The 72,089-nt window shown below is 44.0% G+C and overlaps 4 protein-coding genes across 4 annotated transcripts; all 4 read right to left on the reverse strand.

Moving 5' to 3' along the window:
- Positions 1-14,058: 14,058 nt before the first annotated feature.
- Positions 14,059-15,261, reverse strand: LOC133883859 (NDR1/HIN1-like protein 13). Its single transcript, XM_062323242.1, has one exon. It carries the CDS (start codon positions 15,136-15,138, stop codon positions 14,275-14,277), a length of 864 nt encoding a protein of 287 aa, XP_062179226.1. The 5' UTR covers positions 15,139-15,261; the 3' UTR covers positions 14,059-14,274.
- Positions 15,262-25,151: 9,890 nt separating this feature from the next.
- On the reverse strand, positions 25,152-30,266 carry LOC133885815 (probable beta-1,3-galactosyltransferase 12). Its single transcript, XM_062325563.1, has 7 exons — positions 29,705-30,266; positions 27,726-27,875; positions 27,549-27,631; positions 27,371-27,470; positions 26,897-27,010; positions 26,042-26,184; positions 25,152-25,693 (listed from the first exon to the last, which is right to left on the reverse strand). The coding sequence occupies exons 1-7, from the start codon at positions 30,133-30,135 to the stop codon at positions 25,599-25,601; spliced, it is 1,116 nt and encodes a 371-aa protein (XP_062181547.1). The 5' UTR covers positions 30,136-30,266; the 3' UTR covers positions 25,152-25,598.
- Positions 30,267-33,482: 3,216 nt separating this feature from the next.
- LOC133884667 (thioredoxin-like 2, chloroplastic) lies at positions 33,483-38,639 on the reverse strand. The gene is made up of 4 exons (XM_062324171.1): positions 38,261-38,639; positions 37,492-37,677; positions 34,277-34,441; positions 33,483-33,897 (listed from the first exon to the last, which is right to left on the reverse strand). The coding sequence occupies exons 1-4, from the start codon at positions 38,459-38,461 to the stop codon at positions 33,760-33,762; spliced, it is 690 nt and encodes a 229-aa protein (XP_062180155.1). The 5' UTR covers positions 38,462-38,639; the 3' UTR covers positions 33,483-33,759.
- On the reverse strand, positions 38,574-51,227 carry LOC133884668 (PRA1 family protein F2-like). Its single transcript, XM_062324172.1, has 2 exons — positions 50,486-51,227; positions 38,574-38,698 (listed from the first exon to the last, which is right to left on the reverse strand). The coding sequence occupies exon 1, from the start codon at positions 51,065-51,067 to the stop codon at positions 50,531-50,533; it is 537 nt and encodes a 178-aa protein (XP_062180156.1). The 5' UTR covers positions 51,068-51,227; the 3' UTR covers positions 38,574-38,698; positions 50,486-50,530.
- Between the last annotated feature and the right edge of the window lie 20,862 nt (positions 51,228-72,089).

Below are 72,089 nucleotides of genomic sequence, written 5' to 3' on the forward strand. Positions count from 1 at the left end.
GCAAGTAAATAAATGCAAAAACGTAAATAAGGTAGAAAGACAAACTCGGCATGAGAGATTTTTATCCCGTGGTATCGGTGGCACACAAGCCACCCCTAGTCCATGTTAGAGCTCCACAAAGGATATGCTCCCGGTCGCCAAGTCTCTTCCGGTTACGGCTCTTGAGATACCAAGTCACCAAGACAAGGCCTCAAGCATGATGAGCCACCAAGCCACTAAGGCGAGGTCTCACCACTAACCTATCTTCCGATCACTTGTACACTGTCTTCACTTTGAAGCTTTAGTCACAAAGACAAGGGCCTCTGCGTCCCCTCACAATCCTCTTGTTGCCGCTCCACACTAAGTCGGAGGGTCAACAAGTTACCGGCGAGTCACAAAGACTCCAAGTCGCCGGTGTGCCTCTCGGTACACTTTTGGATCACTCCTTGATCCACACTCTAGGTCGCAGCACCTAGCAACTCTTCTCTCTAGGCCTATAAGCACTAATCACTCACTAATGGTGTGCTTAATCTCCTTGGATGAACACTTTATGCTCTTTGATGGCTTGGATGTCTTCTTAGGTGTACAAGGGTTTCTCTGGACTCCAGTAACTTCAAATGAATGAGTGGAGGGGTATTTATAGCCTCAACTCCGCGGACTAGCCGTTATCCAAAATGGCTCTAATATTCTGTGAACACCGGATGATCCGGCGTTAACAGAGGTACAAGCATCGGACCATCCGGTGTGAACATTCTCAAAAAGTAGCTGTTGGAACTCCACTCAGAGTTCTTCTAAACAACGTATTGTTCGGTGTATACATCCTCTTCATCACCGGACTATCCGGTGAATTATCCTGAGCCAAACCGCGGCAAACTTCTTCTCTTCACAAAATACTCCGGTGTCCACTGTCTTCATCACCGGACCTTCCGGTATGTTAAACTTCTTCTTTTCTGGAATTTCCACACCTTCTGTTAAATGCTTCAGTGAAGCCTCCGGTGTGTTATCCATCTCATCACCGGATCATCCGGTGCCTTATAATCCATTTCCTCCAAAAAAAAAGCTAAGCTTCTGTTAAATAGTCTGGTGTACATCTTTTCTGATCACTGGACCTTCCGGCGAGTGAAATCCACTTTGACCCCTTTCGAAAGAAATGCTCCGACGTGTATATTCCTTATCACCGGATCATCCGGTGAGGCAAACTACCTCTGGACATAATGCTCCGGTGAGTGCAATTCTTCCAACGTTGGACCTTCCAGTGAGAACAAATTCTCTGGGACTTTTTCCAATTCAATCAAACTTTGTCCAGGCTGTGGTGACTTCTTGATGTATTGCATCCTTGAGACATACTAACATATATTCTTGACAAACTTTTTAGTCATAATAACTATGTTGTCATTAATCACCAAAATCACAATCATGGTATAATAGGGCCATTTTCGCTACAATCTCCCCCCCCCCCCTTTTGGTGATTGATGACAACACAACCAAAGCAAGAGCCAAATGATACCAATTTAGATTAATTAAGAGAATACATGATTTCAAAAGTTCATAAGGCCATACCTCTTTAATTGGATGCATGGTAAGAACAAATTATGATACTAATTTTAAGGCAATCATGTTCTTACCAATTTATATCTCTTGTTTTTGCTACAATCTCCCCTCTTTTTATATCTCCCTCGATCGACCCATGCAAGAGCTTCTTCATCTCCTTTGTCAACTTAAGATGCATCCCCCTTTGTCAACACTTTTACTTGAGATAGTTCTTGCATATTGCTTTCTCTTGCTTCTTTCTTTGATCTCAAAATTCTCTCCCTTTCTCAACAATCTCAAAAAAGCTACAAACACATGTTGAACTCAAGGGAAAAAATATTAGAGCATTTTGGGAGAAAGCTTCATAAGCTATGATCCATGTGGTATTGATACCAATTGAAATGAGATACCAATTACAAAAGACAAACAAGGATCACAAATTATGAAACTCACATGATATAATCTAAACTCCCCCTATATATGTGCATTCATATGATGAGAGTAAAACATTTGCACAACTAGACAATATGACAAGATAGGAAGTTTAAGATATATCATGCATGATGGTAGCTTAAAAGTAGAAAATGAATTGATAATGATACCAATTGAATCTTTTATGCATTGCATACCTCTGGGGACATGTAGATCACTCCATAAGACTACAAAAGATATCACTTGAAACACATGTTAGTCTCAAAATCACAACCCATAAAATATACTTCCCCTAAAAGTGTGCATACAAGTGTCGAATACTTGTAAGAGATATGCACTTGTTATTGATAGCAATAGGGTATTTATCCTATAGATTAGTTCATGGCACATAAAGAATATTAATTGAAGAGCTAGTGATTACCAATTGAAGGACTAGTGCCATGAAAGAAACCTAAACCTAATAAACCATACAGGTTGCTCATAGATAAGAACGAAATACAAGCAACCTACCATATGAGATTTACACTAGGTATTGCAATAAACTGAAATATGCACATGCAATTCTAGACAAAGCAAAGATACCAATTGAAAACATTTTAAATCTAGTACCTTTCACCTTTGGATGGGGATTTAGGTACATGATGATCATGATATTCATCAATGCATCCAATCTTGTACACTTGGCTTTTTGCTTGAATTTTCACTTAATCTTGTATGCCAAGTCTCTAAATCCCCGAAGACCTGTGGACTTTAGGTCTTCTTTGGAATCCAAACTGATTGGGGCCCTGTTATATTGGTAATGACTTCCTTGGACACTCAAATAGGTTGGTTCCACCTCCAATCCTTTCTCCCAACCAAGTGTGCAACCACTTTACCATTGTTCTTCTTCTTGAGCTTATAGTGGTTGCTCTTAATCTTGTTCTTGTAGTTGGACTTGGTGTAGATGTTGGAGATCTTTTTGGAGAGGTTTATCATCTTCTTCTTCTCCTTGGTCTCCTTGTTGACTTGCTTGCATTGGAAGGACTTATGGCCTTCTTGGTGGCATTTGAAGCATGTCACGGTGGATCCCTCTGTAAGCTTCTTCATCATGGTAGCATGGTTATCTTGAGGAAGTTGGATATGGTTCTTGCCCTTCAGTCTTGCCAAGTCCTTCTTGAGCTTCTCCACTTCTTGCTTGAGCTCATCATTTTCTTGTGCAATGAGGTTGTTAGATGATTCAATAATAATATTCTCAACACAAATCTCATTGCAAAAGGGTGAGATAGATAAAACAATTAAATCATTACAAGTGGAAGCATCTATCTTAGGATTGTAATTAAAAAGTGAGGTAGATTGCTTCTAAGGGACTTTAGTTTGAGATTCAATGCACTCATATTTAGCCTTAAGCTCTTCATGTCCTTATTTAGCAAATTGAATTTGCACAATAATTGTTCATAATTAGAAACAAAGGTAGCATAAATGTCATTAAGTGCATTGAATTTCTTAAGCTCTTTTGATTGTTTCTTAAGGACCCTTTGTTTCCCATTGATCAAATGAAGGAGTTCATCATAAGAAGGAGAATCCTTATTGGATTCATTATCACTTACATCGCTACATTTGGCCATAAGGCACTTGTGAGATGGTTTGCGAGATGACTTGTGTGATGATGATCTTGAGGAAGAGCTTCTCTTGGAGGAGTGGATGGTGATGTTCTCATCACTTGAGCTTGAATCTTCATCACTCACCATCTTCCTATGCTTGCGAATGCTTTGCCTCTTCCACTTGTATCCCTCTTGTTCTTGGTCTTTTTCTTCTCCTTCTTAATATGATCAATTATTTTGACCAAATCTTTCAAGGAGAATGGATAATCAATCTTGGCATTAAACCTCTTGATATTCTTCTCCACTTGTAACATGAGCTTTGCCATCTTGGGATCAATCTCTTCGTCACTTGAAGTGCTTTGATCATCTTCTTCTTCACTCTCTTCATCTTGATCTTCATCATCTTCATTTGAGCTTGACTCTTGCTCTTGTCTCCTCATCTTCGTCTTCATGTGTGAACATGATGCTTGCTTGCTTGCAAGGGCAAGTTTCTTGGCATCGAATGAGGTAGAAGCTTCAACCCCTATGTTTATGGTCATCTTATAGGTGGTGATCTTGCCTAAAACTTGGCTTGGAGTCATCTTGCTCATGTCGTGGTTGTTGTAGATGATGGAGATAATTAGCTTGTACTTTGGAAGAAGAGCTTGGAGTATTCTTCTCACCACTTGAGCATCTTCAATCTTTGTCAAACCTAGTCCATTGATCTTATTGACAAGAATATTCATACGTGAGTACATGTCAGTAGCATTTTCATGGGCAAGTTATTTGATGCTATTAAGTTTAGTCACAAGAACATGATATTTCTCATTGCGCACATCCTTTGTGTTTTCATGTATTTCAATGAGACAATTCCAAATATCATGTGCATTGGTGATAGAATATACTCTATTGAATGTATTAACACATAAAGATCATAAAAGGATACTCTTCGCAAAATCATCGAATTGTTTCTCTGCTTTGGTGATGCGTTTTTTCATCCCCTCTTCGGTGACCCTCCAAACATCTAGACCTTTTGCATGCAAATAACATGTCATTAGAATTTTCCATTGGGGAAAATTAGTGCCGTCAAAGCGTACAGCACTACTAATATCCATCCCTAACCTCGGATGTCACAACTCTAGGCGGTTAAGCCCAATTGAAGAGCACGAGGCTTTGATACCAATTGAAGGGAATCGAGGACATCCTAAGAGGGGGGGGGGGAGGAATGAATTAGGACACTTAAAAACTATTGGCTCCAAAACTTTCACAAGATAGGTCTATTTCAATTTCTATCTAAATGTGCTCTAGGTTTATCCAGTGTGTCTACTCTACCACTTAAGAGAATTATCAGGTAAATTGCAAGTAAGTAAATGACAAAACGTAAATAAGGTAGAAAGATAAACTCGGCACGAGAGATTTTTATCCCCTGGTATCGGTGGCACACAAGCCATCCTTAGTCCACATTAAAGCTCCACAAAGGATATACTTCCGGTCGCCAAGTCTCTTCTGGTCACAGCCCTTGAGATACCAAGTCACCAAGATAAGGCCTCAAGTACGATGAGCCACCAAGGCGAGATCTCACCACTAACCTCTCTTCCGGTCACTTATACGCCATCTTCACTTCGGAGCTTTAGTCACAAAGACAAGGGCCTCCGCGTCCCCTCACAATCCTCTTCTCACCGCTCCACACCAAGTCGGAGGGTCAACAAGTTACCGGTGAGTCACAAAGACTCCAAGACGTCGGCGTATCTCTCGGTACACTTTTGGATCACTCCTTGATCCACACTCTAGATCGCAACACCTAGCAACTCTTCTCTCTAGGCCTATAAGCACTAATCACTCACTAATTGTATGCTTAATCGCCTTGGATGAACACTTTATGCTCTTGGATGGCTTGGATGCCTTCTTAGGTGTACAAGGGTTTCTCTGGACTCCAGTAACTTCAAATGAATGAGTGGAGGGGTATTTATAGTCTCAACCCCACGGACTAGCCGTTATCCCAAATGGCTCAAATATTCTATGAATACCGGATGATCCGGCGTTAACAGAGGTACAAGCATCGGACCATCCGGTGTGTATATTCTAAAAAACTAGCCGTTGGAACTCCACTCAGAGTTCTTCTGAACAACGTATTGTCTGCTGTATACATCCTCTTCATCATCGGACTATCTGATGAATTATCCTGAGCCAGATTGCGCCAAACTTCTTCTCTACACAAAATACTCCAGTGTGCACAGTCTTCATCACCGAACCTTCCGGTGTGCTGAACTTCTCCTTTTCTGGAATTTTCACACCTTCTGTTAAATGCTCCGGTGAAGCCTTCGGTGTGTTATCCATCTCATCACCGGATCATCCGGTGCCTTATAATCCATTTCATCCACACAAAAAAAGTCAAGCTTTTGTTAAATAGTCCGGTGTACATCTCTTCTGATCGCCGGACCTTTCGGTGAGTGTAATCCACTCTGACCCCTTCTGACAGAAATGCTCTAGCGTGTATATTCCTTATCACCAGATCATATGGTGAGGCAAACTGCCTCTAGACATAATGCTCCGGTGAGTGCAATTCTTCTGGCGTCGGACCTTTCGGTGAGAACAAATTCTCTAGGACCTTTTCTAATTCAATCAAACTTTGTCCCGGCTGCGATGGCTTCTTGATGTATTCCATCCATAAGACCTACTAACATATATTCTTGACAAACATATTAGTCTCAATGACTATGTTGTCATTAATCACCAAAATCACAATCATAGCCTAATAGGGTCATTTTCGCTACACAAGGCACGGGGGTTGGGATTATACTGATCTCTCAAATAGGATAAAGTATGCAATACGCTTTGCAGATCGATTTTTCGGTTACAAATAACGTAGCCGAATATGAGGGTCTGCTTGCTGGACTCTGAGTAGCTTCTGCTCTTGGCATCCACCACCTACTTATGAAAGGGGATTCATAGTTGGTGGTGAAGCAAGTGAGTAAGGAGTATCAAACCTCGATAAGACCATGATAGATTGCCTTGCAGTGGTGAGGAAGCTGAAAAAAATTCGTCGAACTCGAGGTCAAGTATATCCCAATGAAGGACAACTTCCTCGTCGATAGTCTTACCTGCACGACATCCTCACGGTCTCTAGGATAAACTGGGATTTTTGTAGAGAAACTCTCAAAGCCATATGTGAAATCATCATAAGACACAACCCAAGAAGTTGTCGTCTACGAGACATATAACAAGCTCGTGGGCTCGCTGAGGATTGATGCCTCAAAAGGAGCCACATGGGAACTCATGGCTCAGCTCGAAAGCGATGTTTCGTGGATGACCGCAATCTGCAAGTACCTTCAATATCGAGTTGTGCCTGACGATGATGCACTAACCGAGTAAATTTCCCTCGATCCAAGATGTATATCTTGGTGGATGATGTTCTATATCAAAATGCGCTCACAGAGTACTCATGAAATGCATCTCTTAGAAGCAGGGTAGAGAACTACTTGAAGAAATCCATGCAGGGGTATGTGGAGCTCACACTTTCTTTCGAACCCTGGTCAGGAAGGCATTTAGACAAGGTTTCTATTGGCCTACAACTCTCCATGATGTGAGCGACTTAGTAAAAGAGTGCACAAGCTATCAATTTCACAGCATAAGAGTACATCAACCTGCTCAAGCCCTACAAATGACCCCTTTGTTATGGTCATTCACGACTTGGGGGCTGGATATTCTGGGGCCCTTCCCGGTAGCACCTCGGAGATTCAAGTTCCTATTTATTACAATTGACACATTCACCGAGTGGATTGAAGCTGAGCTAGTCGGAAAATTCACATCGGCAGCTGCCAAGACATTCATCATGAAAAGCATCATGACAAGATTCGGCCTCCCGAGTAGGATCATCACTGACAATGGTATTCAGTTCTCCAGCATGGTGTTCATCAATTACTGCAAGAAGCTCGGCACTACATTCTACTTTGTGCACTTAGTTTTTTTGGACTTCCTATCCGCGAATCATTCCCTAATAACCATTTAGGGGCTTCATGTATACTAGGAGTACAGAACTTATCATGTATATCTTTTTCCTATTGAGAAGGGATTTTTTTTTTCTTTTAGTAACTGCAGAGAACCTTATCGGGTCCCCAAGTGCTGCAAAACTCAGATGGAAAAAATTCGAACCCAATGTCGTCGCAACAAAAATCCTAACAAGAAATTCCACAATCCTCAAACTATCTAAAAGAAATGCCGGACACTTGTTAAAAATTCCTTGTATTCAAAAGAAGGTTCACAGTTATACACATGTATTCTAGTAGAAATAGGAATTTTCTATTTAACAAGATTCTTTGAGCTCTTTTACAGATGAGCTAAGGGAGAGATGATTACAAAAACTCTTAAAAGATCTACCCAACTAAGAGGAAGGAGAGACTACCCCTAACCCTCTTGCCCAATAAGAAGTCAAGGTTAGTAGCGCCTTAACTCCTGGTTGAAGTTGCCGGTGTCATAGCCTGAGATCATCGACATCTCCGACGATGACAATTTGGGAGAGGCATTAACTCTCCACTGCCGGTTGCTGCTCTACGACGATAGTTTGGGTGAGGTATTAGCTCCCACCCACCGTCGTCAGGGCTATCACCTTGGCTACTCTCTCTGACTGCCCTCGCCAGAATAACATGAGGACAGAGAGGATGAAACGGTGAGCATCTTACCATCTTTAATGGAGATGTTGCTGGACACCTCCTTCTTTTCTGCCTTAGCCATCACTTCTTTCTCCTCTATTTCTGCCTCCAAAAAGTCCCAATCCACCTCATCTTGGACATGAGGCGATAGGGGCTTGCCATCTTTAACAGGGATGTTGTGAGTCACTACCGTCCCTTCAGCCTCCTCGTTGGAGGAGATGTTGATAACCTCCACCACCGAACCTGATTCGGTTGGAGACGACAGTGTCTGAGGGGAGAGTATTTAGGGGAGGATGGGGAATAGTCAGGAGATGAAGGAGTGTATTCGAACGAAGCACGAGGTTCCATGATGAAGATCAGGTTTGATGCAACCAAGACTCCGACACCTGGGGGTTTATATAGGCCAATGGCTCGAGAAACGCAATGCTCCATCTCCAAAACATTAATTCTGAGCGCAGCTGCAATATGAATCATGGGTGCCCAAGAGACGCTTGATCATCAAGGCTACGCCTTTTTAGCTGACCGACGCAAACAAAAAGACAGACTTCAGTCCAGTCGTTTACCCACTGGGTTTTCCAGTGCGTGGGAGTGGTCAAAAGGATGGAACAATGATCCCTTACCATTCACGACAAAGAATATCTTTCACCACCACGCAAACTTTATGTTGCCATAGTTCAACTTTCGAGCCTAGATAGCGATGAGTCCTATCTCCCTTGTACTTGGCAAGGACGGGATGATTTTTTTGGGCCAATTAGAATACCTACCCGGATGGGACAAAGAATCTAGTACTCTCTTGAGAACTTAGAGGCGTTCTAAATCCTGAGTAGGTGATATGAGAACCCATGAAACCTGGTTAGGTGCTTCATCCTTATTGGAAATCCGAGTCTACTCTATGAGACGATCAGATAAAAAGCTTATCTTTACTGGCTATGTATTTGAAACGTATAAGTCTCATTTCGCGTACTGATGGGAGACTTGATGATGAATAATTGATAGTTATCATATCTGGGTACCTCGGGGTTTTCCGTAATTCTTTAGGCATATCTTTATTTCTAGGAAGATGATCCTTGGAATAAAGGAAACTACTCGTAGATAACCAAGGCATCCTATAATTGGGAAGGTCTATCTCCAAAAATTGGAAGAAGAAGTACAGAGGACGTATGACACCCTCATATATATACGGAGCCAAGAGGCCCTGTGGAAGGAGAGAGGACCACAAGCGATACAAGTCCAAACAAGTCATTAGACGCTGACAGAAGCCAAGGAGAAAGTCGTCGACTAGGTTTAGATCCATATACGCTAACTACACCTCCTTGTAACAGGTTTAGATCAATACAAGACAAACATGACGTAGAGTTATTATCCCCAAAAAGACCCAAACCTGTCTAAATACTCATGGTGTTCCTCTTGTGATTCGTCTACTCAAAGTATCCCCTAACTCTTCAACAAGTTCGTTAGAATAGCGGTTCATAAATTATCGACACAAAGTCTGTGTGAGGATACTTCACTTCCATAAAACCTATTATTTTCTTCTTGATGTTGAATTTGGCATCGATATAGTGTGATGTTACAACCATGTAACCTAAGTTCTGTACCGATGTCCACATGTCGGACGTTAGGCACACGCAAGAGTCCAGGCTTAAAAGTTCAGCTTTAAGACCTAGCTTCATTGTCTCATACTTCTTCAGACAATCATTGCGAATAGTTTGATGCCTTATGACTTTAAAAGTCGGTTGGATTGATTCCATCCATGGCTTGAAGTAAGATCCTCAAATTTATGAAATAGAATCTCAACATGGATGTAAAACTCAATCATATGCTCACGGGACAACTTGGGGTCAAATACAAACAGGCCTTCTAAAGGTTGTTCCTTCATGGTTGACAAAAATCGCTTTCTATCAGTACTCCCAATTGTTGGGCAAGACTCTGTGATATGGGTTCTTAGACTACTAGTGCCAGATTTAGTGTGTAATTTAGTCCACAATACTTGCACACTGCCTTCAAATGACCATCGACCGATACAAACTTTGTTCAAAATATTGCTACATCTTTAACCTCCTACCATGTGCTTGAGATGAATGAGGCTTACAAACATGAGTTACTGAGCTCTCTATGTGTTTGATGTGCTTACAGACATGTTGAGGCAAGAGCAGCTTAAACTATGTTCAGCACAATTGGGTCGATAGCCCAAATAATGAACCATTATGGCAAGGTCATCACGGTGCAAATAATGAACGCAACTGTGCATAAAAAATAACAATAACAATGTATTTTCAATGTGAACTAGAAGCAGTTGAGCATTAAACAATAGGCTTTAAAGGCATCAGTGCTGGACCAATATGAAAGCCTGAAAGGCCTACTTCAATAAACCGCAGAACACACATAGAGGCAATTCAGCAAATAACTAGGCCAAACTCCACTTCGGTGCTAAAATAATTCAAAAGTCATTGCTACTTGCAGATCTATCCTTCCCATAGGGGTGTAAACTGAATGTAAATTACTCCTATACACTTGTACAGCTGCCTCATCATCTAGATGTGTTAATAAATGTCTGGGATGAGAATTCGTTTAGGATCTTAGCATACTTTTATAGGTTATCGTAGCAGCACACCAGGATTTGTTCTTTCCTAAATAATGCAGCATTATCTCCGAATGACGTAGCAAGTGATTGGCCACAAACTACAACTAAAAGACAGATAGAAACCAATATAGAATAGCCGGTGAATCCGTGAGATAAATCTAAGGACAAACCTGTGCTGCTTCTCACTAACGTAATTGCAAATTAAGCATGGTGAAGTCCTAGGGATATTCCTCCAATTTCTTCCCAGACACAAGAGGACTATAGCTATCTCATAGTATAGTGAGCTACTTCACTGAATTTGAATTGCTTGCGACAGTAGCAGCTAGCATATCAAATTTGGCGTCCAGTCCATGGAAAACATTCAAGGCATAACTCTGTTGCCATAGGCGGGGCGTTGTGGCGATCTGCGCGTCGATGCGCCGAAGCTAGTTGACCGGGTTGGCAACGCACAAGCAGGCGACGTGTAGTTCCCCCCGCAGGTGATGGTTGCTCTCTCCCTCCCGCAGTCATGTTTCTTGGTGTGCTTCGTCTCGGCCGGCCACAGATCTTTGGAGAAGATGGAGTTGGAGAGCACGACGCGGAGGAGGAGGGCTGAGGGAGGACGCTGGGATGGGCGGGACAGGGTAGACGAGAAAGCGGATACGGCGGTGATTGCCCCTGCCGTGACGAAGTCGAGAGTTTGATAAAGTCGCTGCCACAGTTTAGGTTGAAACCATAACTCAACCCATGGGCTGAAACCATTTGGAACCAAAGAGACAAGCCCACACCAAGCCACCCCAAACCATTTCCTCCAACGAATCCAACCTAAATCATTCCATTTACGAGGTCAGTCTATTTGCAACCAACCAAAACGAGTCCAGAACAAAAACCCAAACTATCAAAACTATTTCGGCCCAAACAAACGATTAGCAGAGTTAAGCTCGGAGGTGGAGGGAGCGTGGACAAACAAGACGCCGGCGGAGGAGCACGATGAGGCTGCGGAAACGACAAAGGGGTCAGGGGTATGCGACGGGCGTGTTCTTTTCGAGGAAAGGCAGGCCCGGCACCACCCTCACTTTAATCATCGTGTGTTGACCTTTAAATCACGTTCTGTCTGCCACCCTAATTTAATCACACACCCGCGGCACGTAAGTACAAGGCGCGACAGCTGTGAGATCCGGACCGCACGTCACGTAGCACGGTAGCGGTGGCAGGCAGGCAAGCGCCGCGCCCCTAGAAAAACGACTAGTGCTGCCGCCGCCGCGATGCCTTCCTCGCTGTCTAGCTGTCCTTCACATGACAGACTTCTCTTCTCCTCTCCAACTGGCATCTCAATGGCTTGCTTGCACAGTTGGATTAATCATGCACTACTCCTACTAATATACGTTTTGCGTTTAATTAATTAACTAGGTTATCATTCGAGCCAGATAAATATTCTATTTTCTCACGGGAAAATAAATATATACTGTATGCTGCTTGCTTCATTCGCCGTACCGACACTCGTTAATCGTCGCCCCGACTGGGTGGTGATCATGACATTCCCACCAATCAACACCGCCAATTTCTTTCCCTCTACTTTTTTTCCCGATTTAAAAATACACCGTCACTTTCACTAATCAGCTGTCTACAGTGAAGCTCCATTCCCTACTCTTTCACATTTCTCGTTTCCTGTTAGAGAGGACGTTTTCCATAACCATATCACAATGAGCCAGAAACCGACAACGCACGCCATAGTCTCGATCATCACTTTTTTTTAGCTCTATGTTATACTAGGAATTTAGAAGTATGAATATGATATCGTAAATGTATTCCTAGCAACAAAACTATTATTGGTTCTAAATTTCAAATTTTTAAAAGCGAGACGGCACAAATTCTTGAACGTTAGTTAAGAAAATAAACTAGTACTGCAGAGCTATGTTGACAACTGAAATTCCACGTGGACAAGAGTAAACCCGAACAGTTGATACCGTAAATATACTCCGAAATTCTATTAGAATCATTGTGAGCCGGGACGGACGTAAATGATGCCAGTACTTAGTATAAAAGTTCGCACGCTCACGCCCCAAGTATGCCTGGATACCGAGCCGGCTCGGCTAGGCTTGGCGCTGCTGCTTCTGACTAGACTTGGCTAGTTATGTGAACGGCTCATAAAGTTAGCTCAGCTCGGTTTGTTAGGGCCTGTTTATTTTCAACTGTTTCTGGACTTCTGCTTCTGTCAGAAGCTAGAAGCCAGAATAAATGGGTTTGCTAAGAAGTAGTTTCTGTAAGAGTCAGAAGTTGCTTCTGAGAAAAATGAACTAGAAGCTAAGAAGCTTGTTGAGAGTAGTTTTTTTAGAAGTTACGTGCTGAGAAGCTAAAAATTTATTGTAGAAGTCAACAAACTACTTTCAAAAGCAGCTTTTCAGAAAAATCAAAAGCACAGCTTTTCAGAAAAATCAAAAGTAGAAGCTCAAACAAACAGACCCTTAATCTCACGAGTTACGTAGGCTCACGAGCCAGATAAACTTTTTAAATAAAAAATATATTTTTATTTCTACCATGCTACTAATTGAGAAACTACAAATATATTTAAATTGTAAGAAATTTTAGGAGTTTTGAAAAAATTGTTGTATAATTTTCAGCAGGGATAGAGAAAAACTTATATCCAAGCACAACTTAAAACTACTCAACACTATTCAGTTAATTCTGTATGTCAAAAGAAATTATCGATAGGGGAGTTCATCTTTGTTTATAAAAGATGACACATAAAAAATTCACTGCTTCTTTACCATTTATAAGTTATTATAAAAATAGGTCTTGCCTATTTTTTAGTTGTTAGCGCCACTAGATCTGGAGTTTCAATTCTTACTTAATTATTAACTGCTTATCTAGATAAACTACTCTTTTGGTATGAGAAACTACACACGTATCAACAAGACTTGTATACCCTTTGAGTGGGTCTAGTCCCATCGAACGGCACCGTGTTAAGGTCACTAATGACCGAAGGTGACCAGGGCATAGGATCTCAGGTGTGTGCATGATTTATGACATAGAAAATTAGAAACATAGGTTGTAATTGAGAAGAGGTTGATAATAATATAGATTGGACACAGCTTAAGTGGGTCGCATGATATTATGGGACCTTGGCTCATCAAGCTCACAAGCGGCTCATGAGGCAGCTTTAACTAAATAAGCTAATATCTTAGCTCAGTTTGCTATAAAATATACCGAGTAAGCCAATAACAAACAAAAAAACTAGCAAGCTTCGAGCTTTTCATCCAATTGAACAAGTCTATCAATTACATACTTTTAATAAGCTTGAATACTTTATCAAAAAAATAAAGCTCGAATAAGAGTGTACAGTATCATATCACCAAATTATACATCCACTAATTATTAATTAAAGACAGAAAAATGTTTCACGAAAAGCTGAAAAAATAAAAATAAAGAAATGTCTGAGAGAATTTACACCGACGCGACGCGCGCATGCTCCCTACTACTCCAATATAGTAAATTATAATCGTATAAAGCGAAAAACTTTACTAGAAAATTTGCAGACCAGCCCCTACGGTTTCCGTTTTTATACCTAGAAAGTCCATTTCCAGATCTTGACACGGACTCTGACCTTGCACGAGTGCGCGGCGGTGCTCACTGTCGCCGTCGTCGTGTCGGCGACCGACGGCGCCGGAGCAGGAGCAAGGACAGTGCTGTTCTTCCCCTTGACCTTCTTTGGCGCCGGCGGGGGCGGGGGTGGGGGAGTGACCTTGATGCCCTCACAGTGCACCTGGATGCCAATCTTCTTTGTCTTGAGGCTGCCGACCCTGACCCCGGCGCGCGTCTCGCCGTCGAGGACGACATTGAACCCACTAGACTTCTTGATATCGGAGCTGGCGCCGCTGGGGTCGACGGTGACGCCGTTGGCAGCGATGGTGGCGGTGAAGACGGTGGTGTTCCCGGCCTGGTGCGTGAACCCCGGCACGGTGGCGTCCCCGAGCGGAACGCCGTTGGCGGCCGTGGCGGCGGAGAGGGAGAAGTCGTCGTACAAGTAGACGATCTTCTTGTTGGGGTTCTTGGCGGTGACGGTGAGGGTGATGGAGTCGGTGAGGACGGGCGCGGTGGCAGAATCGGTGAGGTTGATCGCGGTGAGGCGGACGGAGGATACGGTGAAGGACGGGCGGTGCGGGCGGTAGAGCAGGTAGAAGGCGCCCCCAGCCACGGCGGCGAGGACCGCGAGGAGGATGACCGCCAGCAGCGCCCAGCAGAAGCAGCAGCAGAAGCTGCACCGGCAGGACCGCCCGCGCCGGCGCTTGGCGGGGGCCTGCGGCCGATAGATGGGGCGCTGGTACATCTGCGGCTTGGGAGCCGGGAACGACGCCGGTGCACCTCCGCCGTTGGCCGCCGCTGCCGGAGGCGGGTTGGGCTTGGCGGCGGGGTAGACGCGGTCTTCCATTGGCGCCGCAGTGGTCGAAGAGGCGGGCTCGGACGCGGCGAGGCTTCTGAAGGCGGTGGCCTTGGACGGGTGGTGGTGGTCTGGCTGTGGTCCTGTGGAGCTCGCGGACGCGGCCTGGAGCTCTAATAAGGCAGGGGAGGTGTGTGTGAGAAAGAGCGCGCACGTGGTCACGTGAGTTGGTGATTACCTATTATCTATTTATAAATATATGATAATCTATATATATATTATTATATTTATAAATAAAATTATAATAGATTTCCCGTAACAGTTAATATTCCAATATTTCAAATAAATACCCGTTATATTATATCTTATTTTTTTCTTAGATAAATACGGATATTATTAGATAGCTACAGTTACATCTTATGTTTATTTTACGTACCTTTTCTCGGTTGGACGGATGAAAAATATTTATTCTATTTTCATTTGTAGTGATCGGTGATGAGGAGAAGAGGAGAGATGAAAAGAGACGCATCACCTTACTCGCGATAGCTGGACCTCACCTAATGATTTGGTACTTTGCTAATTGGCCCAACGACCAAATCGTTAATTAACAAGAGCGAGGGGACGCGTGAAGATAATTATGTGATTTAGTAGACCAATTAGTAAATTTTACTACTTCTTTGTGTGTTGCCGTGACACTGTACTTCTCACACATTGGATTAGGGAAAAAAGGAGCGGCTAATTATCCGTGCATGATGCGAAATTCGTAGATGGAGTCTAAGATTCGTGCTTGGGGTAGCATCGTTGTGCACTGTCGGGTTAGGATTGGGGATTATAGCTTGGGGCTATGGTTCGAAATTTTTATATTAGGCTATAGAGGATGGTTTGAGAGGTAAGTAGATCCAACAGTGATGATAAATAATGAGTGGGATTATGAGACGATGAGATCGACGAAAAGAGGGGCATCGAGAGAGGACGAAGGAGTAGGGATGGATGATAAGGGCTGCACGTAGGTGCCATGGATAACAATGGCGAGGCAGAGCATGGGTTGGGGGAGCCCAAAGGCAATGGATTGGGCTATATTAGAATTAGATTTACATATGTATATGGTTCGCGAGACAAATTTAGGAGGTAGGATTTTTACTTACACATAAAATTCCAATGATTTTGAAAAAAAAACCTTCTTGAATGACAATTAGACATATAAAAAGGGGGCATGCAACTGATCCAGTGCTGAAAGTAGCAACCTTTAATCTGTTGCACTCTAGCTGCTAAAAAAACAGTGGCATTTTGCCACTAATCTAAGCCTACAATGATCGAGGATCACATTCCATTTTCTGTGAGCTTATGCTGTAACTGTAGTTATATTTTAGTAAAGCACATCGTAACTACTACCAATGTCTACTATTCCTAGTCGTTGTACAGGGTTCATGTGAGCGTTCTCACTTACTTTAGGTGTGAACCATTAATCTGCATGCATCCAATAATCCAAAAACATACTTATACTGCAACTTGCTGTGCATCCCATGTGTCGTTCCTCATTTGTAAATTCATCACCAGAGCAGAGCAGAACGAGGGTGTAGTTTATACACATGGCCATTGACTTTCGCGTTTGGAGTCGCTTTCAGTAGGTTCATTTGGAGCAGGTGCTGTCGTTATGCTCAAGGTTACGGTATCTCATCTGGTAGAGACGTCTAACAGTAATCAATATGCTGTATTTCACAAATTTGTAAATCCCAATGGAACAAATAGGAACTGTGGAATTCCTTCGTTCGAAAACGCGGCTAATGCGTTTAATGAAATAATTCCTTATGTAGCAACGGAATTCTCGATTTATCACTAAAAAGTTATCTTTCCTTTTACGCCACCAATTTCGGTTTTCATCTTATGTGTGTCACAGCTGTTAACTCTGTTACATTGGCAATGACACGATTTTTTAGTCGTAAATCGAGAATTTTTGTTAATATTTAGTGACATAAAAAAATTATCTCTTTAATGAACAGATAGGAAATCTACCTATTTTTTTTTAAATGAACAACTAATGTGTTGATAAATTACGATTATGTTCATGTTTTGTTTCCAAATCCAGGTGAGACGGCGATACGATTGACTTAGTGATTAGTGGGGAGGAGGCTTGCGGTTTCCAGTCTGTAATTAGCAGGAGTACTAGTGGAAGAAGAATTGAAACGATGACCAGCATAGCATGTTGGGCCAGACAGGGGAGAGTCGGAGAGGGGCCAGCAAATAATTGGCACGACGGCGTCCCGCTGGCAGTGTCGTGCGCCTCCCGGCCACCGCCTCCCCCGCCGGGACACAGGCCGAATCCAACCATGCCCGTGGGGCCCACTGGTCAGAACGGCCAGTTCTTAGTGGGCGTCCAGGCGCCCACCCTGGCCATAGCCGTGTCTGGCGATGCAATGAGTGGAACATCGCATGATCATTCTTCTTCCTGCTTCCAAGAGTGCTGCCTAGCAAAATGATTGGGTTCAGGTTGTACTAGCTTCATGTCTCAGTTAGTTCATCGATTAGTTTTCAGAATTTCATCTGTGGCATCTTGGAGCAAATATATTGAATGAATAAGTCCAATTTTAGCCCCTCAACTATTACGTTTGTTTGATTTTGATTCTCAACTACGAAACCAGGTAACTCTCACCCCAACTATCAAAACCAGCTCAATTTCTACCCCGACCTTGCCAAAAGCTATTTTTGGTCGATGTTGCAACATTTTTCGAATCCACGCTAGCACATTTCTCCAAGTTGGTGGGTTTTTTTTGCCAACTAGGTCGTGACGTGGCTAGAGCCCACGTATCATCCTCTCTTCTTTCCCTCCTTTCTCCGTCCTCGTCTTCAATCTCTGTCTCTTTCCCTTTCTCTTCAAGCTCTTTCTCCCTAGAACTTGTGCTAGATGGATCTGGCAAGGAAATGCTGAATCAAGTTCAAGAACCCGCAACAATTAGCACGAACTCGACTCAACTAGCGAAGGAACGCCAAAATCAAGCTCACTACCATCAAGCTCGAGGTCCTTGCTGCCTAGATGGAGCTTCCAGCGCCGAGCTCGAGATCTGGCCGCCCAGATAGAGTTCCCGTGCGGAGGTTGAGATCCTCACCGCTCAGATCGAGTTTCTCTTGCTGAGCTTGAGTTCCCCATCGCCAAAAATGAGTTTTTGGCCTTGCATTGCACCATCCCCAAGGAACCTGTCAACATCGAACGAGGCAAATCCAACTAATGCGATGCTATGACATCAACAGAGGGAATCCCACCTTGGTCGTTGCCCCATGGTGACGGAATCTTCTTGACGGCAGCGCCCACCACCCCCTCTCGTGTGATGAGTTGGATGTCATTGGTGGCGATTATCTTCTAGCTGGCTCGACTTTACGCATAGAGGCATCAGGAGATCAGACTTAGCTTCCTTGCCGATGCTGCAAAGCTTGCAACTCGGACCCCAACCGGTCGAGGTTGAGCTCGCGAAATCCTTGACATGGTGTACATCATAGAAGCTGAAGGGCACGTCATGCATTGGATGGCTATGGTGCCTCTTAGTCGACCATGGAGATAACGAAGGCGGCACTGTGGAACTTGAGGCCAACACGTCTACACCAGTGCAAGACGTGTTGATGGAGAGTGATGTAGGCAGCGACAGCTTAATCTAGTTGGTGGAGAGTGGCGGCGGCGGTGGCTTGATTTGGTTGGTGGAGAGCGGCGGCGGTGGCGGCGACAGCTTGATCTGCTTCATCGACTACAAGGAGAGGAGGGAGGCAAGAGGAGAGAGAAAAGGAGAGGATGAAGAAGAGAGGATTGGGTCTGACTGGTGGGACCTACTTTGGTGAGGCATAGCTTTTAGGGTGGAGCCTAAGGGCATATGACTCCACTCTCCTTTGGTTGTCGTTAAGGTTTTAATCTTTCGCTGCGTAGTTTCTCTTTTGTAAACTGTTGCAAATGGTTGTATGCTTAAGAACTTGTAATCTAACTTTAATTACTCGCTCTTTCTTAAGCTATGTTGTGATGTACATGTTGGAAAGACATGTGTTCCGATCTTGGACACAAAACACATGCCGGGACTACTGGGATGGTATTCTGGTTAACCATTGAGATTATGATTATGAATAATGATCCTCACATTCTGAAGTACTTGAGGATATTCTTTACTGTTACCCAGTGAGCTTCACCCGGGTTTGATTGGTATCTACTCATAACACTTAGAGTATATGAGACATCTGGGCGTGTACAAAGCATGTCATACATAATGGACCTGATAATGGAAGCATACAGAATCACATTCATCCTCTCGAGCTCATAAGTGGTCGAAGGATACTAACTCTCGCTTTGGCTAAAGGGGGAGAGAAAAGCTTAATCATATATTAGGACATCTTCGTTTCCTTTCCTTTGTTGTTAGTCAGACTTGTTTATGTATTGAATGTTGTTTATTATGTTGTAAGAACTTTATCGTGCTAGTGTGATGTAATGTGCTACTCTTATGTATTGTGGATGCTATGCCATATGTCGTATGTTCAATTATGTTTCATATTGTGTGACCTATCATATCATATGCAATTTCTTTTGTTATATGTGAGATGACATACTCTATATATTCATACTCTGTTATGCCAATATCGCACATGAGACTTGCACACCCACGAATGCAAAGGTATAGGGGGAGCTTTCACAAAATTTTCTTTCAAGATGTGCATTTGTTTTTCAAAAATAATTTCCATACAATGCACACCTTTAGGGGGAGCTCACCATATATCCTTGCATTCAAAAACAATTTCATTTAAAATCTCTTGTAAGCTTTAATCATGTTGTCATCAATCACAAAAAAAGGGGAGATTGAAAGTGCATCTAGGCCCCCTATGTGGGTTTTGATGATTGACGACAAACGGTTAATGGACTAATATGTTCAATGAGTTTTTGAATAGGTAAAAGTCCCGATGATGAAAGCTAAACGATGTTGGCGATCCCTAAAATGAAGAAAGAAGACGGTGCATGGTTATTCCTATAGTTATAGCATTTTACTATAATTTGAGTATAGGAATGTTGTACTGTTAAGAGGGATGCAACATTGAAAGTTTTGTCACGATCTTAGTGCTCAAAGTCGATCCTTAGAATGAGAGACGCAATCAACAACATGGACACTTGCTTTTAAAATGTTATGTTGATATCGGAAGTTCTGATAGGTCATATCAGAAGTTGTGTTATATGTTGGAGTGTTCTGCGTGTTAAAATTTTGAGCGCTCGGGAAGTTCTTTGTTGAAACGGAAGTTCCGATGTTTTGGATCAGAAGTTTCGATGTTGATCGGAGTGTCCGATGTGTTTAAATTTTGAGTGTCAGAAAGTTCTCTGTTGAATTGGAAGTTCCGCTGTTTTTGATCAAAAGTTCGGATGTTGATCGGAGTGTCTGATATGTTAAAATTTTGAGCGCTCGAGAAGTTCCCTGTTGAATCAGAAGTTCTAATGTATTTAGTTAGAAGTTCTGATGTGTGTGTATTTCCAGTTTTGGTTTGGGTAGAGTAAGGCATGGCTGTTACTTTGAATAGATCGGAAGTTTTGTTCTTAAGGTCGGAAGTTCCGATGTGGGCTGAAACAATACATAACGGCTAGTTTTTGGAGGATACCCTATAAATACCCCTTTGCCTTACGCTCTCCCAGTTGTTGCTGCCTTGACAAGAAAACACCTCTCTAGAGCTCTAAAGTTCACCTCTCCCTTCCCTTGCCTTGTGCTACATCTTGAGAAGAGGATTTGAGTGAGAGATCTAGTGAAAGTGATTTCAAGTTCAACTTTGGGCACTAGGTTTTATCTCCAAGCTTTACTTCATGTGCATTTGTTACTCTTGGAGATTGAGGTCTCCTAGACGACTATGAGTAATGCACGAGCCAGTGATTCACTTGTGGTGCGCCGTGAGGAGTTTGTGAAGGCCGAATTCCGCCTCTGAAAATGAAGGAATACCAAGTAGAGCTAAGGAGTGCTTTGTGCAACCTCGCGAGGAAAAGGGTTGAAAGAAACCTAGCTCAAGTGCGAACGAGCCCCTCAACGGAGAAGTAGGACCCCCTCAAGGATCCAAACTTTCGGGAACAAAATCGTTGTGTCTCCCTCTTTAGTTATTTCTTATCTCTTATGCAGTTTCGAGCATCGTTTACTATCTTGAGTTAGACTTTATGCTTGCTAGTTTTACTTTAAATTGAATATCATCATACCCTGTTGCATCAAACATTTCATAATTTAACTTATTGTTGCTCGAAGAGCTAGCTAAGTTCTTTTTTCAGGCATATCAGAAGTTCTGATCGTATACATTGGAACTTCTGGTTTAAGTCGGAACATCCGATATCTATTTTCACTATGTTGTTCTGTTATAATATGTGAAAAACGCACCTATTCACTGCCCTCTAGGCTGTATCTCGATCCTTCAGGATTGAATTGGAGAAGCCCCCAGAAAAATTGTATACGCCGGATGGTCCACCGATGAGACATTTGTACACACAGGAGCATTTTCCCAGATAGTTTTGTACACGCCGCATGGTCCGACGCTCAGAGGCTTGTACATGTCAGAGCATTCTTAGAAGTTGGATCAAAGGTTATACACACCTGATGGTCCGACGATGAAGATTGGCTATGTTGGAGCATTTTCCAGAAGATGTTGCAATGGCAAGTTTTGGCGTGGTTGCACACGCCAAATGGTCTGGTGATAAAAGGATTATACATGCCAGACAAATGAACATAGAGAAGTGGTTCAATCGGCTCAAGTCTACATGCCAAATAGTCTGGTGATGGAGTTCAAATTAATGCTGTAATATCTGGTGTTCACAATGAGCTTTAGCGGGGTTCCAACGCCTAGTTTCTACTACTGTACACACCAGATGGTTCAGTATTTATACTGTTATTGACGCCGGATCATCCGGTGTTCACAATCTTTTTGAGCCATTAGAGTAATGTCTAGTTTGCGCGTTTGAGGCTTTAAATATCCCCCACTTATCCCTTTGAGTGTGCTAGAGTAAAGGGAAGCTCATAAACACTTGAGAAGACATCCAAGCTACCAAAGTGCTAAAGTGATCATCTAAGGCAATTAAGCATAAGATTAGGGAGCGATTAGTGCTAATAGGCCTAGAAAGAATTGTTGGTAGGTTTTGCTGCCTAGAGAGGGGATCAAGTGGTACATTGGCACCTTGGAGTCTTGGTGTCTAACTGGCACTATGAGCCTTGGTGCTCATGCTTGTTGGTCCTCTGATTTGGTGTGAAGCGACAACAAGATGCTTGTACGGGGACGCAGAGACCCTTGTCTTGGTGACTCAAGATACAAAGTGAAGACAGTGGCAAGTGATCGGAAAAAAGCCTTGTGGTGAGGTCTTGCCTTGGTGGTTTGTTGGTTCAACCTACTTGAGGCCTAGGTAGCTCAAGGGCCGTGATCAGGTGCTATCTAGAAGCAATAGCCTAGGTGGCTGCTCCAACGTGGACAAGGGATAGCATTTTTACCATTGATACCACATGATAAAAATCTCTTGTGACGAGTTTACTCTCTCTATCATCTTTACGTTTCCGCATTTACGTACTTGCAATCTACCTTTGCATGTTTATCTTTTTAGAGTAGTTTGTTAGGATTTGCTATAGGTTGCAAACCTTTATGAATAGTAGAATAGACACACTAGATGAACCTAGAACACATTTATATAGAATTGATATAGGTTTATCTTATGAAGTTTTTGGAGCCGATTAGTTTTAGATGTCTTAATTCACTATTATCTTAGGACGTCAACGACCCCTACAGAGTGCAAAAGATAGCGGCGGTTGACAACGACAACACAAAAGAGAGCGACGGTAGACGGCGAGAGCGCATAGAAAACGGCGAGCTGCTGCAAAAAAAATTTTTTTGCCAGGTCTCTGATGTGCCGGTTAACAAACCCAAATCGGTACAAGCGGGAATCCTATTCGGGCCGGCCAACCTTGAAAGACGCCAGCCTAGGTACCGAATCGAGTAGGTGGGCAGGCAATCGGCTAGCTGCGGGAGACACTAGCAACAGAAGGTGGGCGGGGCCATGCTGGGTCGGGCGATGTCGGAGCATGCGCGGTGGAGAGTAGATCCAAGATGAATCAAGCGGCACCATGGTGCGGAAAGAGGCGGAGGCCGACGGATCCGGTGGAGGCACGCCATGTGGCTACTCAGGCGGGGGTGAGCACGTCAGGCGGCGGCTCGGGTGGAAGCGAGCTCGCCGGCGGCGCTGTGAAGAGCAATGGGGGTGGCAGTGACGGGCGGATCTAGGAGGTGGTGGGATAGATCAAGAAGAGCCGATGAGAAGAGTTGTCCGATCGGGAGGTGGTGGGACTAGATCTCGGAACGGGTTGCTACGAGCCTAAAGAAACCTAGCTTTAATACCATATTAAGAATAGTAACTTGTATTCCCTTAAAACCGTAGACTAGTATATATAAATGATAATACGCAAAGAATATCTTATAATATGAGAATATTACACATGGCATTATATATATCTTACAGTACCGACGACCCAGCTGAATATTGATAGCACGTAGTGGCTGGGAGGTGAAGTGCATGGCCCTAAACCATACTGCAATTTATTTACTTCAGCTATTACAATGACAACGTACGTAGAGTAGCTTATTAACTTGTACTAGTAGTGCGGTGGTCGTCGTTTACTTGTGTGAAATCTCAACTGGTTTCCCATACGATAGAATTAATTATATATCACCCAAGTATGCAAAATTAAATTTCATGTGCCGTCGGGGTGTATGTGGCAGCAACATTTGGCCTACTACCTACAGAGGACACGGGTTTTAGTTTGGGAGCCAAAAAGACAACTTTATTTCTGTTTATTTGTCTGGAGGAGCTGAAGAATTTGGAGCAATAGGCCAACAGTTGTGCACAACTTTATTTCTGTTTAAACAACAGTTGTGCAGAACAGACATTCGTAACTGTTGTTTTAATTTATAGTGTCGCACAAGGTGCCGCGGATTAAGGAAATTAACCAACTTGAATTGCCATCAATCGATCATTAGTATACTCGTTTCCTCTATCGTTGCCAAGAAGGAATTTAAGTGTGTGTATGGTTACACTCGACGAAAAGGTGGTTTGTTGATAACCAACTCTTGTTCATGGTTTGTTGATAACCAACTCTTGTTCATGTTGCAAATCAAGTACAACAAACACTACATGGTGCAAACTAATTAAGTGCACATAGGGCCTCGTTAGCCCGGGCTGGCCGTCGAGACTTTTGGCTTGAGCTCCGGTGATCAAAGGCGCTGCTCCCGGCCGTGCGGCCTGGTTGACACGAATGGGGCGCCGCCGCCCACGCGTTTGCTTCCTTCTTCCTCCAGCATTCACTCAACGGAGCCATGCGGCGACCGGCCGGGGCGAACGGAACGTGCCGACCCACCGGTTGGCGTCGCCGAAGCTCACGCGGCAAACTGCTCTCTGCTTACTACCCCGGACTCGCCGCCCCCGTTAATGCGTTGAGTCGGATCGGAAGGTCAGGTGCCGCGGATGCGTCGGTGCGTGTCCTTCTATGCACGCGCTGACTGGAATAAGCCCTGCTTAAAATGCGAGAAATTACCCTACGATCTGTTCGGGAACCAGCAATTTCGTGACAATGTAAGACGAATTTTATAGGTAACGGTATACTCCCGCATGAAGTTGTGAAGTTCCCGTGTTACAAGCAAACCTAATACGTATCTTGTAAATGGAAAACTACAAAATTGCCTCACTTGGAACACAACCTTAGTGTAAGACATGTGGCATTGACTTTGTTTAAAACTTTAAGTTAGTCTTCCATCCATAAACTAAACTCCAATACTAGTGCAACCACGGGAGATACTATGACTAGGGGCCAGCCTAACACAGTAACACTGTCGTACGATCTCATTTGGAACGTAGAAAAGGACATATCAAGCTCAAGTCATTGAAGATACGAAAAGGACATATCAGGGTGACGAACATAACGACGGGAGGTGGTCGAACCGTTGTAGTAGGGCACGAGGCCACTAGAGTGTATACACACAAAAGCATAACACCCGTACGTCGTACCATTGTCATCCCAAAACGAACACTAGCACAAGGTCCGGGATGGTACAAACAGAGCAAGAATAAAGCAATATCAACCGTCTGGTCGGCAATGCACAAGATGAGATCACAAGGGTGTGTACATCTATATACATCAGTGAGCATGCAATTGAGCGAATGATTCACTCCTTGCTGCCACAGGATGGGAGAAATGCTCCCCCTTAACTACTAAAAGTAGATCGCTTCATCTGAACCTACATTCATCGTCTGTTGTTTACATTGCTCAATTAGGGGTATGCACTCAGATACTACGTGTCGTGTGATGGTATCAATGCTTCTCCAGGAGCTCTCCAGCAGCAAGAATGAGCAGGAAGGTCGCTGTCGGAAGAAGGCCACTAAATGATACATCAGTATAGAAACAAATGGAGTGGACGAGGAATCGGATGTTCCAACTGGCAAGCATTCAGCATCACCATAATAACCCTTTGAAGGGCCAAAAATGCGCAAGTTTCTACTGTTCCTCCACCTCAGGCGGCAAAGTTGGGCCTTTCGAGCACAAAGTGGTGTTGTGAAGCTCCTTTATTTTGTCAACTATGTTACAAGAACCTGGAATTCAATAACGATGACTTCAAACATTTGTTGAAGTTTCCGTGCGTGGGCTTGAGCCAAAGAAACGAGTCATGAGGTTTATAGTGATTTATCTAATTAGTTAATTATGTTGAACTAGAGTGGATCAATGGGATCGATCCATGCCCATCCCTACTTATTTCATATCACTAGTCATGAGATATCAAATATGTTATAGATACTGATGAAAGGGAGGGACGTAATAGGCATTCTGCTCTCATTAGTAGTAGAATTATTAGATGGAAAAATTAACTCAGTGTATGATAGTTTCCCCATCAGACTTTCTATCACTAACAATTTGAGACTGCTAGTTTACTGGAGACATACCTGAACATTTCTTACTGTCCCATACAGCAATGGATGTAGGAGTGCATGTAGGATCACACAATGCACGGTTGTCTTCATGCTTTACATTCATGGAAAGCATCCATGCGCCAATGGTGACATCTTCATAATCAAACATCCTTAAGCTGGGAAATGCACAAAGGGGATAATTACTATTTGAAAAATACAAGAAACAACGAGCAAAAGGAAAAAGATGGCAACAAGAAAATAATGGAATAAACTAATATTCTGCGAACTCAGCATTACCATGATCCTACAGTTCATTTGGTTCTTACAACTTAAAACAATTATACTATTAATGCAAAATATGGATACTCGGGTGTATCCTGCATATCTTTGAATGCAAACATACATGCAACTAAATACAATGTTACATGAACACGGACACCTGTGTTGGAATCTGACTCGGATTCGGGTTTCCAATTTGGCAAAGAAAATTTGGACACACGAAATACAATTCGGAATCCGACACGGGTATCGGAATCCGACTCGGATTCGGGGTGTCTGGTTCATAAAAAAAAAAATTGGACATGGGTGTCCAAGCAACATCAACTAAATATCAAAATGATGTTTCTTAGATACACAAAATCCTTGGACTAATGTACTCCTATGTTTTGGGTGAAATGGAAGGAATTCCAAGAGCGAATGCAAAATGTGGAAATTTGGATGCAGCCTTCATATGTTTAAGTGCAAACATACATGAATTCCAAGCATCTGCATGATATTTTCTTGGATGCACACAATAGCTTTCCCATGTTTCCGGTGCGAAGAAAGGTCAACAAAATTATTGAAGAGCTTCCACTCTTTGTTACAGATGGAAAAGGATAACTGACCAACCTATCATTCTTTGCAGTAACTAGAGCTCCAACCACCTCAGAAGAAAGAGCATATATGGAACCAGATGCATGCATGAAGTACTCATTGCCTAACAACTCCCATGAACTTTCGTACCTGAAATTTAGACAGAAGCACCAGTGTCAATGAAAAATATTATTGTTCTATTTCAGAGCAATAACTAATGTATTGATATTGTAAGCTAATGACTAAATATATAAAATACACGAGGACTCATACTCTATATCAAAATCAACATGGTGCTAAAAGTCTACAGACTAATATCATTAACAGACATGATCACTGAATGGTCATCCAAGACGTAAATGGATGATGCACCAATATACCAACACATTCTATGGGTGCTGTCGTAATTTGGAGTTAGGAAATTCAGTATCTCATAGAAGGGTCAAGTGTGTAAAAGAGATGTATGTCAATCAATTTAGAAGCAAGATATGACCCAGAATTTCAACTGACCATTTCATATTTGGATCATTGACAACTGGTCCCTTCTTCATGCAACCAACATAAGTCCGGTGATGAGGTCTGTCCTTGGCAAGAAGAGCAGCAAGTCTATCTGTATTGGAAGTATGACAGGTGTCATGTAACAGATCTAAGCAACAGTTTAACTGTATAACGTGATCACTGACTTTACCTGGGCGCAGATAGATATCATCATCAGCTTTGACATAGAATTCTGCGTCAAACATGTGATAAGTTGCTTTGAAAAATGCTAACCTATTAAATGGGTAACGAAAGGGGTATAGATGAGATTAATCCCATGTAAGTTCGCAGTTACAAATACAATGGTACAGAGTGTACACAAACTTACATTCTCAGTGGGGGCTTTGTATCCTCATCAGCATCAATAAACAAGAAGTCATGATACATATCCACCTCTTTCTGAAGATCTTCCATTTTTTCTTTGTCCTTTGTCCGTCCAATGACAAACCTAAAAGATAAACCAGTTCCATGCTCCAAACTGCAAGATGGAAGAGAAGGCCAAACTAAGCATATGTTCAACAGGTTATTTACAACTGACATGTTGACAACAGCAAAAATGTTTGACCAAGTAAACCATTTTGCCAATGAATGATCTTAACTAGAGACATTGGAGGATCCACATTGTTACTTGGACACGGGTCTCAGAATCTAACTCACATTCGAGTGTTTGATTTGGCAAAAATAAATGAAACATGAAATGTTACTTGGACACGGGTGTCAGAATCCGACTAGGATTCAAGTATCCAATTCAGTAAAATAGAAATTGGATCTTTGTATATTCGAATGAAGGTTTGTAATCCCAATGGCACTTGTGTGCATATATAATTATATGAAAAAATATTTTGGTAGAAAGTTGGTGTACAAAATACTACAGTACACAGAATATTGTGCTAGTTTTGCATCCTCAACACTCAATTCCTAGATGCACCACCGATTAGAGATGAAAATTTTCAACTGTAATTAATAGTTGTATGAAAATCTGCTCTACTTTAACCATATTAAACAAAGAGGTCATATATGATAAGCTCCAAACAGATTAGAAATGTTCATTTTATAGAGGGCATATTGAGACACAATCAAATGTTCATTTTATAGAGGGCATATTGAGACACAATCAAACTGTTTTTTAATGAGAAAATTTGTAAGCCAGCATTTTACATCGAGTTCTTGCAATGTGATATATACAAACAGAGAGCGCTATAAAATTTCAAAGAAACTAATCTATTTGGCCTCCTATCCCCACACTCCACACACAGTCCTAGTCTAAAGCGACCATAAAAACCCTTGTGACTTCTGTACATTGTGGTTTTGTACTCAGTCACCATACCTCTTTTTTTTTTTGTGTCAGCACTGCGAAGTTTCAAAACGGTAAATTGTATTTATGCTCACTACATTGGCACTACACCGTAAAACGTGACAAGTTGTGCCAGGAATTCATTTTATAAAACGGTACAAAGTACAAAATGGCACCCTCTTTTTTTCTTCGGACAAGGAATACAGTAACTGAAAACAGAGTCGTGTAAAATGGCAGAATTCTCCGGATTAGGTACACAGCAACACTTAAAGCTCCAAGGCAATAGCAAAGAAAAACTGAAGTAGCAACATTCGACGCTCCAAGGAAATGATCTTGCTCAATGGACGTGTCATTTACTTCAGTTATTGAGTCTTCAAGGGCGCTTGCTATACCCCAATTTGTATCGTGTGAACTATGAACACATGAGAACTTGTGTTTGCCAAAATGACTAGATGTGCATTGCAAATATAAATTCCACTTCTAATGTAGGAATGTGATTTAAAATGATGGAACCAAATTAGAATTACAATTTGAAGTTGTCATGTCTGCTGATTTGCTCATTTCTCCTATATTTGATAGAACACCATAAGATTGTGAGGTGTAGATCATGTTGGCAATCATTCACGGGAAGTCAGATAATGGTAACTTGTGGAAACAATCAAATAGCCCAAAGTTGTACGACTCACCCCACCCTGCCCTATTGAAAATATGTGTTTAGTCTAAAGTACAATTAAATCAAAGAATCGTCCATATCCATAGTTCCTAAGAGCTAGCGTTCGCAATTCGACCAGACGATGGAGTGATCTAAACTATGTAGCAGAAAAAATGGAAGTAACAGCAAAACCACAAGCAACGTCTTAACAGATCCCATCGCGGCATAAGCTTGACAAGCATTCCAGCTAGAAGCTTCTAGTATAAGCATGGCACGAACAGCAACAACCTAGATCAAGCATCTACCCAGATCCAAGCAGCAGGGATGGAGGAGCCAGCAAGTTTGTGGGAGTGTGCGGAACCTTACGATGCCTTCGGGGTTGGGCGGGAACCAGGTGGCGCGCAGCGCGGCGCGGCGGGCGGCGGATCCGAGCTCCGTGTGGACGCCGACGACGGCGAGCACCTTCTCCCTGTCGTTGGCGGAGTAGTTGCGGTGCGAGGAGGAGGACGCGAGGAACGAGCGGAGCGTGTCCTCGGCTTGGCCGCAGCGGAAGCCGACGGGTGGCGGCTGCGGAGGAGGCAGACGGCGGCGGGCGGAGAAGGCGAAGGCGAGGGAGGCGGCGGCGATGAGCAGACAGGCGGCGGCGAAGAGGATGAGGAGGCGGTGGGCGGAGGCGGATGGGGAAGTGAAGGTGGGGGTGTAGGGGCGGCGCGGCTTGGCCTCGTCGTCGGAGCGGCGGTAGGGGAGGAGGTCGTCGTCGTGGTGGCGGTGCTTGGGGTGGTGGAGCGGCATTGCTCGGTTGGTCCTAGAAGGTTCTAGAAGGGAGACGAAGTGAGAGAGAGGTAGGAGAGGGGGATTGAGCTGCTTTGATCGATCTGATCGGTCTGATCTGACTGTCCTTTGGGTTTAAGCTTTGCTTAATTACGGACACACTCCACTTCTACTGCTACCCTTTTGACCGAGCAGGAAGGGTGGCTAAGTCCGGTTAGGGTTGGATAGATATTAAATTTGATTTGATTCTAATTTTTACTGTGTGCAAAACAATTCTAACCCTGGATCTGACAAAGACCCGAAACTCAATCGTGGTGTAGGCTCTCAGTCGTGGGCGAAGGGAGTCGGGAGGGGGAGGCACTGCAAGAGCCGCACAAGAGATGGAAAGTGACTGCTTCGGACCCAGTCCGAATAGAGGCTCGTGGGACACCCGGGTGCAAATTAAGTCTTTTTTTCTGAACCCGATCTAAATTAGATCTCGATCTGATTGTTCTATAGGACAATTTCTACACTTGAATCTTTTCTCACCGGGTCTAAAATCCAGTATCTCGATCCGATCCGATCCACTTTCATCCTTAACCAGCAGTAATTTCACTATTTTTCTAAGGTGCAAGTTTTACATGTTTGACCCCAAACCTACTCCATTAAACTAAAAATAAACTTCCACTTAATTGTTAATTCATTTTTCTCTTGAATTCAGAGGGTGTGTACGGTGCAGTACACCAAGTCATCAATAGTTCTATGTTAACATTGTGGATAATGACACAGAAGAATGCTTGGGTAACGGTCCAGCTCCGTGGAAAAGCCACTGGAATCAGGGGCGGGCTAACTAAGGACACGGGTGTATAGATATATACACTACCTGAAAAACAGATAAAAAAAATGAAATAAATAACAAGTCATAATATAAATTATTACTGATGATAAAAGTGATGAGTCATCCTAGATCAGTCATAGGTGACGGATCCTAACTGTGACCCGTCACCTATTACGACTCATAAATAACGCATCATCTTAGCCAGTCATTAGTGACAGGTCACAACTTGATCCGTCACCAATAACTAACTCATCAGTGATGGGTTATCCTAGCCAGTCGTTAGTGACAGATCAAGTTATAATCCATCATCAATGACTTATCAATAAATTGAGCTATCATTTAATGTATTGTGTAATATATACTCCTAGGTATTCATATACTTAGGTTTATATATATATATATCATTTATGATTATTTTTGTAGATGTACATGTTCGATATATAGAGCTATCATTTTATATGGTGTAAAAGTGCATGTACTTCTAGTTTATGTCATGTGTATGTATATATATGTATAGTAGTACAAACATATACTCATATATATGTGTATCCTATGTTATTTTTCTCTATTCGTCAGAGGTATATATATATATATATATATATATATATATATATATATATATATATATATATATATATATATATATATATATATATATATATATATAATATACAGTCTTGGGAATATATATATGCATATGATGCTAAATTTTTTTATTTTTCTTTTATTTTTTTCTCACCTCAGTAGCACTATAATAGGAGTTATTGTACAATTTTGCTCAAGTTTAATGTAAGGGGTGGCGGCTATAAACACAAACGCGTATTTCGAAAATAGTATAGAAACTTCCACGAGCGAGAACACAATCTTCCAAGCCGTTTTGGCCTAAAAAAATCTCCGAACCCAACAAGATCAGGGAGAAATTAGTGTAACTTTTTCTGTAGATGTTCGTAGAGTGAAAAAATTTTGAAATCAAAATTCGTATGCAAAAGTTATACCTTTTTAATAAAAGCACTCCAGGTCAACATTTCGGGAAAAACATCATCGGTGATAGGTCATAATTGTGATCTGTCACCTATGACCTTCGACAACGAAGGTTAAAAGGATAACATAACCGGTTTTATCACAAGCACGTGATAGTTGAGGTAGTAAAAAAGTCATGCATGAGGCCTTGGGCACGGGTTTAAGTCCCATGAAATGCAAAACTGAAATATGTTTGAAAATGATGTGGATTCGACATATGCGATGGACCCTGTATTAGGGTGGCTCTCGGGTGAAAAAATATTTTTTTACTTTTTTGTGTCTAAAAAATACGAAACATGTTCACAGTCATAAGTGATGGGTCACTATTACGACCTATCACTTATGTTTAGGTGATGACATTGATGACGGGTCAAGTTGTGACCCGTCATCTATAACCACATTGGTGACGACTCTATACCCGTTACCCATAACGACTTATCAGTGATATGTTCAAGATGACGGGTGCGGGACCCGTCACCCATGTCCCTTTTTCACGTTGTGACATCAAAAATTTAAGTAATTTTTTTTCTATGTGTCATGTTTTATAGGTGTACCTAGTGACTGCGGTCTATGATAGCTCAAGCCTATCTCGTCATGATCTGATGGGTGTTGACGCATCCATGACTCATGTAGCCACGTATTGCGGCCCACATGTCCTCAACGCACAAGTGACGACCGCGTGTGAGTGAGTCGGTCCCTAAAAGGCTAAGACCATGTGCATGACTACGTAAGGATGCCCGACCTGATGACCTGACTTGCACTGCACTCGACCATCAACCGTGAGATGAAGGGTGCGAGCAAGGCAGGTAAAGAGCATTGCGACGGCTGCCGCGCCGGCGCGAGCCAGACGGGACGTGGCGACGACAGTTGCGGAGTTGGCACTCGACGAGTATGTACACCTAAGTGGAAAATCCTAGTCCTATTATTGACTGAAATCCATGGTACTAGTCAATGATGGGCAGTGATGCCATTGGAAGAGAAGATGCATGTGCTGAAAAGTTAAGTGTGTTTTCATATTTGCACCAGTCCACTCCAAGAGACAAAGCAAACATTCACATTTCTTTTTGCACGTAAGCAACTGAAGTGTATATGAATTATGATAATTCTAAAACAACAATCTGCTATGTACTTGTTCATCATAAAGAAAATCATTCTTGCCATTTTGGCCCTTCAAGGAACTGTTTGGGTAGGCAGGTTTTGGGTCCAATTTTTTGTGATTTTATATTCCTAGAGCAATCTCCCTCATCCAAAAAGGCGAAGATATTGATAATCATAACTTGTGAATTAGATTTTATAGGAAGAAAAATGTTCGCCTGTATCGGCAGGTTATCTTCAATTCAGGAGAACCATTGCTGTCTTTGGTCAAGATCCTGATGTTATAGCACTCAAATCAGAACGAAAATTTAGTGCATACAGCTTAGTTGCAATCCGTGTTGTATATCATGCTTCAGTTAAATGAAATATGATCGATTTGGATTGTAAGACGCATGTCAGTGTTGGAGATAATGAAGGCAGAAAAGGTGGAGTTGCGGAAACGAACAATGGATTGCTTCATAAAAAACAACCTAGAAAGTCACTTGTTTGTTTGCGCAACCATCCTCTAAAATGATGTACAACTCTATGGTTCCTCTGTCCAACATAAATGTTCACAAGGTATAGTACACATTTTCCCTTCCAAGAATGCAAAACAATAATCCTTACAACATCTGATTCGTGAACTAGGAAAATTGAAGATTCTCCGGAGCTGATTACAGTATGATCTATAGTGGGGAAAAATGAGTAGGATGGGGAGCCCATTCTGACGATATCTACCGTGAGCTAGCTTCCGCAGGTTTCTCCCAAGGGCTCGCACTATCCAGCAAGTTAACATCCCCGACTCCGACAGGCGGACCAATGCTGCAACGAGCAGTGTTATGAACTGCAATGGCATCCTTCAGCTTCTGAAACTGCAATTGCCAAATGGAGTAATGTAGGTGCAATCATGTACAGAAGCAAATGAACTGGAACGATTCTTGCACACAATTTTGAAATGGGAAACATAGGGGAGTAATGGCATGAAGTAAAGTTTAAAATGCTGAAACCAACTGGGAGTATCTACTAAATCATAAACATCGGGACTGTCCAAAATAACAAAGTGACATTTGCAAAGGGGATCAAAATGTATAATGAGATCTCTTGTCTCAAACAATATCATGCAGCAACAGGCGAGCACACCAGGTTGTGTGCACTGTCACTTGGTGCAGAGGCTAGAAATGCTTTTCCATTATCTAAAAATGCAAAAGGCAAGCACATAATAAGATTCTGAATGGGTTGAAGCACTCCTACCTTAGCTAAGGAACATGAGAAAGCCTCCAGTTGTCCATCAGCTCCACGGTAAAAATGGAAGAAAGGAAGGACTTTTACATTAAGCCGTTTGCACATAGGTTTGTTTTCATCAAAATTTACTTTTAGAATCAAAATATCAGGGTTCTCCAAAGCAGTCCTGCAGAGCTGCAATACGATTGAAATAGCATCAGATTTAGAACAGATTTCTGGAAGTCCATGAAGTTTAGACACTACTTCCGGATAATCAGGTGGCAGTATCAAATCTACACTGTCAGAATAACAAGTAGGGGAAGGAAAACAATCAACAGACTGCATGCCTTAATATGGATGTACTAAAAGTGCTAAAAAAACTCCAAAGTTCAAACACTCCAAATGTGACGTGAGCAGACACGGTAAGTGGCTACTCCAAAGGCAGCTTAATCAGCTCATAGTACAATCACAAACTAGAAAGTTCAAGCTGGAACTGCTGTAGTCAAAGAAGTTTGGTGTTAACGAGTTGATTGCCAGAGCCACATAGGTTAATTGAGAGGTCAAACCAGTCGCAGAGACGGGAGTCAGGGCTCACCTAAGCAAGCAAGTTAGGCCATATACTCATATGACAACGTCCTAAGCTAATGTGCTGAGAATAGGATTGTAGTAAAGACAAAAGATCTTAAATATCTTTTTGCACTCGAGAGAACCTTTGAGAAGGCTTGTCAATTGTTGATTCCTTCATAAAACTTGAGAGATCCTATCAACTGCTAAGTGTTGTCGAAAGATTGCCAACTTGAGTTACAATTTTATCCCAGAGCTAAAACAATCTATCCCATATTTACATGACCTTCATGCAAACAATTATCTGAGCTCTCCTCATTCTACAAAGGTTCCAATACCTCTGCACCATCCAAATACTCCAGAAAATGGGGATCATGCTGATTAGTATTTGCCTATGGAAATCTTGAAAGATGCTGCAATGGGAAACTCCACACACTTTAAGTTGCACCAGGATAGATTTTACAAATTACAATTGCTGCATGCATTTATAGATTCTCCAGTATTACTATTGTTGGAGGAATGGTACCGCGTGGACGGCTACAATGGTCAAATCTCAAAAACCAAGTTACAGAGGCTAACTTTAAGGTAGATGCTCTGCAGGAGTTAGGCTCGAGAAGGTGTAGTAAAACCTAAGGAACCAAGCTCGGAGGCAAAGCCTGAAAGCCGAAGGGGTGCGGCGAAACCCAAAGATCGAAGAGTATAGTGAAGCCTGTCGAAGATTAGTTCCTAACAATATGTTCGTAATTGAACTGGGCTACCTTCGAGATTAGGGATCAAGCAGGAAATAAGATACACGATGTATACAGATTCGGGCCCCCCGAAGCGGAATAATACCATACGTCCTGTGTGGATGATATTGTATATAGATTATCTCGAGTACAAGCAAGGTGGCTAAACCTAATGAAATGGAGTAGATTGGATCTAAACTAATCTAGAGTTGAAGTCATCGAGTATCTAAAAAAGCTAGGGTCTTAATACTTGCGTCGAGATGTGTAGGCGTTGATTTTTATATTCTCCCACTGGGGTCAGGGTCCTCACCTTATAAAGGTGTCCTGGCGCCGCCTTAGTCCCAGCCGTAGTTGATAGGGAGTTCTTCATCTTGTTGGTCAAAGCAAGACAGTCGAATCCAGCTTGGATACTAATCGTACTCAGGATGGTTAACCCAATCAAGACCTTCCTAGTACGGGGTATTTGAGTTTTTGCCATTCTGTCATCCGGTAAAGTAGCAAATTTACCACTGGGCTCACTGTCATAGATTCAGGAGGACCCATTTGTCATCCTCAGCGAGAAATTGCAAATGACAGCAACATACTGGCGTCGAGGTATAAGATGAATTCCGGCGGTGGTGTGGAGCTCGTCCCCACAGTGGCGGCCATGGATCCTGGCCCCCATGGCAGCATGGAGCTCATCCTCGAAGTGGCAACAATGGATCCCAGCCACGCTTTAGTGTGGAGCTTGTCCCATGGTTGTGTGGATCTTGTTCCCACTGTGGCGGCCATGGAGCCCAGCCCTACAGCGACGGCCATGGATTCTAGCCCCGTGGCTGAGTGGAGCAAACAAGCAGCATCACGACGAAGGGTAACAAATAGGCTAACCATGGGGAAGGAGGCCACGCTTGCACAACTTGACAATATCAATCGGACATGGGGAGGACGAAGGCATCATGGCGGCGTCACCGGACTTGGGAAAGAAAGAGGCGGCACTGGCGGACTTGGGGGAGGAATTGGGCGGAGTTTGACGGTGGTTGACAGTGAAGTCAGGCAAGGGGCTGCCGGAGTACGAGCGAGATCACCGACATCTGGGCCGTTGGAGCTCGACTCGTCGGAGGTGAGAAACGATCGGGCATACTCATGGTGTGGAGTCTAGAAGAGGTTCGAGCAATTCAGTGCGATTTAGATGGGTTGGGCTCAGTATTGATGGGCTTTCACTCCAATTGCTCTCAAATCCAGACGGAATCAAGCTCCAATTCTATTTCTTATTCTTAGCCCATCCAAACAACTGAATTCAATTGAGCCCAATTCCAATTAAGCGATTTCGGGACCAATTCAGAGAACCAAACATTAAGATATGTTAGTCGGAATAATCTTGTGGATAAGGGATAAAGATGTAATGACAACGGGAGTCGTTGAGGTATGCCTATAAATACTCTCACTTACCTAATGTAAAGAGGAGATGAACAGTTATTATATCAACAATTACTATATTGTTCACTGTATTGCGATCACGATCACAACAACTATTTTATTTGCAATCCCCATTTAACTCTGAAACTCTCAAGCGCTTGATATGACCCTAGCAATAACATAGTTGTTCATTGTTTTCTTCTATTCAAAGAACCGCAACACTAAAGAACTTATTTGAAACCTATGTAAATCAAAACTATGGATCGCTAAAATGTGCGATAGTACATCCTTTTTTTACACCAATTAGAAGGCACTAATATCATTTGAAGAGATCCATCCTACTCTAAACACACCAAAATGACACTTTCACATCCTTAGTCCTAGGTTGTATAAAAATGTTGTATAGAAAAGAAGTCAATCTGTACATTCTAAATAATTTGTATCAGTGTAACCATGTAAAGTCGTAATTAACAATGTGTGAACACATTAGCAATAAGATGTACATAAGGCAGGACAAAATTATGTCAAGTAGCTATATTTATGATTAGTGACATTTACCCTTGGAAAGAGTGCCCGGCACGAACCGCACCAGGTTCCATAGAACTCGACAATAACAAGCCTGTCTCCCGCATCTCTCAGTGCATCCAAGAACTCCTCTGTGGAATGGATGTCAATCATGTTTGGGCCAGCATTCTTCTCCCACCATTTTGGTTGCTCGCTGCTCTCTGGGACTGCAGCACGAACCTAGAACAACCAAACGGCAAAACCATCAACCACCCAGCAGCATAAACCAAGGAACGACTTTTCCCATGACTACGCATTGGAAGCGCGTAAAGTTTACAAGACTATGATACCATCCACAACTTCAACCAAGCAAGAATTAGCACATTCACATGGCACAGCACCAGAAATGATCCTACATGTAGAACTAAACACCTGGCAGCCCATATCGAAAACCAAGCCAGTGCAATTTAACAAATTAGTGAATTATACCAATTAGCACATGCTACATGAGCACCAAACTCCAAGCCCACAACGGAACAGGGCAAAGCCCTGAACTTTACCCTAGGATTTTGGGCGTTTATCTAAATGCAGAGAATCACAAGGGCTCCTGCATGATACAACAAATCAACGCGTATACACTTCTAATCTGTAGCCGAAATCCTGAAGCAGACGCCTTCGGCAACCACAAGCATCCCAAACTGCCGAAAAATCCTACATGAGGAAAAACCACCTAGAAACCCTATGGCGCGCCACCTCTCCACGGCCAATAAACAGCAAAGCCGCGACCTTTCCGCAAAATTCCATCATTGAAGAGCGCGCGCACCTTGACCCGCGCTAGCCGACGAGGCCGCGGGGGCTGCTGCCCGGCCGCCAGGCGTGCCCGTTGCGGCGAGCCGGGCGAGAGGGCCCAGCAAGACGGCGGGGACGACGTGGAGGAGGACGACGATGCGGAGGAGGCGGCGGAGGATAGGGCGAGGAAGCGGCGCGGGAGGAGGAGCGCGTCGACCATCGGGATTTTCCGCATCCGGGATCCGCTAGACCACCGCCGCTCTGGGCGCCACCGAAGCTGCCTGCGCCGGCGCCAGGGGCATCCGAGGCGTGGAGGGTTGGCGGGGAGGCGGCGCGCGTGTGGAGGAGCTACTGGTGTGCCGTTAGCGTTGGCCGCGCTCGCTGCTCTGCTTCTTCGTCGGGGGCGGGTAGGGTGTGGTGGAGATGGGGCTGGTTGACGGATGGCGTCCCGTGGATGGGGAGATTTGGGCAGCTGAAATGATACACAGGAAAGGTGAGTTTTTTTAAACAATATTATTATAATGGAAAAATGTAAATATAATACTAAAATTCGATATTTATATAAATAGGTACTTGCCAACATATGAAGTAAACAATTTTTCATTTGAATATGTTAAATACTCAAAAAGTGGTTAAAAATTTTAGATCTAGTTTTTTAATATAAAATTTATAATTATTTTTTGACATCTAAACTGATTCAAATGAAAAAAATAATCAATTACAAAATTGTTGATATCATCGATAGGTAAAATTTAGATATACAGACCATCTCCTTTTGAGATTATATAAAAAAGTTATAATTTTCTAATATTATTTACAGGATATAGGAACTATCGACACGTAGAGTGTCAATAGTCTTTAGGACTTACTACCATGCAGTGACACTAATTCATATCTATTTCTATAAATATTAGATTTTAATATTATTTTTATAATTTTTTTAATAATATAATATTATTTTTTAAAAATCCAGAAAAGGTCATGCGATCTGTGACAAGTGAGTGGGGCAGGCTGCTTCAGCAGCTGCGTTGTGCTGGTCGAAAATTTGCTTTGCCAATTTTGCAGCTAAGAAAAAGTATAAAATTATGACGGGAGAGTAGAGGAAGGAGGAAAATGAGGTGGAGACAATTAGAGGTTAGAGGTGCGCGGAGGATGTTAACAGCGGAATGGCTCCAAAGAGACAGGATCGACGGGGACGAATGAAATTTAGCTATTGCTAAGGTCGACTTTATCTTACTTAGGAGGTTTAAGGTATGTTTGGTAAAATTATTCTATCTAAATTTTTTAAAAGGAATAATTCTTTGAGTAAAGTGATTATATAGTTTAAAGTAATTCTCTAGGCAAATTTTATGTAGAAAATAATTCTATGTGAAAAATGAATTAGAGGAAGCTATTTTTTAACTTCTAACATTTAATTTATTTTAATCATTTCCATTGATTCCACTCGAGAAAGTAAAATTGAAAACTGTTATTTGATATAGCTCCCACTGATTTCACTTGAGAAGCTGTTTTAAAGTTATATATGTTTTGTTGGATGATTTGATTTAATTTTTCGTTTGGTAGTATAGATAGCACGATCCAATTTCTTATTTAGTTGTACCGATAAAACTTGGATAGAGTTAGCCTAAATTTTATGAGACTCACTGGTCATATATTTATTTTTTTATCAAAGTATAATCATGCAAGATGTTATTTGTTGATTTAATTATAATGAATACAATGGTACTATTGGATATGTGTCGAATAATTATACGGAGTTAGTTACATATAGGGTTTGGAGTTGTATTAGTGGTATATGACGGAATCCTAGTTGGACTTCTATATCCAGGGCTCCTCATAAATATGAGAGAAGGGTCGTTGTTTGTAACTATAACACATAGCGACAGGTTCACAGGGGTCGGTTGTGATTCTGTCAGGACCTCGGAAAGCGACCAGTGTTGCTAGTTGGGGAGGAACGCTCATAGACATGCTATGAGAATATATGCTTTGGCTGAACCTCATTGACAAACATCATGTGCATCATCTCGATAGATTCATCTGTTGCTTCCGCTGATAGTTAATTTCCTAATAAGTGGTAGAAGAGCTATGTGTAAGGATCAGTGACATCCTAAGAGGAAGTGAATTATAACACTTCAAACTAATCGGCTCAAAAAAATTCATAAGATAATCCTATATTAAGTTCTATCTAAATATACTCTATGTTTATCTAGTATGTCTACTCTACGTTAAAAAGGTTTGCAACATATAGCCAATTCTTGCAAACTACTTTAGCAATGCAAATATGTCAAGGTAGATTGCAGGTATGTAAATACGGAAACATAAATAAGGTAGAGAGCGCAAATTTGGCATAAAAGATTTTTATCCTCTCTTATCGATGGCATAAACGTCACACATAGTCCATGTTGGAGCAGTCACTTAGGCTATAGCTACCGGACAACACCTGGTCACGACCCTTTAGCCACCCAAGCCTGAATTAGGTTGAGCCACACAGCTACCAAGGCAAAACCTCACCATTCTTTAGGCACCCAAATAGGTTGATTCTACCTCCGGTTCTTGTATTCCTATCAATACTTCGATTTTCATGACCAACTCTTTGAACCGCTCAGGCATCCACAATCATGTGTGCAACAACTTTGCCATTATCCTTCTTTTTGAATTTGTAGTGGTTGCTCTTGGTCTTGATATTGTAGTTGGGCTTGATGTAGAGGTTGGAGGTCTTATTTGAGATATTTATGATCTTGTTATTCTCCTTGGTCTCATTCTTCATTTGCTTGCATTGGAAGGACTTGTGACCTTCTTGATGGCACTTGAAACATGTCACGGTGGACCCTTCCGCAAACTTGTTCACCATGGTAGTATTATTATCTTGAGGAGGTTGGACATGACTCTTACTTTTTAATCTTGCCAAGTTCTTCTCGAGCTTCTCCACTTATTGCTTGATCTCATCATTCTCTTGTACAATAAGTTCATTAGATGTTTCTACAACAATATTTTCAATACAAATCTCATTGCAAATGGATGAGATAGATAAATTAATTAAATTATCACAAGAAGTGCAAGCATCTACCTTATGATTGAAATTAAAGAGATAGGTAGAATGCTTCAAAGGGACCTTAGGATGAGAATCAATGATCTCAAATTTTTTCTAAGCTCTTTGTGCTCCTTGTTTAGTAATTCGAATTTGTTCAATAATTTTTATAATTAGACACAAATGTAGTATGAATTTCATTAATGGCATTGAATTTCTTTAGTGCTTTTGATTATTTCTTTAAGGCCTTTTGTTGCTTATCGATCAAATCAAGGAGTTCTTCTTGAGAGAGAAAATACTCATCGAATTTATCATCACTTATATTATTTTTAATACATTTGGCCATAAAGCATTTGTAGGATGATAACTTGGATGATGGTTTGCATGATGACGATTTTGAGAAAGAGCTTCTCTTGTAGAGTGGGTGGTGAAATTTTCATCACTTGAGTTTGAATTTTCATCTTCACTCACCCATCTTCCTATGCTTGCAAAGGCTTTATCTCTTCCTATTGTCTTCCTCTTCTTGATCTTGGTCTTCTTCTCATTCGTAATATGATCAATTGTATTTACCAAGTTCTACATGAAGATTGGATGATCAATCTTGACGTTGATCTTCTTAAAAAATTTCTTCACTTGTGAGATGAGCTTGGCGACCTTGGAATTCATCTCTTGGTCACTTAAGGTGCTTTCCTAATTTTCTTCATCGCTCTCTTTATCTTCATGGCCATCATCTTTACTTAAGCTTGACTCTTGCACCTGCTTCCTTATCTTCGCCTTCATGTGCGGTAAATGACCTTACTTGCTTGTGAGGGCAAAGCTCTTAGCGTCGGATGAGGAAGGAGCTTCAACCCCAATGTTCATGGTCATCTGATAGGCGATGATATTGCCAAACACGTGACTTAGAGTTATCTTCTTGATTTCATTGTTGTCATAGATGATGGAGACTATCAACTTGTACTTTGAAAGAAGAGCTTCAAGTATTCTTCTCACTACTTGATCGTCTTTAATTGGCGTCAAATCTAACCTATTGATCTCATTGACAAGAATATTCAAACGTGAGTACATGTTATTAGTACTTTCATGGGCAAGTAATTTAATGCTATTAAGCTTAGAGATTACACATGATATTTCTCATTGCGCACGTTCTTTGTGCCTTCATGTATTTAAATGAGATTAATCATGTGCATTTGTGACAAAATATACACGATTTGAAAGCATCTTTGCATAGAGATGATAAAAGAATACTTTTTCCTATAGCAATGCATTGCCTCTCCTTGTTTATAAGGCGTTGTCTTATCCCCTCCTTGATGGCTCTCCAAACATCTAAACTTTTGGCTTGTAGAAAATAAGTCATTAGAATTTTTCAACAGGAGAAATTTGTGCCATCGAAGTGTGAAGCACTACCAGAATTCATCCCATCTCCAGACATCCCAACTCACTAGGCAATGAAGCCTATGTGGCTACGGCTCAAATGCCATTTGAATTGGTAAAACATTGTAAGAAGTGTGAGGCTCTAATAACGATTGTAGAGCCAGTGTGAGCCCTAGCTCTGATACCACTTAAAGGGATTGGTGATATATTAAGAGTAAGGGGTGAATTAAGATATCTAAAACTAGCTGGTTTCAAAAATTTCGTAAAAAACCTATATTAATTTCTATCTAAATGTGCTCTAGGCTTATCTAGTGTGCCTACTCTACTATTCAAAAAAGTTTTACAACTTATAGTTAATTCTATCAAACTACTCTAAGAAGGTAAATTGTAAGTACGTAAATATGAAAATGTAAATAAGATAGAGAGAGCAAACTTGGCATAAGTAATTTTTATTCTATAGTATCGATGGCATCAACGCCACCTCTGGTGCACATTGGAGCTCGACCAAGAATATGCTCTTGGTCACCAAGACTCTTCCGGTCATGGCACTTGAGCCACCAAGGCCTCAAGCAAGATGAGCCACCGAGCCACCAAGGCAAGGCCTCACCACAACCCCCCTTTTGGTTACTTATTGTTGTCTTCACTTTGGAGCTTAAGCCACCAAGGCAAGGGTCTTCGCGTCCCCATACAATCTTCTTGCTACTGCTCCAGACTAAATTGGAGGGTCAGCAAGCTTGAGTCACCAAAGCTCAAGGTGCTGGTGAGTCGCCAGGACTCCAGGGTATCGATATACCTTTAGGTACACAGTAGAATAACTCCTTGATCCACTCACTAGGCAGCAATGCCTAACAATAACTCTCTCTCTAGCCTGTACTTAATTACATTGGATGATCACTTTAAGCACTTTGGTGGCTTGAATGTATTCAGTAATATATATTAGGTTCTCTAGACTCTAGCATACTTAAATGACCGAGTGAGAGGGTATTTATAGCCTCAACTACGCGAACTAGTCATTGCTCCAACGACTAAAAATTTCTGTTTATGCTGGATGATCCGGTGTAAATAGATTGTACTCACCGGATCATCCGACGTGTATATCATCCACGAACTAGCCGTTGAAACCCACTCAAACTTATTGTGAACACCGGAAGGTCCAGCGCGATGTCCTCCTTGAACGTCGAAACATCCTATGTTCATACGATGCCAACCAAGCCATTTTGCAACCCCTCTCAAAAATGGTCCAACGTGTTTATTTTTGTGAATGTTGAAACAGTCGGTGTGTATTTGACCCTATTTGGAAGCACTCAGAAAAAACAAACCGCCAAAAACTTCTTATGAACACTGGTTCATCTAGCGTGTTCATTTTTGTGAATACTGGATTATCCTCTGCTCTTCAAATTGTACACGTTGGAATATCCACCGTGTATATTTTTCGCCGACTAACAATTCAGGCATAACTTTAAGCTCTAGACTCTGATTTTGATGATCTTGGACTCTATGAAAAGCTTATGAAGAGCTCTATATGATTATACAGAAATCTGGAACAAGTCTAATTCATTGTGAACGCTGGATGGTCCGTTGTGTATATTTTTAGTAGACTGTCACTTCATATTTTGAGTATAACTTTTCGCTCTAAACTCTGATTTTGATGATCTTGTATTCTATGGAAAGATTTAAGAGCTCTATATGATTGTACAAAAATCTATCCCATTTGATCACACCAAAATTCATGGAACAAGTTCAATTCATTCCTCTCTGTCTCAGCTTTGGTGAGTTATCTTTTGTTGCATCTTTTGTTAGTCCTATTAACTATGTTGTCATTAATCACCAAAATCACATATATGTCCTAAGAGGGCTATGTTCGCTACATGAACGACAACAACAGTGACACTGAGTTTGATCCTTCTGAGGTATCACATTACTACGACCAACTTTCTACTCAAGTTGATACCTTGAATGATGCTCTTGTTAGCTAGGATAGATTACTCAAGAAAGCGGTTCGTGAGGTTAGGGAACTCAAGTCTAAACTAGAATGTTATTTATCTAAGCTTAAGTTGCTTAGGTATAGGGCCAAGGATGAGGAATGTGATAGTTGTCTTGTGGTCATGAGTGAGCTTGTTGAGCTTCAGATTCTGCATGCTCAAGTTATCAGTCGGCTTGAGACTAATGAGAAGAAGTTCCTTGAGCAGGAGTTTAGACCTACTCTCTTAGACGCTTGTAAGAATTTCTGTTTGCTCACAAAGGATGTTGAAGTGAAAGTCGAGCGCATTAAGGAGCTAGAGTTTAGATTGGAGAGTGCTGAGAGTTCTAAGGATGTGCAGCCAAACTGTTCCACCTACATCGTTCTTAAGTACAAGTTCAACAGGGTTAGAGAGCAAGTGCAGAAGCTCATGACTATAATGAGTATCTCCTTTCTCTTATGGAGAAGTGCTCAGAAGGCAATGGCAAAATTGATTTGATCTTGACCAAGACCGAGATGTATGCGGATAAGGCAAGATTAGCTCTAGGGTTAGGTTTTGATAGAGTGGCCTACAATGGGCCAAGTAAGACTGTGTTCACCACACCCACCACTCTTGAGAGTGAGAAATTCAAAATCAATGCCACACACTCTATGCCAGAAAAGAACAATTCCACACTACAAATCAAGAAGAGAGAGCTTGCAAAGACACAACCTAAGAGAGCTCCTTAGCCTAAGAAGAAAGCCCTATGAAATAATCTAGAGTGCTCTCTGAGAGACGTTATGTGTGCACCTACTGCCAGAGAGAAAGTCACCTAGTAGAGTTCTATTTTCGCAGTAGGAGAGATGAGTTGCGTGAGTGGAAGTGGAGCACTCGGGATATGTACCACCTCTCTTTTGGTGTACATCAGCTTTTTCCTCACTTTCGCTCACGAGTTTTTGACGCTTCTCGACCCTCTTCTAGAGGCGTTGCCCGGCATAGATCATGACATGATTCATTTAGTTTTGGTCCATGTGTAAAAGGTTTTGAGTCACAACGGTTTGGCAGACCATGTTTTCCTTATCATGGTACTGCCCCCAGCGTGCTAGAGCTATTTTACCAACACCTATTTTTACTCATTCTCCACAATCGACTCAGTGCTTGATTCCTAAGAAGTTTCTTACTTACACTAGCACTGAGTACTCGATCTCTCGTTACTCTATGTAGGTAGCAGGTGGAGGCCTAGAGAACAAGTGGCCCATCGAACTCGGTTGTTTGTGTCATATGACCGGAGATGCATCATGGTTCTCCAACCCCACCTCGACGAAGCGGCACAAGTACATCACATTCAGGGATGATAGAAAGGGAAGAGTGAAGGACAAATGTATGGTAAATGTGAATGAGAGTTTTAATCTCAAATGTGTGGCTTTGGTGGGGTATCTGTGATACAATTTGCTTTATGTATCTCAATTGTTGGATGAGAACTTGGAAGTGTGCTTCAAGCGTGATGCTTCTTGAGTTCTTGATTCCTTGAACACTTTTGTTTGTCGAATTTCCTAGGAGAGTTTTTGGAGCCATTTTTTCTGAATTTCATGGTCCTTCTAGGTGTTTAATTGCACATCCTTTTTTCTAAGCTTCGGATGTGGCGTAGGAGGCTATGGTACATGAGCTTTGATTTGCTTTCTCATTTGAGTGCCCTAGGCTTGATTCGAGAATTCCCTAAGCTGAAGTTTGAGAAGAACCTTGTTTGTGCTCCTTGTCGGTATGGCAAGATGGTTCTTGCCTCTCACCCACTAGTCAATATGATGATGACTGAACAATCGAGGGAACTTCTCCAAATGGACACTGTTGGTCCTTCCCGAGTTTGTTCGGCGGGTGGGAAATGGTATGTACTTATCATTATTGATTACTACTCTCACTACTCTTGAGTCTTCTTTCTTGTGAGCAAGGATAACGTGTTCTCACACTTTCGGAGCTTAGCTTTGCGATTGTTTAAGGAATTCCCTAGTGCATTAAAAGCAATTCACAGTGATAATAGCACCGAGTTCAAGAACTATCTCTTTGATGCTTTCTATCTTGAACATGGCATTGAGCATCATTTCTGCCTCACGCGTTCCTTAGCAGAATGACGTGGTTGAAAGGAAAAATTGAACTCTGATTGAGATGACTAGGACGGTGCTTGATGAGCATATGACTCTTAGAATGTTTTGGGCAGAGGCTATTAGCATAACTTGTATCTCTAATCGGATTTTCTTGCACTCTATTTTGAATGTGACTTTTTATGAGTTGTACTTCGGGAGGAAGCCGAAGGTCTCTCACTTGAGAATTTTTAGATGTCATTGCTTCATCCTAAAGCGTGAAAATATTGACAAGTTCGAGTCGAGTTCATCCAATGGAATTTTCTTGGGTTATTCTCTTCATTATCATTCTTACTGGGTTTATAATCTTGACATTAACACCATACAGTACCACAAAAATGGTGATCACTACCGGTTCTAAAACCCCATAATTACGGATTTTAGAACTGGCAGTGATTACTCGGCACTGTTGATTGGTACCTATAACTGTCGGGTCTAGAACAGGTAGTAAATGGTGTTCTGGGGAACCAAAAAAAGACACGAGCTAGCTCAAAATCGAGCTAGCTCGGCTGCCGCCACCACTGGCGCGCTCCATCACTGTTGCCATGCCACAGCTCCACCGCCGCCACCCTGCATAAGAAAACACGACGGCACGAAGGCCGCTGCCACAGCACACATAGCACACATGGCAACGAGTACACAGAGCACACACGGCACACCCTTGCTCCGTCCTACACAAAGAAAGCGCGCGCCATGAAGGCCGCCGCTACAGAACACGCAGTGATGAGGAAGGGTCGAAGAACACGTACCTGATGGTGACGAGGTTCAGGGAGTGCAATGCGTGGGGCTGAGGCGAGGCACCATTCACGGGGACGCAGTGAGCGGGTAGGGTGTCGAGCCTGGTGACCTCAGCGTAGACCCTCTGCCATGGTAGGAGACCGTAGCTCCGTTGCATGATGGGCAGCAACGACGATTGCAACGGTGTCGAGGCAGCCCCTGCCTCATCCATCCGCTCACCACCGCTTGCCGCCTCTCGCTCCCCGACACTATTGGTGCATGGATCTTTGACCCTAGCGAGATCCATGGTGAGATCCGTCGGATCTCGCCATGGATCTCGCTAGGTGCGGAGTTGCTGGTGGGAGAGACTGGGAGGAGGAGGCCAATGAGGGATGAAGGAGAGAGAGGCTGGTGGGGGAGGAGGAGGAGGACGGTGGCGGGGAAAGAGATAAGGTGGAGAGATAAAGAGAGAGGAGGTGAGGGAAAGAGGGGATCGAACACGCGAGGAGATAAGGCCGAGCCGTGAGCGGACGTGAGGTGAACCAGAAGCCGATTCAGTGAAATTTCTGGTCCAGTCCTCTCATTAGTGCTGGTACAAATTAAAAACTGATAGTGATAGTATCAGTGCCTTTTTTAGTGCGAATCAGCATTGATAGTCGGTTTCAGTGCTGGTTCTTAATGGCTCAGTCATTTTTCGGGCATGGAAGGTTAAGAATCTGCAATGATACATTTTCAGTGGTGGTTCTTGTACAACCAGTACCGATGAGCCGCTATTTATAACCTGTTCTTTTGTAGTGATCAAGGTATCCTGTGATGTGACCTTTGATGAATTAACCTCTTGTTCTAGTACTGTTCTTGAGTGTGCAAGTGATCAAGAGATGAGCGAAAGGTGTTATTGGGGAGGCACCTCTCTCTAACGGATATGAACGAAGGGATGCTTCTTGAGGAGACATCTCTTTCCAATAACCATGAATTGATCATTTCTCAACGGATATGATAGCTAAATAAACTACTCTTTGATGTTTACAGGATATGAAGAAGAGGTGATTTGAAAGATAAAGAAACAGTACTGAAATGCCTGGAAGCATACTAGATCTTGTTGAGAGAGAGAGAGAGAGCGTTGCCAACATCAAGCTCAAATTCAGCTGGTCGGCTCTGCGGATAAGCACAAGTGTCCTTTTCTTATTGGTCAGAAACTATTAACAAGGTATAGGTGGTTTAAGTAGTGACTCACATGGTCACACGGTGTCTCCATCTCAGTTGTCAACGTCCGTCCCTCACCACTCCGTGAATCTGAAGGCAAAGCTCTTTCGGTTGATCATGCAATTCCTTCTTCACGAGGCAAGATTAACTCCAAATTACTCCTTTCAATTATTTCTAGTGTTCGGATAATCCTTAAACTTTAAATCTGTTCATTTAACCTCCAAAATTTAAGTACCGTATCTTATAACCCCTAGAGTAATTTGCAATAGCAGTTTTACTGACGTGGTGACGGTTTTGCTGACTAGGTCATCCCTTTCACCGCTGCTCTCTCTTGAATCCTCTCTTCTCATTCATCTATCTCTGTTCCTTTCTCGCGGATGTTGCTCTAAGCCGCCGACGAGATCGGGCTATCCCTCTTGTGCAGAGGAGCCCCACCCCATTTACATCTCCACTACCCGCTCTGTCTTATCCCCTTTGCCCCTGGCTCCCTCTGCTCCCTCTCTCTTAGCCATCATTTTCCCCCATTGTGCCAGAGCAGCAACAGCGGCAAGCCGAGCTCGCTCACCGCCTTCCTCAGCTCCTCCCCGTCGAAGCCATCACCGTAGGGAGAGCCGCTGGAGCTCCTTGTTCCATTCCTAGATTCAGACCCCTCTCTCTCGCTGTAGAGGTCAAGATCAAGGCCCTCCTTCTCTAACTCCGACTGTAGGACAACACTGCCGCCATCATCAATTTCTACCTCCTCCAGTGAGCCATCGGCCTATTCCCCTCTCCCAAATCTTCCTCGCTCTATGCTGCACCCCTTGGCTGCTTCTCGTCGTAGCTCCACCAGCACCTAGGCCAGAATCAACGTTTTCTCCACTGCCAAGGTCCACCGCCCGTCGTGAAGCACCTCACTGCTGCCGGCCTGCTCCAACACCTCTTTACCTAAGCCGAGACTGCAAAGAGCTCCGTCGTAACTCTAAGAAGCTAGAGCACGGGCCCACTTGGCTATGGCCCGTCACTGGCCTGAACTTCCATTAGAACCGAGCGCTGCCGCGCCATTTGGATCGCCGCCAACCAGGTTGTTATCGTGCCCACCAGTTGTCGAGCGCCTGTGTGAGTTCACTATCGTGCGCTACAGCTCCACACGCTGCTTCTCGATCTCCCACTCTCTTCCTAGCTCGGTCGCGCCTACGGCCAAACCCCCCACCGCCGTGCTCCATTGCTCGCTCGCGCACTACGCTGTGTCGCGCCGTCCCTCCGTGCCTCCTAGCCAGCAGGTGACGCTCGTGCGTGCCGCCCTGATTTCCCTCTCTGCTCTCTCTTCTGTTGTGGTGGACTCCCGCGTCGGTCGAGACCCACCACGCCAAGACTAAGTCGTTCCTTGGCGCCGAGGACGATCGGCCAAGAAGTCTGCCGCCAAGCCCTCTCCTCTGGCCAGAGGGAGAGCGATAATGTTGTAGCCATGTGGCAAAAACAGGTGGCGTAGCAACCACGTCATTAAAATAAATATCGCAAACTACTTAGGAAGTTATGTGATATGTATTTAAAATTTGAGGGTTAAATAAACAGTTTTAAAATTCGGAACGTTATCCGGCACCAGAAATAATTTAAGGAGGTAATTTGGACTTTTTTCTTATACTAATATTCCATAACTGAGCCCAAACTGAGTTCAAATTGAATACGTCCTACCCTAATTCATCTACTCAAAACCAAATTCATCACAATAATTTCAATAAAAGATCATCCAGAGACAAGAAATGTTTGCATTCAATCGATTATATCACAGTACATGATTAAAAAAAAATACCAATTCAGCACGTTTCTTTTTTATTTATTGAAAGAGCACGAACAGACCAAAGAACATCGATCTGCATCTCACTAACCAAGAAGCAAGAAGACGAGCAGTAGGTGGAGGGCAGCACGGTCGTCTACCAGCGTCCAGCCTCCTCGTCGACGCTGTCGGCGGCGCGGTGCAGCACAGCGTGGAGCAGGACGAAGAGGAGACCGACGAGCAGGGACGTGATGATGTTGGCCGTGGCGCCGGTGAGCAGCAGCAGGACGAGCGTGATAGCGGAGAGGACCGCAAGGACCACGCCTTCCCCGAAGGCGCGGCCGAAGAGGACGAGCGGCCCGTCGCGGAGGAAGTAGAGGAACAGCCAGGCGACCATGCAGGCGAGGAAGACGAGCAGGGAGACGGGGTGCCAGAGCAGGGAGAGGAAGATGACGCCGAGGACGAGGATGGCGTAGTTCGAGGCGAAGTGCGCGAGGTTGGCGCGCGCGCGGCGGTAGGCGTCGGTGAACCCCCGCGGGACGGAGAGCGCGCGCGGGTCCGCGAGCTCGCGCCAGGGACGCCGCGTGGCCAGCGCCGACGCGCCGCGGGCCTTGGCGCGGGAGATGAAGTCGAGCGGGGAGGAGCCTTCGGGCGGCGGGGCGGAGGAGGAGGGGATGGTGCCGTACTTGGACATGGCCGGAGGTGGAAGGCTGGAAGGTTAACGGCGCCGTCAAGGAGGGCGGACGCGACGCGAGGCGGTGGGGACAGGGGAGAGCTTGATGCTGGAGCAGTTGGACCACGGAAGGGGAAGGTATCCGATTATGCAGAAGGGGAAAGGTATCCGGTTATGCTGAAGCAGGCGTGCGCATGGAGAGCTGGAGACTGGGTAGGGACCCACGGCACCATCGGTGCGGTTGATTCTCAAACTGACGGGTGGATTGCGTTCATGCGGGGATTCTCGTTGGATAGGTAGGGCGGAAATAGTGCTGAGGTCGAAGCCCATGTTTGGCTTGGCCCATGAAATAGTTGGTTGGGCTGTGTCGCACGAGGGCCGTCAAAAACCTTCTTCATCTACTCCGCGCCTCTTCATCTCAGTCGCGGCCAGCTATACATTTGTGCAGTCTCCCTTCCTCACGCAGCACTGCCCACCTCCCGAGTGGCGCCCAAGGTTTTTGTCAAGGCATGGCACGAGCAGGAGCGGCAAGACCAGGTGGACGGGCACGCCGAGAGCACGACCAAGCATTCCAAGAGGGAGACGCAGAGGAACTTGCGTGTATCTGGGTCAGAGTGGGTGACAACATGATGTTTGGGCCGGCCTATGTGTGATTGATAAATACTCGAGGAACACTACCTGAGAGGGGAGGTTGTAACAGACAAAAGTGGCAATGCCGTGAACTATCTCCTATCCTAAACATGTAATCTATGGAGATGAAGAGCCTCGACAATCGGTTTAGCTCCATGGAGAAACACGTCGATGGAGTTGAATCCACACTAGAGGAGAACGGCAAGGCGATCGATGACCTCACAAGCGGGATCCAAGAGTGGAGACCACAAATCGACGCATCCATGGAAGGCATGTGCATGGAGATTGGCGTTCTGCGCAAACACATGGAGCTGACGATCCTCAACACCTCCAACACCAATCCCGGTATCTAGGCGAGTCCCGAGATGGCGGCCGCACACTCACCTGCAGGCGATCCAACCATTGGCCCATTGGGCACCGCGTCCACAACGATCACCAGGAGTCTGTGACGGGGCTGATGTCTGGCCTCTCACACCTCACGGTCACAGGTACTCGCCAATCCCCTCCACCACATCATCCATTTGGTCGCTATCCGATAGATTCCATTGCTAGATCCTCACACCACCACTCATTCCACCACCCTCCCAAGATTCCCAAAATGCACTTCTCGGAATTTGACAGTAATCACCCCAAACTTTGGTAGAGTCAGTGTGAAAATTACTTTGATCTTTATGCCAATGAACCAATAATGTGGGTCCGGGTTGCGTGGATGCATCTCACAGGCGTGGCTGCATGTTGGCTCCAATCTGTGGATCATCATGTCCACGATGCCACTTTGTTGGATTTTGACGCCACGATTCATTCACGCGTTGGCCGGGATCAACATGAAGTATTGATCAGGAATCTGTTTCATATCCGACAAATGGGTTCAGTGAAAGATTACACTGAACAATTCACTGAACTCGTTGATCAGCTAGCAGCCTATGATTCCAAACCAGACCCGCTATATTACACCACTTGATTCATTGATGGTTTGCGCGATGACATAAAGTCGATTGTGTTGGTTCAACATCCCCCGATTTGGATACTACTTGTGTCTCGGCCTCATTGCAGGAGCAAGTTAGCGATTCAGGGCAATGTAGCGAATTTCGCAAATCTGATTGGTTTGCTATGCCATGAGTAGTACCGCATGGAGCGCTGCCACTCCCTCCACCTCCGTCATCAAAGCTAGCAACCGCTGAATCTGCGGACACCAAGTGTGGGCTGGATGCAGCATGCAGTCAATCGACGAATGACAAACTGGCCCCCCTTCGTGCCTATAGGTGTGCTTAGGGCCTCTATCATAGATGTGTAGAGAAATGGAGTCATGATCATCGCAGCAACCCATCAATTCAACTCCACGTGGTCCAGGAACCCTTGGAATTGTTCCACTTAGAGCAGTGTAAAGATGATCAGGCTCAGTTGGGTGATAGTGAACTTTTCTCTCTATCTTGTGCTGCTTTGTTAGATAAAGAGACCCCACGTACAATGAAATTGTGTGACATGATTCAGGGTATTGAAATATTGATGTTGATTGATTCAGAGAGTTCCCACACATTTCTGAGCATAGCAGTAGCAAAGCAACTTCCAAGAGTCATAGCATTACAACATCCATTGCCAGTCCAGGTGGCTGATGGTGGTATTCTTTACTGCACTGAAGAACTTCAGCAGCCATCGTGGTCGGTTCAGGGGATTGAATTTCACACTTCCTTCAAAATTATCCCTCTGCATTGTTATGGAGCTATCATAGACATGGATTGGCTCAAGATTTTCAGTCCTATCAAGATCCATCGGGGCACCAAAAGGATGTCTATTCCTTACCAAGGAAGTTGGGTGCAGTTACAAGGCCTGTTGTTAGATCACACGCACTATTCAGCAATACAAATAAAGGTAGTATCGACAGAGCCTACCACCACCTCTCAATCAATCTTACCAGCAGCAATCCACTCACTATTGGATCGATTTCCTGACATCTTTGCTAAATCAGAAGGGTTACTACCCAGCGGCCCTTGTGATCACAAGATTCCTCTAGTGCCAGGAACTCGGCCTGTCATCATCCGACAATATAGGTACCCTCAACTTTGAAGAATGAAATCGAACAATAGGTGCAGGCCATGCTCCATCAAGGAATCATTCAACCTAGCTCCAATGAGTTCTCCTCCACGGTCCTCTTGGTCAAGAAAAAAATATGGCACATGGAGGTTTTGTGTCAATTACCGGCATCTAAATGCTCTGTCATTTACACCTAAATATTCGGTTCCCATTATTGATGAGTTTCTAGATGAGCTATCCGGCACTTGTTGGTTCTCCAAGCTTGATCTACGAGCTGGCTGTCATCAAATACGCCTCAGCACTGGTGAAGAATTCAAAACGGCCTTCCAAACTCACATAGGGCATTACGAATTCAGAGTAATGGCCTTCGAGTTAGCAGGAGACCCAGCAACATTTCCCAGTGCGATGAACACCACCTTAGCACCCCTTCTCCGCAAATCAGTAATGGTCTTTTTCGATGATATTCTCATTTATAGCAGCTCTCTGGAAGACCATGTGATTAATCTTCAGCAAGTACTGCAACTACTCCACCGGGACAATTGGAAGGTAAAACTCTCTAAGTGTTCATTCGCTCAGACAAACATTGCATATCTCGGCCATATCGTCAGTGTTGCTGGTGTTCATACCGATCCTTCTTAACTTGCTGCTATCCAAGCATGGCCAGTACCCAGCAATGTTAAGGAGCTTTTCAATTTTCTCGGTCTCACAGGCTATTACCACAAATTTGTCTGTAATTACGGCTCCATCAGCAGACCTTTAACAGAATTGCTGTGCAAAGGAAGTCTTTTTGTCTGGACTGCACAAACCGAGATGCATTTCCACACCTTATAGCAAGCCTTGAGCATGGCACCTATCTTGGCGTTGCCAATTTCTCCAAACCATTACAGATTGAGACCGACACAAGTGAAAAGGGTGTCTATGCAGTATTGATGCAGAATGGCCATCCCTTAGCCTTTGTCAGTAAGTCCTTGGGTCCAAGAACAAGTGTATTGTCAACATATGAAAAGGAATACTTGGCTATACTGTTGGCCATCGAGCAGTGGAGATCTTACTTGCAGCTCAATGAATTCGTCATCCTTACTGACCATTGCAGCCTTACCCACATGAATGAACAATGCCTCCGCACCCCGTGGTAGAAAAAGGTGTTCACCAAGCTTTTGGGCCTACAGTATAGGATTTCCTACAGGAAAGGTAGTGACAACAGAGCTGAGGATGCACTGTCGCGACATCCTAATCCTCCTATGAAACTGCAAGCTATATCTTCTTGTCAACCAACATGGTTAGCTAAGGTAATCGCTAGCTATGACTAGGATCCCACAGTACAATAGCTCCTAATCGAATTGGTGGTGGGAAAACCGACCGATGGTTTGTACACTCTGAACCAAGGAGTAATTCGTTACAAGCATCGCATTTGGTTGGGCTCTAACACAGAATTGCAGCACAAGATCATTGGTGCTTTACATAGCAGTGCTATTGGAGGGCACTCCGGGTTTCCAGTTACATATCACTGGATCAAAAAGTTGTTTTCCTAGAAGGGGATGATATCACAAGTGCATCAACATGCTTTCTTGCCAAATCTGTCAGCAAGCCAAGCCGGATCGGGAAAAGTACCCCGGCCTGCTTCAACCACTCCCAGTCCCCAAAACTTGTTGGAAGATTATCTTGATGGATTTCATCGAGGGGTTACCTCAATCAGGCCACTTTAACGCGATACTCATTGTTGTGGACAAGTTCTCTAGGTATGGGCTTTTCATCCCGCTTTCTCACCCCTTCACAGCAGTCACAATCACACAAGTTTTCATGGACTCTATTTACATGATCTACGGTCTTTCAGAATCCATTGTGATTGACTGTGACCACATCTTCACGAGTCAATTTTGCCAAGAACTATTCAAATTAGTAGGAATCCAACTCTGTATGAGCTTGGCGTACCATCCACAGATGGACGGTCAAATTGAGTGACTCAACCAATGCCTAGAAACATATCTCAGATGCTTCATCCATGCTTGTCCATGCAAATGGAATGCTTGGATCCCATAGGCCGAATACTGTACAATACTTACTTCCACTCCACACTTGACAAATCTCCCTTTGAAGTTCTCTACGGGACATCTCCTTTGCACTTTGGTCTGGATGACACGGCTACCACTACTGCTATGGATGTCATCAACTGGCTACAAGAGCATGGCCTCATGAACAAGCTCATGCATCAGCATTTATAGCGCGCGCAGCATCGCATGAAGAACCAAGCGAACAAGAAGCGCTCAGAGCGTCACTTTGCCATAGGTGATCTTGTTACAATCATATGTGCAATCCTCTGTTGCTTACAGGTCCAACAACAAATTTGCGTTCAAGTACTTCGGATCATTCCACATCATTAGCAAAATTGGTACAGTGGCGTACAAACTGGACCTTCCACCCACAAGTGCCATTCACCTGGTCTTCCATGTCTCCCAGGTTAAGCCGGTGGTGGGTAGCACGACAATGATCGTCCCTGCGCTTCCTCTCGACAACACTTCTCTGCATGTTCCGGAACGCATCCTGCAACGTCGCCTGGTAAATTGCGGCGCAGTAGCCATCACTCAAGTCCTAGTCAAGTGGTCCACGACACCAAGGGAACTCTCAACGTGGTAGGACAAGGAAACCTTGCATCAACGGTTCCCATTTGTTCATGCTTGGGGACAAGCAAGCCTTCAAGGAGGGGGGATGTCAAGGCGTGGCATGAGCAGGAGTGGCAAGACCAGGGAGACGGGCACACCAAGAGCACGCCTAGGTGTTCTAAGAGGGAGACACAGAGGAACTCATGTGTATCCGAGCCAGAGTGGGTGACGACATGATGTTTTGGCTGGCCCGTGTGTGTGATCGACAAATACTCGAGGAACGCTACCTGAGAGGGGAGGCTGTAACAGATAGAAGCGGCAACACCGTGAACTATCTCCTATCCTAAACCCAGAATATATCCTCCTCCTCTCTGTCTTGCTTCTTCTTCTTCCCCACGTTATATTGCTGCTAACAGTTTTCATACCCGATTTATAAATTTTATTTGTGGTTGCTAGTAAATCGGATAACCGGTTTTCCCTGAAATCATCCGGTCTGCCCAGGGCAAAGCGAAGCCAAGTGCAACCCCCCTCCCACCCTCTTCTCTCACTGATGGCAGTGACAATTGCTAGTTCCTTTTTCCTCCTCCTCGCGTGTGCTATGCCCTTGCAACTTCAATCGCTGACCACCCCAGCTGATGCCCTCCTCTGTCTGGGTCCTCCGCGCGCTGTCTCTGTGATTCCCGCTCCACCTCCTCCTCCTCCTCTGCCTGGGTGCTCACCGCGTTCATCGCTGTTGCTCACTACCGCCACCCTCTGTTGCCGCCCACTTGCGAGATAGGATTCGAGGGGCTAGCTCGACAGCACGATGGGAGCGGTGTGCGTGGAGGTTGTGCAACGAGGTGGGGGCGGCCATCACCTGTGATGAAGATGACCAGTCACGGTAGATCTTGAGTAGCAGAACAATTGATGTGTGTGAGGAACATTTGATGAAATGATTCAGAACATTTTTTCTGTGGCCAGATTAATTTGGCTTCAATGCTGGAACTTTTTTCCTCGGATGCGAGCTTGCCGGAGAGCCCCACCACGTTGGACGGTTGGAGACGTGCAATAGTGCAGCGGTGGCGGTGGCAATATGAAATGACGAAGATGAGGTGCTATCCGAGCTGGCTTTAGGGGTGTTTCATGGGCCGCGATTTTCCTTTGGTGGGCCTACTCGGGTGTAAGGCAGTGTGTGGGCTATCGGTGTTTTCTGTCCACCCAGGCAGACTGCAAGTCCTCCCCCTGCCCCCGGGGTTTCCCTGGTTTTTCTCAGAATTACCGGATGCACTCGACCAAAATTTTTAAACAGCATTTGAAAAAAATCCACTTTTATGAGTATAAATAAAAAATGAACACGGTATAAATCAATAGAAGCCCTCATGCCTGGTGGTAAAGTTCTACGCATATAGAATCAAGGATATCAACTAAATGAGGATGAATAGTCAGTTTCGAAAACTAATAAAAGAACAACGTTATTAATTCACGTACAAAGATTACACCTAGGTTGGTAAAAGGAAGTATTTCGAAATACTAGGATGACATACAACAATTCAATCTCTAAAAATTAAACTTGCAATAATATAAATTGCACAAATATAACTCGAGCTCAAGAAATACCACAAAGGAGACACGGTTTTTATCATGTGGTCTCGGTAACTTGTCGATCATCCCTAATCCATATTGAGGTGAGTTGAAGCCTCTAGTCACTCCTCTATCACGTGTCTCACATAGAGAGGGACTTTATCTTGAGCTGTATTAGTCCAATGAACTACTCAATACCTCGATTTCAATAGAGTTGTAACTTTACTGCATCGGCGAGGGACGCACAAGACCTCTCACAATCACAGCTGGAGCTCCTTCACAAGATTCTTGAAGTAATCAAAAGTGTCACCACATCCAAGCTGTCAGGAAACAACAATCTTGACGATGGGTAGTTTAAAACTACAATATATTGGTAACATATACGTAACAGGATGCTCTAGGGTTTTTTTATTCTCAGGGTATACGTTCCTGGGAAGGAAATCCTTAGGCGTATAAAAACTTCCCAGAGCTACGATAATATCTCGTAAACAGACAAGTTTATATCTAAGGATGAAAAGAAAGGAATACAGAGATCGCACGTGTGTGTACATATATATATATATATAAACCAATAGAAGTCTACACAACTCCTGTAGCAGCTCTGACCCTTGATCCTTCTGCAACTTAGAGCTGTATTAGCATCTCTTCCCAACTACTCGCAAGTAAGACCTCCAACTAGATTTATATCCATCTAGGCTAGCTAAGCATCCTTTTGTAAATAATCCCAAACATTAATACAAGATCAAAGGATGTAAGGCTATTATTCTAAAGGAGACTTGAACTTATATAAACCCCTGTGTGTGCTGTGTGATTTAGCTATTGGAAGCATCCCTACTCTTTCTACAAATTCGTTAGATTGGCGGTTCACCAATCGTTGACAGCTGGCTCCATCTATGGTGAATATGACCAAAGACGTTGAATCCTCATCACACTACATGTCGTCGACTCCAACCAAGTCTGCATCAAGAACTGGCATCTCAAAAGAGGGGTTCTACGATAACTTTACCCTCTCGACTGATAAGGAACCGATGGCTGAGCAAGTGGATCTAGGCGACGGCCTTACTGGTGATGATTCCAGCGACAAGTTAAGTCATTTTATGGACCAGTGTGCCAAAGACTATGGCATTGAGCCTGAATCGTTCGGTGACCAAGATGATCGCGCAAGCAACATTCGCCGCAAGTTGGGATCTTGCCCCGCGGAGACAACATGGATTATCAAAAAACCTATCCAAAGGCATCCTCTAATGATCTTTCCATCAAGACCAAAAGGAAAGAAAATCTCATCTCTCCCACAGGAGGAAGGCTGCAATACGCTTTGCAGCTATACTTTATGCCACAAACAAACATAGCCGAGTATGAGGGTCTGCTTACTGGTCTTCAAGTAGCATCTGCGCTTGGTATCCACCGCCTTCTTGTAAAAGGGAATTCGCAGTTGGTGGTGAAGCAAGTTAGTAAGGAGTATCAAACAATGAATAAGACCATGACAGATTACCTTGCGGAGGTGAGGAAGCTGGAACAGAAATTCATCAAACTAGAGGTCAGATACATCTCAAGAAAGGATGGTTGCCTCACTGATAGTCTTATCCGACTAGCCTCCTCACGATCTTCGGGACAAACTGGATCTTCATAGAAAGACTCTCAAAGCTGTCATGTAGTGCATCTCTTAGAAGTAAGGTAGAGAACTATTCAAGGAAATTCATAGAGGGGTGTGAGGAGCTCATGTTTTCTTCTAAACCCTGGTTGAAAAGGCATTTAGACAAGGTTTCTATCATCCTACCACTCTCCATGATGCGAGCAAGATGGTTAAAATATGTACCAACTATCGATTCCATAATAGGTGTGTGCATCAACCCGCCCAAGCCTTACAGACGATCCCCTGATCGTGGCCATTTGTGACTTAGGGGCTAGATATTCTGAGTCTCTTTCCGGTAGCACCCGGGGGCTTAAAGTCCCTTTTGTCTCCTTCAGCACCTTTACCAAGAAAGGACTCAAGTGTTGATATGATTATTCGAATGTCAAACTTCTCCAGAGCTACTATAACAAGACATCCAAAAACGAGCCCTCCAAACTAGGAACTTGGTTCTACGACCTGTTTAGAGCCAACATAAGGGCAACAAGCTATCCCAGAAGTGGGAAGGTCTCTACATGGTGGTCAAGTCTACTCGCCTTAGGTTTATTAGTAATGGAAGATGGATGAGTTTTTAATAATACTTGGAATGTTGACCAACTCTAAAATTTTATGGGTAATTAAGTTTACACTAGTAAAGGTTCATATTTCCCGTAAGGTCGCTTGAATCTCTTTGTGTTCTATTTATCTTCCCTAAACTAAACGTCTAGCACCTGTAAGATGGGTACACCAACAGTAAGCCGCAATCTGGGTACCTTTACCTATCATGCACACCCGGATAAGCTTGTACAAGGTCACACGGGAATCAACTTCAGAACACAAGAGTTTCTACGACTAGAGGGAAAGTATGATCGTTCAATTCTTTTCTCTTACCCTGACTGGCTGATTCATAATTGTCAGTCATCAGTTTTTATCTTATTATCTTTGATTGCCTATATGAGTTTTCTTCCCAAATAACCAGTCGGGAATGGATGAATACAATATACAAAGAGGTAACGATAACATATTGTGCGTGTGCCAAAGTGACTTTTGTAAGACCCCATTCTTGGGATCTCATATGCCTCTTGTATCAGTCACTGGATCAAGTAGTTGATACACAAAATACAATAATTATGGCATCACACTCAAACATTTTACATAAAGTATTAAGGTTATAGAGTATAAAAGATCTACAAATCATATTGTATATTACAGACCAAGCCCAACGGCCATCAAAACATAGCGGAAATATCTACCCAAAGCCACAGGCAGCTAGGGTGCAAACGTGACTACTAACTCTACTCTTCATCTGTGCCTTCATCTCCGATGTAGTCGACATCTGTTTCCTCATCTAAATAATAGCAAGAGTATAGAAGGTACTCAGCAAGTCCTACACTACTTCAAGGTATTAATAGATGCATAAGGGATGAATCAAGAATAAGGCTTTACGATTTAGTTTTAAGCGTAAAGTGGTTTTATGCAGATATTCAGTTGTATTCTCTAATGTTAACCTTTTAAAATAGTTTGAATAAGATAACAGGTAGCAAGGTATATTTGGGGGTTTTTCGGTCCTGGGAGGGGTTACACCTCGCTCAGCAGTCCCTATCATATATTATATCTGGTGTACCCCTAGTACGATATAGCTCCTGGAGCATTGAGCCAGCAACCTCATCACACAGACATCTAGTCCACACACTCACTCATAAAGAGACACATACCCTAATTCTAATCAAGATGGTTGCTACTTTCACATGTCCATGATCGTGGACACAGCTATTCAAATAGTTTTACACTCTGCCGAGGTTGTACGCTGTACCCACATGATATGTACAGCCTTCAACCATTGTGAGCGACGGAGCAAATCATACCAATATACTTCAATCATCTTTCCTTACCGGGCTTTTCTACAAGTCACCCCAAGTATTAAAGACCTTGTACTAAATGCCAATCAGCTTTTGCTATAACTCAAAGCATTCAAACAGAGGGTCATATAGTCACTTCAGTACTCACTGCTCCCAGCCTCCTAGTATGATGCCCAACATGGTTGGGAGAAGAAAAGATAAGTCCTGCCCATTAAGGACACATGGTTGCATGGGGGTGGCTAAGCATGACGGCGCAAAGACTCGGTCCTTAAACGGCCAAGGTGCGCATCTCCGTTGGCAATGAATACCACAAAGGTAATTCAAGCCCCCAAGAGCATCCTCGACCGAAGGACTACTCTACCTGGCCCCGCTAAATCAGTTTTCACCTATTTTTACACATCACCCTCCATATCCCACACGACATCAAGGATTTCACAACCATCACAAAATTTACAACCATCAAGGATTCATGGTATATGAGTTAATTTGATAAACAATAAAGTGACATCTTTGAGGAGATGTATTCTAAAAGTGACATTTTCGAAGAGACGTATTCAATCCTAAGCATGCTAGGTATCAAGGCTTCGTCCAACATTAATATAGATAACGATAGGTAATCCTAGGGTGATATGTATTATGGATGGTGACATTTATGACATGTCAACTGTTTGATGGGATTATCTACTACAAGTAGTTCAAATAGCACAATACATAGCACATGCGATAATAAGTCAAGTTTTACGTTAATCAACTAGATTATTTAGAAAGCATAGGTTCACAATGAGCAAAGAGATAGGACTTTCCTTCTTCAAAGTCTTCTTATAAGTCTTGGTCGAAATCAGGATACTCCGGGTTCTCTGCGAAGTCTTTCAGCTCTGCAAACGTGACTACAATCAATAACAAAATATACTAGAGAAGAATCAAATATTACCATATGGAAATCCAAATAAGCCATAATGGAAATCACACTATGATAGAAAGGTAGATGTCGAATTTAGATGAATTAAGGCGAAAGAATCACCAAAATCAGAGCCAGAACAGAGAAGTTATGACTCTCAGATAATGTAATCTAAAATTAAATCAAGAAATATGAAATGATACTATTCATGGGTAGAACCCACGGGTGGGACCAACTAAAAAGTATTGTGGGACCCATTGAACAGTAACCAGTGGGACCCACTATGCAATATCATACTGGCCCGAGATGGGCTTGGGCTTGGACCTAGATTTGGGCTTTGTCAAGCTTCATAGTACTAGGCCTAGGCTTACACAGTAGTTGGTCCCACTTGAGTCGGGCCGACAATGTTCATGGGCTAAGGAAATTGGGCTAGCCCCCTAGGGCATAGCCTTTTGATGGATGGACTGGCCTGGCAGGCTAACGGCATGCGGCTCGAGCTGTGGCCCACTCGATCAGGTCGTGTAGCGCGTGAATGGTAGCCTAGCCATGCATGCTCATGTACGTGGGTGCGCTAACAGAGTGAAGCGGCAAATGGGGAGCGGTGGCTAGCAATCATGGCGGAGCCACACTGGAGAGCTCACCTGACTCGTGCTCCTACGAGTGATTCATGAAGAGAAATGGTTGTGGGACCTCTACATGTGATGAGGATTCCATTTGGGGGCTTATCATTGGCCAACGATGTCAGACGGTGGCCAAAATGAAGCTAGGTGGTGGAACACAGCTGGGGCACCGGATAAGGGAAAAGGGAGGGGGTTTGGCAGGCTAAAGGTGCCTACGAGCGCAGTGCGATGCGGGGAGCTCAGCATGGGGGTTCGAGGGCCGATGGCTAGACCGTGGTCTGGTCGGTGGCGTGTAGGTGAGGTACGGCAACACTCGATCATCTTGGAGGGGTACACTGGCTTCGAGCCAAAGGAAAAATGGCACATGTAATCGGAAGAGGTGGGCGAGGGGAAGCTCACTGAGGCCGAAAAGGGTGAGGAGGTGGCTAGAGTTAAAGAAGAAGCGTCAGTCGGTGGTGTGGAGCATCAGCGGGTGTGACTGCTTGGCTTGAGCTCAGATGTGCTCCCTTTGTGCTTCGGGCGAGGGAGCACGACACAGGAATGGCGGCGAACTTTTGGTCCTCCTCGGCAGCTCGTGGGAAAGGAAATGGTGACAACAACACAATGGCAGCTAGCAAAGGCGCGACAATAGTGCTATGTTGGTGGTGAGATGGGAAAAAAGAGAAATAGAGGGCCGGATGCTCAATTTATTGGGGTGGGGAGCACATAGATAGACGATGGGTGGTGTCGCACTGTTCTTGATGGTGGCCGCAACCTTAATTCCCGTGGCATAGCCACACTACGCTGGCCACACATGCATAGGAGAATAAGTCATGTGTTTCAAATGCTTGGGCACCATGCTGCAAGGGTAGGGAGAGGGGAGAGAGTGAGGGGGAGGGCAAGAAAGTCGCTGACACATTCATTGCGCCGACCATCATGGTGGTGGGGCAGACAGCGTGGTGACATATCACTGACGGAGGGAGACGACGGGCATCAGTCGGCACACGTGTTAGCGGGGCGAGAGTGAGCGAAGGTGAATGCACGATCGGATTGCTGACACGTGGATGGCGCAGTGCTCTCGTGCGTGCTCACAGCCAAGCTCTGCAAGCTTGTGGGGAATGGGCCAGGAGGCGTGTTTGTGGGTCAAGCATGGGGAGCGGAGGGGGAAAACGGAGTCAGGCTGGCTGACCGTTTGTTGGGCTATGCAAAGAGGGAGGGGGAGAGATTGAGCCCGGGGAAGAAAAAGAAAAGGAAACGGAAATGTTTCTGGGATAAATTCAAATGAGGGATTTGAATTTGGATTTGACTTTGCACTTGGCATAAATTCAAAAAGGGATATTTGAATTATGAAAAAGAAGTAAAGCTCTGAGATTGAAAGATGATTTGAATCCAAAAGATTTGAATTCAAATTGGATTTGAGTTGGAAGGAAACTAAATAGATTTTGAATTTGAGATATATTCAAATTCAAAACTCCACTCAAGGAACCATAAAAACAATAAACCAATGCATATGAATCAATTAATTCATGGAGAAGTTTAGAATTTAATCTAATGCACTTTCGAATACTTAGGTATATATGAATATATACATGCAAGTATATATGAATTTATGTGGTTTAAATAATTACAAAATTTTTAAATTGGAGTGAATTTTGCAATAATCTATATGCTAAAACTCAGGATGTTACAACTTCTTTTTTTTGGAGATAATGTTCTAAGTTACAAACTCACAGGATGTGACAAAGGTTCCTTATCATATCCTCGAGTGTCGTGGGCTATGACGTCTACAACTCACGTCGGACCAAGGCTGACTCTATTAAGCTCCCCAATTAGTAACAAAGTCATCCTACCCTAGGCGAGGGAGGAAGCAAGTAGTACTAAGCATGTTAGGTTGTCGTTATCTCCTTGGTATCAAGTTTCCAAGAAGTCCCATCATTTTCATTTACATTCTTTTTTTGTTTTTTACTAACAAAAGAGTAAGTTTCTATTCCCAAGCACACGATAAAGAAAAACCTTAAGCGGACATGGTGATTCTCCGACTGGCCACCATGGTGGTTCCGAGTATTACTTGCGGCTATGATCTCATGTGCTAGGGTCCCATCATATTTTATGTTTGAGATCCTTTTCGGCACATGCAGGGGCTGTTGGTACGAAATCCAAGGAGAGCTGGCGCACGACACTGATAAATGCACTTAGTTTCCAAACACCATCGCGATCTTTTGTCAGGAAAGATTCTCTTCACCACTACGCGAAATTTATGTTGCGATGATTCAAAATTCAAACTAGGTCAGTGATGAGTTTTTCTCCCCGTCCTTTCAAAAGGTTGGGATGATATCTCTTGAACGACTCAGAATTCCTATTCGGATGGAATATTTACCTGGGGGCTGGCACGAGTACTTGGATGAATTTGAAATCCTGACTAAATGACCTGAGAACTTCCGAGATCCTGGCTAGACATACAATCCTACCTGTTATTGCTCAAAGGTGACGTATATCAAAATGACTTTCTTCGTTAGACTAAGTTTTTGATATGTCGAGGTATCGTTTCATGTACTGATGAGTGTTTAATGATGTGTAGCATAAAACTAACATATATCGATATCATATTCGTATCCAAATACTCTAGGGTTTTCTGTATTCTTGAGGCATATGTCTGTGCCTCGGAAGGGAATCCCTACGTCTAGAAACTGCCCATAGGTATCTAGATATCTCATAACATAGAAGCTTATCTCTAAGGGTGACAAGGAAGGAATCCACAAATCACATGATGACCCCCATATATATATACAGAGCTAGGGGACTCTGTGGAGAACAAGCCGATAGAAGTCAACACAACTTCATTGAAGCCTTTCAAACCTAGAGGAGCTCTGAACCCTTGAGCCTTCTGCAACTTAGATTTGTATTAGCATCACTTTCCGACTACTCGTGTCACACCCGGTTTTAAGACCAAAACCAGATGTAAACTATATGTATGCCAGGATCAGTTATTCATACATATAGTGACTTCATTAGTGTAACAGACATAGTGTTTCTTATTACAACGCTAAATTAATACAAAATGACCACACACGGGTCTAAAGAAAAGAACACCACAGCGAAAAAAGGAATGGCGCAGCACCAAGCCAACAGGCAGCCGACCGAGAGTTCCACAAGCCTAGAACTCGACATCATCCTCGGGGAAGTCATCCTCAGAAAATTCTTCAAAGGTTTCACCTTCTGAAACAGCAAGCGTGAGTATTTCCAATACTCAACAAGTGGGGGAAAAGTGAATTTAATATGGTGACTTGAAACAAGGTTTCCTAATCTAGGGTTTCATTTGCATAAAAGCCGATTTTTAGCCCTGAACTATGGAAAACGAATTTTTATTTTAACCAAGAAGAGATGTACCAAGATTTTCTTTAACCTCCGGGAATTCAACCCAATTCCCAAAGATCTTCTTTAACCTCCGGGAATTCAACCCAATTCCCAAATCAAGAAAAATACCCACCCGACTAATCATGTGAGGGTCCATGGTGCTCATAACCGTGAGCACGGCTGAATATTCAGTTTGACACTCTGCAGAGTTTGTGCACTTTACCCACGAGTCGTGATCATCTCTGTTGCCGGTACCTGATGGTACCTTACACACTTCCGGGGTGTGCGCCAAGAGATCACTACGAGCCCTTTTCAGAGAGTCTCCCAGTTACGCACTTGCCCACTGAGGTTTCACTGCCGTACATAAGTGGAGTAACCCTCCACCCCAGAAGCCCCCTCTTGTGCCAGGTAGAATTGGGAAGTAACCCTTCCTCTTCTACACATCCGATTGGCTCATACAACCCTGGGAGAACATCTAGTTACTAGGCCAAGCCGTACCATATTGGTCTCGTGGTTGCCTTGTTTGCCATGGGTGTTCTCTCCATGAACCGGTCCTTAAAATGGTCTGGGCAAGACCTCCAATAACCCCATAAGGGTATACTACCAAACAACCAATCATGCTGGGAAAAGTAGCCCTTTCTTGCCCAAAACCTCAATTATCTTTGTTGTTAACTCCCTTAACAACATTAGTTTCCATGGTATTCTTCCTATATAAATTTTTAGTTCCTAACTCAAGATTCATCATTCTACACGCTACATGTTCATCTAAAGCATGACTAAGCATATACATGATGATCTGGTATGGATAAAGCACCTATTTCTAACACTAGTATTTGCTATACTACCCATTTGTAAAACTGCATGCATATTTGTCAAAGACTCACTTTATGTAAAAACTAGGTTCTGCAATATGGTCAAGACACTTGCCTTCGTCGAAGTGTTGCACAGGACCTTCAAAATCTTCCTCTTGAAAGTTGCCGAACTCCTGGACTGAATCGTCTACACGAGCACACAATCTAACATAAGAACAGTACACCAAACATTCCTAAAAACTAGATGAAAACCCTATAAACAGATCCTACACGACGCTACGATCACTAGAGCGCGAAAATCGTCTAAATTGGAGCTATGAACAAAAACTTAAGATTATTAGAAGTTTCAGGGGCTATTCTGCAAATTTTACTTGAATTTTTAGAGAATTACCGAATTGTTTTTATACTGAAAATCTTATTTATAAACAAATCCAGGGGTTTCTATAAAAGTATAGAGCTTTTATGAGGTTACAGAGAAGTCTAGGGGCTAAAGTGCAAAAATACCACTTTTCCCGAATTAAAACAAATATAAATCTGACTGGGTAAATGGATGATGATGTGGCATTGCTACGCGGGCAAAAAGGCTGAGGTGGCCGGCTTACGTGGGCGATGAGGTGGCGGTTCTTTGCCAACTGGGATAACATAACACACGTGTCGCAACGGAATTGGTTAGGCGAAGGGGTATTGGTGCATCTAATTTGGGCCATCCATCACGAATCCGACGGTGGGAAAAAGAGGGAGCTCGGACCGGCGGTGGCCGGCCGACGGAATGGTCGGAACCTCGCCGGAATCACGCAAACGGTCACAAAATACGACGGGACAACTTTCAAATGGAAGAGGAGCTCACGAGGAGTGCATACCAAGGCTTCACAGTGGCGGAGATGGTCCGAGTGATGGCCGGCGATGGGGAAGAACGGGCGGCGGCCTTGGAGCTCGGTGCGATGGCGTTCGGCGGCGGGAGAGACACCGAGGAGCGTCGGGAAGCGTCGCCCGGTGTCCTGCGACAGCGAAGACCAAGGTTAAAAAGGGGTTCAGCACGGTGAGACAAGGCGGTGGCGAGCTTCTCACCGGCGGTGAAGAAGAAGCCGGCGTCGGGGAAGAATCCGAGTGGAAAAGGAGGAGGAAACGGGTGCAAGATGTGCAGGACGTCGCAAGGGAGATGATGGAGGGCTTAAATACGCGAAATAGGGAGAGCATCGGCCAAAATTTGAAGAGAGGCGGCCGGCGGCCATGGCGTTCAATGGTGTCGGTTTCCTTGCTTTGATTGGGCAATAGAGAGAGGTAGAGAGGGGGGAAACGGGTGGAATCGCTCGGTGGGGATTTATGGCATTGAATCCAGCCGATTTTGGAAGGGGAGGGGGCGCGGGGAGGCGCCGATTCGGCGGTGAGCCGGCGGAGGGGATGCATGGCAGCGGAACAGAGGGCGGGAGGGGCGGCTCGGCCTAGCGCAGCAGGCCGGCTCGGCGGGGCGGCCCACGTGGAAGGAAGGAGAGGGGAGAAGGGGGGGGGGGGGGGGTTTGGGCCGAGGGAGAAGGTGGATTTCGGCCCAAGAGCGCTTTCTGATTTTCCAAAACTTTTTCCAATTGAATTTCATCAAATTTTCCAATGAGTTTTTAAAGCGGTGAAAACTAGCGAAATTTTGCAAACTTTTTCCACCCAATAAAACCTTATTGCATCTACCACGGCATGAATGCATTCAAACAATTATCCTAGGCCAGGTTAATTTTAGAAATTAATTTTTCTATTGAGCTAAGTTGCAACACTAGATTAAATTCCTAGAAAATTTTTAAATTATTGCAAAAATTTGAATTTGGGTGTTACAAACCTACCCCCTTAGGATGAATCTCGTCCTCGAGATTCGGGTTGGTCTTCAAACAACTGCAGGAATTCTTCCTTCAGATCATCTTCTCGCTCCCAGGTTGCCTCATCTTCTGAGTGATGACTCCATTGAACTTTGCACATTCTAATAGCCTTTCTTCTCGTTGTTCGCTCTACAGTGTCCAGAATTCTGATAGGATATTCTGCATAGGTCAGATTTTCTTTTGGGTCCACTTCTTCCAGGGGCAACTGTTCTTCTGGCATTCTTAAACATTTCTTTAATTGAGATACATGAAATACATCATGCACGTCAGCCAGTGTAGATGGCAGTTCCAGCTGATAGGCTACATCTCCACGTCTAGCGATTATCCTGAATGGTCCAATGTACCTGGGTGCCAATTTTCCTTTAACCTTGAACCTGCGGAGACCTCTGATAGGTCAGACTTTCAAATACACCATATCCCCCACTTCAAAGGTTAATCCTCTCCGTCGATTATCCGCATAACTCTTTTGTCGGGACTGTGCGGCCTTCAAGTTTTCTCGTATGGCCTGAACTTGCTCTTCCGCTCTTCTAAGAATTTCTGGCCCAAACACTTGGCTTTCTCCAGTTTCGTTCCAATACAATGGAGTTCTGCACTTTCTACCATACAAAGCTTCATATGGAGACATTTTGAGGCTGGCTTGGTAGATATTATTGTAAGAAAACTCTGCATATGGTAAGCTTTTATCCCAACTCTGCTTGTACTTCAAGGTGCAAGCTCTTAACATGTCTTCCAACACTTGGTTGGTCCTCTCTGTTTGTCCATCGGTTTGGGGGTGATATGCGGAACTGAAGTTCAGTTTAGTGTCCAAGGATTCGTGTAGTTTCTGCCAGAAGCGAGAGGTAAATTGGGTACCTCTGCCCGACACAATCTTTTTGGGTACCCCATGTAGACACACAATTCTTGACATATACAACTTGGCAAGTTTCGCACTTGAATATGTTGTCTTGACTGGGATAAAATGCGCAACCTTCGTTAAGCGATCCACCACTACCCAGATAGAATCGTAACCTGATTGAGTGCGGGGTAACCCGACATGAAATCCATACCAATTTCTTCCCACTTCCACTCTGGAACTTTCAAGGGTTGCAATAATCCCGCTGGCCTCTGATGTTCTGCCTTTACTCTCTGACAGGTGTCGCACAAAGCCACATATTCTGCAACATCTCTCTTCATACCATACCACCAATAATACTCTTTCAGATCCTGATACATCTTAGTGCTCCCGGGGTGAATGGAATGTGCAGAATCGTGTGCTTCTTGCAAAATCAAATCCTTCAAAACTTTCTGGTTGGGTACACAAATCCTTTTCCCAAACCACACTGTTCCTTGATTATCTTCCGAGAATCCCGGTGCCTTATCTGTTTTTATGAGTTCTTTGATCTCCTTTATTTTCTCATCTTCCCATTGTCCTTTTCGGATGTTTTGTTCCAATTGTGACTTCATTTCTATTACTGTTGCATCCATGTCGGCAATAAAACCTAAATTTAGTCTCTCAAATTCCTTGCATAATTCCGGCTGACTTCCTCGCAACATAGTCATATTGCAGTATCCCTTCCTACTCAGGGCATCTGCCACAACATTTGCTTTCCCAGGGTGGTAATGTATTCCCACATCATAATCCTTGATTAGTTCCAACCATCTACGTTGCCACAAATTAAGATCCGGTTGGGTGAAAATATACTTTAGGTTTTTATGATCCGTATATATTTCACATCGGTTGCCAATGAGGTAGTGCCTCCAAATTTTAGGGCGTGAACCACTGCAGCTAATTCCAAATCGTGGGTCAGATAATTTTCCTCATGTTTTCTTAACTGCCTAGATGCATATGCTACCACATGGCCTTCCTGCATAAGCACACATCCCAACCCTTGTCGAGATGCGTCACAATACACCGAGAACGATGTCTGGGTGTCTGGCATGATAAGAACTGGCGCGGTGGTCACCTTTTTCTTCAATTCGTTGAAACTGGCTTCTCGAGCGGCTGTCCATTTGAATTCTGCTCCTTTTCCTAGTAGTTCTGTCATTGGTTTCGCGATCTTGGAAAAACCTTCTATAAATCGGCGATAATACCCTGCTAAACCCAAGAAACTGCGGATCTCTGAAACATTCTGCGGGGTTTTCCAGTTTAGTACATCCCTTACTTTGGACGGATCTACGGACACACCTCCCGACGAAATAATATGACCAAGGAAGGGTACTTCTGTCAACCAGAACTCACACTTACTAGAAGGACCTGGACAGGCCGGCTCTGAGGGGCTTGCTCCAGGTGGTGACCGGCGTGGACGACCTGGACCGGGCGGAGCTCCCCTAGAAGGAGTTGGCGCTCTGCGCCGACCCGAACTGGGTGGCGCTGCAAGCGACGATGTCAGAGTTCGACGCCCAGGGGCTGGTCGACCGGCCAGGGCGTCGGAACTCCCAGACTATCCAGATCCCCGGGGTGGAAGAGGCGACCGACTGCGCTCCGAGTGCCCCCGGTGGGGACGCCGCCAGGAGCAGGCCGCAGTCGAGCAGTGTGGAGGCCGCGGGCGGCCCGGCGCAGACCGGTGGCTTGGGCGCGGCGATGGCCGGCCGCAGGCCAGCCGTGGGGCTGCTGCAAGCAACAGCCGCCAGGCCGGTGGAGGAGGCACCGCCGGTAGTGGGGCAGCGACAGCACCGGGGGACAGAGGGAGGAGCCCCCGGACTTTCATTCCTACGCCGACGTCCTCGTCATCATCGTCGCCGTCGTCACTGCGGCAGCGGCCGCCGCCGGGCGGCGCGAAGGGGGGAGGCCGGGGCGGCCAACCGTCCAGCGCAGAGCCTACGACGGAGGCGGCATCTGTGGGTCTGGAACCAGACCTTGATCTGCTTGGGCTTGGTCTAGAATCCGGAGACCAAGGCCGGCATGGGAACGCGAGCACAGCGAGTGCCCAAGCCAGCCCACCGCCAGCGACGGACCCCGCGGCGGCCCCGCAGAGCCCCCCGCGGAAGAGGAGGAGGGAGGACTTCGGGCCAAAGCCGTCGGGCCCGGAGTACAGGATCCCAGAGTCGAGATGGCAGTACCGAAGACCCAAAACCGCGTAAGTTCCCCCCTTTTCCCTGAGCATGCCTTGCCTGGAGTGATTTCAGAGACTAACCTCCTTTTCTTTTTCAGGCCGCATAAGGACCCCGCCGGAGACCAAGGACGGCCGGAGGTGCTGAGGCCAGCTCCAGTCCCCGAGCCGAGCGTGCCGGTGGAGCCAGATCCGCTGAG

The sequence above is a fragment of the Phragmites australis genome, chromosome 11 (genome assembly GCF_958298935.1).
Source record: "Phragmites australis chromosome 11, lpPhrAust1.1, whole genome shotgun sequence".
Lineage (NCBI taxonomy): Eukaryota > Viridiplantae > Streptophyta > Magnoliopsida > Poales > Poaceae > Phragmites > Phragmites australis.

What these genes read in the sequence shown, in the direction of transcription:
- LOC133883859 (XM_062323242.1), bottom strand. Translation starts at nt 15,138, where the DNA reads ATGGAAGACCGCGTCTACCCCGCCGCCAAGCCCAACCCGCCTCCGGCA.
- LOC133885815 (XM_062325563.1), bottom strand. Translation starts at nt 30,135, where the DNA reads ATGCCGCTCCACCACCCCAAGCACCGCCACCACGACGACGACCTCCTC. An exon ending in GTTACTGCAAAGAATGATAG is followed by an intron (nt 26,185 to 26,896) that starts GTTGGTCAGTTA and finishes TGCATTTCCCAG; the next exon opens with CTTAAGGATGTTTGATTATG. An exon ending in GGACAGTAAGAAATGTTCAG is followed by an intron (nt 25,694 to 26,041) that starts GTATGTCTCCAG and finishes ATTGAATTCCAG; the next exon opens with GTTCTTGTAACATAGTTGAC.
- LOC133884667 (XM_062324171.1), bottom strand. Translation starts at nt 38,461, where the DNA reads ATGCGGAAAATCCCGATGGTCGACGCGCTCCTCCTCCCGCGCCGCTTC. An exon ending in GTCGGCTAGCGCGGGTCAAG is followed by an intron (nt 37,678 to 38,260) that starts GTGCGCGCGCTC and finishes TGGTTGTTCTAG; the next exon opens with GTTCGTGCTGCAGTCCCAGA. An exon ending in GCCGGGCACTCTTTCCAAGG is followed by an intron (nt 34,442 to 37,491) that starts GTAAATGTCACT and finishes ATCGTATTGCAG; the next exon opens with CTCTGCAGGACTGCTTTGGA.
- LOC133884668 (XM_062324172.1), bottom strand. Translation starts at nt 51,067, where the DNA reads ATGTCCAAGTACGGCACCATCCCCTCCTCCTCCGCCCCGCCGCCCGAA.